This window comes from Anolis sagrei, chromosome 2, assembly GCF_037176765.1.
Source record: "Anolis sagrei isolate rAnoSag1 chromosome 2, rAnoSag1.mat, whole genome shotgun sequence".
NCBI classification, from domain to species: Eukaryota; Metazoa; Chordata; class Lepidosauria; order Squamata; family Dactyloidae; genus Anolis; species Anolis sagrei.
Genome location: NC_090022.1, coordinates 20187444 through 20253135, shown reverse-complemented (window position 1 = coordinate 20253135; position 65692 = coordinate 20187444). Strand labels below are relative to the sequence as shown.

Genomic DNA, 65692 nt, shown 5'->3' with positions numbered 1-65692 from the left:
ATACAAATACATTTTAAGGAGCAACACTTTTGTCTCAGGTGTGAACTGGCATTTTGCAAAATCCTGGGATTAGCACTTTGCTCTTATTATCATGTGCCTTCAAGTTGTCTCTTCTTCCTCATCCGCCTGTAATTGTAATTGTAAATAGTAAAGCACCCCTGGAGTTTTCCCCACTGTTTATGTTATCCATATCTTTAAATTGTTTCTGAGGCAAAGCTATCATAGCTTTTCTTTCTTGGCAGGTTTGTTCAGAGGTGGTTAACCTTTGCTTTCATCAGAGGCTGAGAGAGTGTGACTTGTCCAAGGTAAATTTCCATGGCTAAGTAGGAATTCGAACCCTGTTGTCCAGAGTTGTAGTCCAACATTCAAAGCCATTACACCATGCTGGCACCATGTACCATTCTCGAGCAGAGAGCTCTAATTCTTTGCCAGATTACAAATCACAGACTTCCACAGAAAGCTCCTACGTGTTGTAGAGCCAATACAGCATAGCAGTTTGAGCACTGGAGTAAGTACCAGAGTTCAAATCCCTACTCAGCCATAATGACAACCTTGGGCTAGTTATATAGCTGAAAAGAAAAATGGGTTCCCCTAAAACTGTGGAGACCTTGGGTTAGTTATATAGGCTCAACACATTAGAATAGTGGTTCTCAACCTGTGGGTTCCCGGGTGTTTTAGCCTACAGCTCCCAGAAATCCCTGCCAGCTTACCAGCTGTTAGGCTTTCTGGGGATTGAAGGCCAAAACATCTGAGGACCCACAGGTTGAGAATCACTGCACTAGAGAAAAAATCCACTTAAAATCCAGTTCCTGCCTCCTGCAGAATTCTGGGCTTCGTAGTTTAGGTAGGTGCCTTTAGCAGCCTCACTAAACTACAAACCCCAGAATTCTGCAGGAGGCAGAAACCAGATTTTAAGTGGATGTTTTCTCTAGTGTGATGAAGTGGATAGTCTTATAGCCTCAGTGGAAGGCATAGGCACATGGGTCAAACTCAAGTTTTGTGGACCGAATCCGGCTTTCCATGTGACTCTCTGGATGCTGGACTACAACTCCTGTATCCCTAATCATTTCACATCTTAACTATAGCTGATGGGAGTTGTGATATAGGAATATCTGGAAGGCTGTCTTTAGTTCTGTTTAGTCTGAATAGTAGGGTTTGGATTTAGATACAAGACTTGGGGACATGATGTCTGACTTTAAAATTTCTTTGAAACTTTCCCCAACCTCAGAACCACAAGGGCTATTGGGTTGCAATTCCCATGATCCACAGTCCACATTGTGGATAATCAAAGTGAAAAGATTCCACCTCTACCTCTGAGGATGCTTGCCATAGATGCAGGCGAAACGTCAGGAGAAATGCCTCTAGAACATGGCCATATAGCCCGAAAAAACCCACAAGAACTGAGTGATTCCGGCCATGAAAGCCTTCGACAATAACATCTAGGGACACAAGATGGGTAAAAACTGAAGAGCAGCAATCACTACATAAAAATAATATGATTGGCCCTCTGTACCCACAGCTTCTCCATCCATTGACTCAACAGCCCTTTGAAAGCAACCATAAGACTGATGTGGTCTTCAGTGAAAATGAGTTCGATACCCCCTGTTCTAAGTCTTGCCAAGAAAAAAACCATGATAGAGTCACCATAAGTTGGAAAGACTTAAAGGCACACACACACATAAACAATTCAATTAATGTATTTGTAGCTTTTTATCCACTTGGTCCTTTACTAAACAAATTGAATGTCAGGATTGCATATGTGGTACCTGAGAGGTTTCTCTCATGAATCTTTTAAATGAATGAATGGACATCCAGTAACAATTTATTTTTAAATGTATTGTCGAAGACTTTCATGGCCAGAATCACTGGGTTGTTGTAGGTTTTTTCACAACAACAGAGAAGAAACAAACAAGGACATCTAATCACCTCTCAACAAAAGTTTGCTCCAGGCACTGTAAGGCCATTATATGCTAATCAAGGTGGTCAGTTGAAACACTCACACCTAGCTCCAGCAGACAAGAGTCCTTTGTCCCACCCTGGTCATTCCACAGATATAAACCCTTTTTCCTAGTTCCAACAGACCTCACTACCTTTGAGGATGCTTGCCATAGATGCAGGCGAAATGTCAGGAGAGAATGCCTCTAGACCATATAGCCCGAAAGAACCTACAACAACCCTATTTTTAAATGCTCTACAATTTATTTTTAAAGGGGAAGGTCACACTGGTGGGTGTTTTTGATTTTATTTTGCTCCAGGTCAACATTGAAGACACTGTTTCAGGGTGCAGCTGTACTATAGAGGGAATGCAGTTTAATACTACTTTAACTGCCATGGCTTAATGCTATGGAATTCTGGGAGTTGTAGTTTCAGAACAGGTATGGGCAAACTCCCCCCTCCCCATGTTGTTTGGACCCCAACTCCCACAATTCTTAACAGCTTACCGACTGTTCGGAATTGTGGGAGTTGAAGTCCAAAACACCTGGAGGGACAAAGTTTACCCATGCCTGTTTTTGAAGGTCTTCAGCGTTCTTTGCCAGAGTGCTGGTTTCTCATCAAACTACAACTTTTAGAATTCCATAGCACTGAGCCGTGACAGTTTAACTGGTGTCAAATTGCACTGTTGTTTCCTATGCACCATGAAATCCCCTCACCCCATTATTTCAGTGTCCAAACTTCTGCAATAGGAGAAGCATTTTTTATGCAGAAATCATTGCATGCAGACACTGTTGCTCCACATGTAGACGGATTTGAGTGCTCAAAAATTGCTGCTTTTTTGCATAATGCAGCCTAGAATTAAAATGGGATTTAGCAATTTTTTGCTACTGAATGAGAAAGGAATGCCATGCCACTTTGCAGGCTTATGGCTTTATTATGTTATTAATGTTCTTGGATGACAACCCACTATGAGTTCCTGGTGGGATCCTTACCACTCCCTTCCTGAGGAAGAGATGGCCCTGAAATAATCTCTGTATCAGCATAGCTTAGAGATTGACCAGTTTCTTAGAATCCACAGGCTGGCTCATTACTACAAGACCAAGAAAGTACTTCCTCCTAATTGGAAGTATGAATCATCCACAGCATCTGCTCTGGTTGCATAAGATTTCTTGTATTCACTGTTGTTTAAGTACTTCCATAAAAAAAGAGGAGGCAATGTCCCATTACTGCTTACTTAGGAAGTGATTGACAGCCATTGTTTCTGCCCCTGAGTGGCTCTGGGGCGCTTTTATATGGTACAGTTAACACAGTTTGACACCATTTCAATTGCCATGGCTTAATGCTATGGCATTCATGAAAGTTTTCAGACTTCTCTGCCAATGTTGATGCCTCCAGGATTCCACAGCATTGTGCCATGGCAATTAAAATGGTAACTGTTCATTCTACAAGGAGATGCAACCTCAGAGGTAAATGTCAAGCCACAATGAACCTGCCCCCTGCCCCCAAAGATCTATAGTTTGCCAAGGTCTCCATAATAAATATATTATTTTATTATTTTGGGTTGTTGTAGGTTTTTTCAGGCTATATGGCTATATGTCCAGAATGCCTTTATGCCTGCTAGCCAAAGGCCTGGTTCCAAAACCACGATTTCAGTTTTTTTTCCAAAAGAAAGACACCAATCTAAACATCAAATTAGACATCAAATTATGTTATGATTATGTTATGATTTTACAAATTAAGCACCAAAACGTTTTACAACAAATCAACAGGAAAAAGCATTTCAATACACAGTAACGTTGTGTAGTAATTACTGTATTTACGAATTTAGCACCAAAACAGACAAGGATTCTTTCTTTCTCCCACCCTGGACTGCATTGGATAATAAAGAATGTTGGATAAGCAAAGGTTGGATAAGTGAGACTCTGCTGTAATTGTACTTTTGAAGCATCCACTTCTATTTGCATCCTTTTGGGCTGAATTTAATAAATCTCTGTGGTTTGTTTCTAACCTGGTGAGTGTTTCTCTGTCCTGGCTCATTTGGTTTAGGATACACTTGCTGTGTATCCACCACCCAAGTAATCCATTTCAAGTAATCCATTGTCTTCAAGAGGAAGACAAGGCATTCCCTGCTTTCCTCCCCCCTGCCTGCCCCCCCCCTCCCCAACAGTAATAAATCTCACCAAGAAAGTCAGAAATGGCTTGAAGATGCACACCAATTTTATGAGCCAGCATTGTCCATCTGCAACACTGATGAAATACTTCCGCATTCCCTGCATGCTTGCTGGAGTGCTTTTTGTGGAGTCTGTTTATGGCCTGATAAATTAGTTAATTAGCCTCCCCACACACAGGTGGTACCTAATTTTCCTACTTGGCAGATGCAACTGTCTTTCAGGTTGCAAAGGTCGACAACAAGCTACACAATTGGCCGGACACTCACTCCGACCCGGGCTGGCTTCGAACTCATGACCTTCTGGTCAGAGTGATTTTAATGCAGCTGACACTCAGATAGCTGCGCCACAATCCTAGTGTACCTACACTGTAGAAGGAATGCAGTTTGACACCATAGTTTAATACTATGGAATTGTAGTTTTTCAAGAGATGTAGCCTTCTTTGTCAAATATCTCACAAAAAGACAAATCTGAGAATCCTAGAGTATTGAATCATAGCAGTGACTTTGATGTCACACTCATATAATGCTGTACTTCAGATATAACCTAGGTCTTCCATGCTGTATGGTCAACTTCTGTCAGTTGTTAACCATCAGGAAATTCCTAGAGAAAACATACTAAGAAAATCAACGAAAAATCAAATCTGAAACATCAAACTCACAAATGTAGAGGGCTAACTGTACTAAAGTTATTTAGAGTTGAGAATAATGTAATAATGTGTACATAAGGTTTTGCTTTCCTTTCTATTATTAACGGCCACAAAAGTAATTGGCAGTAATTGCAGAAGAGAAACTTCCAAGAGCTTTAGTCATCAAAAGTCCTACATTGTCTTTCAGACAGGGTGTAACCTATTTTCTTCTTTTCCTCATTCTTTCAACTTTTCATAGGTTTATAATCTTGTCCAGTGAGCCACGTCATTTCATGGTTTGCCCAAATGCAATGGTGTCAGATTCTAGTGAGGCTTGGTTTACCTTTTGACAGTCAATCTTATCCATAAAAGCCTCACATGAAGAGAGACAATAGGTTGCCTTTCTTTTATTCTATAATTTCATTTTGTGTCATGTTCTTTCCATCTAGAAGATCTCTTCAATTTTTGTAACTCTAAAAGCAACCAAACAAAATTCATCATGAATGATGAAACCCCATTCTCTAAATATGGTACTGGAGTTTGGCTCATGGTTTAGCAGGTATGGGCAAACTTCGGTCCTCCAGGTGTTTCGGACTTCAACTCCCATAAATCCGAGCTGGCTTATTGGCTGTTGGGATTTGTGGGAGTTGAAGTCCACCTGGAGAGCCAAAGTTTGCTCATGCCTGGGATATAGTCAATGCAAGAAAAGGAGACTCCTTAGTCCTCCAAATATTGGGTTTTTTATGTCAGGAGCAACTTGAGAAACTGCAAGTCACTGGTGTGAGAGAATTGGCCGTCTGCAGGGATATTGCCCAGGGGATGCCCAGATGTTTTGATATTTTACTATCCTTGTGGCAGGCTTTTCTCATGTCCCCGCATGGGGACAGAGGGAGCTCATCCGCACTCTTCCCAGATTCGAACCTCCAACCTTTCAGTCTTCAGTCCTGCTGGCACAAGGCTTTCCAAATATTGATGAATGGCTGCTGTTAACACATGATTCATATAGTTTTCGTGATATATCACACAAAACTAAACTTAGGAAGATATATGCCATATTTCCCATTTCTGTGTATGTTGTGAAAACTGGGAAGAGATAGAAACTGGCAGAGAAACAACAGAGATTGTGGCACAGCTGACGGGGAGTCAGCTGCATTAAGATCACTACTGACCAAAAGGTCATGAGTTCAAAGTCAGCCTGGGTCAGAGTGAGCTTCTGAACAATTTGTGTAGTTTGCTGTTGACCTTTGCAGCCTGACAGTTGCATCTGTCAAGTAGGAAATTTAGGTACCGCTTATGCGGGGAGGCTAATTTATCCAGGAAGCATGCAAAGAATGAGGAAGTACTTAATCAGTGTCACAAATGGATGGTGAAGTGACAGCTCCCCTGGTGGCCAGAATACCCTCATGAAAAAGCTGCAATTTAAAATAGCCTCTGTGTGTCTGTCTATATATGTTGTGTGTCTATGGCATTGAATGGTTGCCATGTATATGCACATTGTAATCCGCCCTGAGTCCCCTGCGGGGTGAAAAGGGCAGAATATAAATACTGAAAATAAATAATAAATGAACTCATTTGAGATGTGCTGGAGAAGAGTTCTGCAGATGCCATGGACTGCTAAAAAGAAAATAAATAAATAGACCCACAAGTTAATCCAGCAAGAACCCTCTCTCGAAGCAAGATGACTAAACTGAGGCTATAATACTGTGACCATATTATGGGACAACTCGCTAGATAAGATTATTATAGCTGGAGAAAAAGAGAAAGACCACATTCCAGATGGATAGACATCACCAGGAAAACAACAACTCTGAGTCTGGACTTGAGTGGGGCTCCAAAAGATAGTGAATCTTGGCCATCTCTTGTTCATGAGATCTCCAGAAGCTGAAGTCAACTTGAAGACTTGAAGTTAACAATAACAACACTTCACCACTGGCCAGACTGGCTTTACTTAATATTTGGCTGTTAATGGAAGCAGATATAAGAAAACATATCCTGCTCCCAAAACAGCTGCATTGGCTCCCAATTAGTTTCCAGGCTTCATCCAAAGTGCTGGTTTTGACCTTCAAACCCTTCATGGTATCAGTCCAGATTACCTGAGACATCGGGTTCCTTTGTACACACCGGGGAGAGCACTAAGATCAAGTGGGGAAATGCTGGTGTCCTTAAGCATCTGTGACACTCTCAGTTTGAAGATCCTTCTCAGGAGTGGCTCCCTCTCTTTGGAATGCCCTCCCAGGAAGATAAAATCTGCACTCTCTTTGTTGGTATTCAGGAAGAGCCTAAAAACCTTCCTTTCTGAGGAAGTCAAAGGGCCTGCCTAACCTTCAGATATCCCAGGTGATATCTAAAGGTTAGGCAGGCCCTTTGACTTCGTTACGTATCATCAGGGTGGATTTAATTTATTTTATTGGGGTTTTAATTAGTGTTTCACAGCATTTGCTAATATTTATGGTTTTAGCTTGTTTATAATTTTATATTGTATGTTTTTGCTAGCTTTAAGCCCCAGTGGTGCGGTGGGTTAAACCAGTGAGCTGCTGAACTTGCTGATTGAAAGATTGGTGGTTCGAATCTGAGGAATGGGGTGAGCTCCCACTGTTAGCCCCAGCTTCTGCCAAGCTAGCAGTTTAAAAACATGCAAATGTGAGAAGATCAATAGGTACCACTTCAGTGGGAAGGTAATGGCACTCTATGCAGTCATGCTGGCCACATGACCTTGGAGGTGTCTACGGACAATGCCAGCTCTTCGGCTTAGAAATGGAGATGAGTATCACCCCTCAGAATTGGACACGACTAGACTTAATGTGAAGGGGAAACCATTACCTTTACCCTAAGCTGCCTTGGACCCTTGACTGGGGAAAGGTGGGATATAAATTCCGTAAATAAAGAAATAAAATAAATTTCCCCCATCCAGTTTTGTGAGCTACACTTGCCAACCTCATCTCCCAGTGACTTATCAGCCCCACCCATGTTTTTAATCGAAAACAAACACACGTCAAATGTTGTTTGAGGAATGCTTCCATCTCATCATAAGTTTTACATACAGTTCCTCCACGCAAGCAGATTGAAACTCCTCCTCTCCTGCAATGCATTAAAACCAGAAAGGAAACTAACACAGAGATTTGTTTCCTTCAGCTTCTGCAAAGGGCAGCCATGGCATATAGGGCTCTGCCGCAAGATTTCTATGATGAGATCACCTGTCCCATCTGCCTGGAATACTATGTGGATCCCATGACCACCCGCTGTGGTCACAGCTTCTGCCGAAGCTGTGTGGCCAGGCTCTTTGGACAGCCAAGAAAAGCCTTCCCTTGTCCCCAGTGCCGGACATTGATTCCCCCAAGGAGCCTCACACTGAACCGGCACCTGGCCAACATCGTGGAACGTGTCAAAGGTCTGCAGACGGAACAAGAAAACAGAGGTACCTATATGATGCAGCCAGCTTGTCCACGGCACAAGAAGCCCCTCTTGCTCTTCTGCCGGAATGACGAAACCCTTATCTGTATGGTCTGCAACTGGGCTGTGGAGCATAGAGGTCACTATTTGCTCCCCATTGATGAGGTGGCCTCAGAGTACCAGGTAAGGTCACTGGGCAGGGATTAAGGACTGGTTGATCATCCCTTATGAGAAATGATTGGGACCAAAATCGTTCCATGTTTCACATTTTTAAAAAAAAGAAAAGAAAATTATTTTGGAATATTTGTGTTATATTCATGCCTACTCAGTAAGCACGTACAGCCAATGAAGAAGTTGAATGGCCAGGTTCAAGCCACAAAAGGTTTCCTTTTTTAGATTTCTCTCACTTTTATTTAATTGACTGCAAACATATCATTCCCATTAAGGCTTTCTAAATATTGTAACATGCTCTACTTAGGGCTGCCTTTGAAGAGCATTTTCCTAGTTTCCGGCAGACTTCACAATCTTGAGGATGCAGGTAAAATGTCAGGAGAGAATGCTTCTGGAACATGGCCATACAGCCCAGACAACTCACAACAATCCAGGGTTCAGAAACTTCATCTAGTGCAAAGAAGAGTGACCAGATTGTTAACTGAGTGAAGCAAAATCCCCTTGTTGCACCAGCTCCACTGGCTGCCAGTTTCTTTCCAGGAACAATTCAAAGTGATGGTTAGAGCGCATAAAGCCCTATATGGTACAGATCCAGGCTATTTCCTGGTATGAGTTGGCTTGGGCTCTGAGAGCTTCAGGAGATGTCCTTCTCTCAGTCCCACCATCATTGGAACCACAGCTGGTGGAATGCAAGAGAGGGCCTTCTTGGTGGCAGCTCCCTTCCCAGGGAGACTAGAATGCCTCGCTGTTCTTCAGGCAGCAGGTGAAAACCTATTCTTACCCATTCTTTCAAGCTTTTAAAGAATAGACTAGAACAGTTATTCTCAACCTTCCTAATGTTACAATCCCTTAATACAGTTCCTCATGTTGTGGTGACCCCCACCATAGCATTATTTTTGTTGTTGCTTCATAAGTGTCATTTTGCTGCTGTTATGAATCATAATGTAAATATCAGATATGGAGGATATATTTTCATTCACTGGACGAAATTTGGCACAAATACCTGATATGCCCAAATTTGAATAATGGTGGGATTGGAGGGATTGATTTTGTCATTTGGGAGTTGTAGTTGCTGGGATTTATAGTTCACTGACAATCAAAGAGCATTCTGAACTCAACCACTGATGGAATTGAAGCAAACTTGGCACACAGAACTCCCATGAACAACAGGAAATACTGGAAGGTTTTGGTAGGCATTGACCTTGCATCTGGGATTTGTAGATCACCTACATCCAAAGAGCACTGTGGACTCAAACTATGATGGATCTGGACCAAACTTGGCACAGATACTCAATATGCCCGAATGTGAACACTGGTGGAGTTTGGGGGGAAATAGACCTTGACATTGGAGAGTTCTAGTTGCTGGGATTTATAGTTTACCTACAATCAAAGAGCATTCTCAACCCCACCAATGAGAGAATTGAGCCAAAGTTCCCACACAGAACCCCCATGACCAAGCAAAAATACTGTTTTCTGATGGTCTTTTGTGACTCCTCTGACACCCGCTCACGACAACCCCAGGGGTCCCAACACCCAAGCTGAGAAACGCTGGACTAGAAAGTGTTACATTGCTTCTATTGACTTATTTTTACTGTATTGTAAAAATGAATTGTTTTCATAATTGTAACTAATGTAATTCTATTAAGAAGAAAAGCTTTGCTTCTGGTGCATCTACAGTTTCTCAAGTAACTCCTGACATGAAAAAAAAGAAGAAAAGGACAATGTGCTAGATCCAATCCACCCCACCCATCCTTATTTACTCTGCTGAAAATGTTTCCCCACTGCTTTTGACTCTCTGATTGGTTCCACAGCCCTGGAGACAGAGCCAAGAGAGCAAACATTTTGTAGTTAGTTGAAATCAGAATCGAAACTTAAGGCTGACATTTCCATTTTTGCTCATCGGGGATAGGCAAGCATGGCATTTGGGGGTCCCAAGAAACAGCTGTATGGTGAAACAGTTTGTTCCCTCTGCCTGGATTTATTCCAAGACCCAGTACTAACCCACTGTAGGCACAATTTTTGTCGAGCTTGTATCATCCAGCACTGCCAGGAGTCTCCGGCTCCGGCTTTGTGTCCCCTGTGTAGAGCCGCTGTCAAGATGAGGAACTTGAGGCCAAACCAACAACTGGCAAAAATTGTGGAAAACATCAGGAAAGCCAAGAGGGGGAAAAGGGGAGAGGGAAGAAAGGGAGTGTGTAAGAAATTATTCTGCAAGAATGACCAAGTCCTAATTTGTGTGGTGTGTGACACCTCCATGGAGCACTGGGGGCATGATGTGGTTCCCATGGAGGAAGCTGCCCAAGAATATAAGGTAGGAAGTCATCATGTTCTGCTGTATCATTCACAGAAAAGTGTTCAGTTTAGGAGTTGAGTATCCTACATCCGAAAATCTTGGAATCAGGACTGTCATAGAAGTTTAAATATTTGAGGGGATGTCAAATGGATGAGTAAGCAAGCTTGCTTTCTGTAGCATTTAAAACATGGAGTAACAGATTCAAACTACAGGATAACAGATTCCACCTAAAGCAGTGGTTCTCAACCTGTGGGTCCCCAGGTGTTTTGGCCTACAACTCCCAGAAATCCCAGCCACTTTACCAGCTGTTAGGATTTCTGGGAGTAACACCCACGATAAGTGAGGGAACACTGTGTAGCTATAGTTTGGACGTTCAAGACAGAAAGGTTAACACAGGAAAAATCATATCGATGCCCCCAATTTCCTCTTCAGCTGACTGAAGGAAGCCTGAGAGATCAACATTTACTCTTTCTCCTTCTATTGCCAGATCAGATAATGGCTTCTGAGAAAATCCTGTTAGATATTAGTTTGGCTGACTTTTCCCCTAAAAGAAATGTTTTTTTAAAGACATAATTGTCTCAGCCTCTATTGGTATACAAGGGGATCTTGTAGTACCTTTGAAACTAAATGAAACATGAATTACACCCATTTTTTTACTTACTTTTACTTACTTAGGCAATCCCTCATAGCTCAAGGATGATTGACTTCCTGATGTGGTGTCTTGGCGGTGGGTGTGGAGCCCTATACTTGATCCACATGTTCCCCTACCATGAGGACATTGGTTTCCAAGTGGAAGGTGGTCCCAGTCAGGGTTGGGTTGACATGCATTCCTCTTGGCACATTTCTCTCTTTCACCCTCCATTCGTGCGTCTTCAAATTCCGCAGCACTGCTGGTCACAGTTGAACTCCAGTTAGAGCACTCAAGGGCCAGGGCTCCCCAGTTCTCAGTGTCTATGCCACAGTTATTAAGGTTGGCTTTAAGCCCATCTTTAAATCTCTTTTTTCTGTCTGCCAACTTCTGTTCTTGAGTTCAGAGTAGAGTAGCTGCTTTGGGAGATGGTGATTGGGCATTTGGACAATGTGGTCAGTCCAGTGGAGTTGATGGCGGAGGAGCATTGCTTCAGTGCTGGCAGTCTTTGCCTCTTCCAGAGGCTGGATGGCCATCTGTCAGGAGTGATTTGAATGCAATATTCCTGCTTCTTGGCAGGGGGTTGGACTGGATGGCCCATGAGGTCTCTTCCAACTCTTTGATTCTATGATTCTATTATTCCAGCAGGCTGACATTTGTCCATCTGTCTTCCCAAGAGATTTGCAGGATTTTTTGGAGGCAGCACTGATGGAATCGTTCCAGGAGTTGCGTATGTTGTCTGTAGACAGGTCATGTTTCGCAGGTTGGGAGGACAATGGCTTAGAGAAACCAAGCACCTTGGGAACCCAAGCACCTTGGTTTCCCTACGGATGTCCCAGTCCATTTTTGTGGTCTGCATACTTCATGGGATACATAGAATTGTAGAATCCTAGAGCTGGAAGAGACTACGTGAGCCATCCAGTCCAAACCCCTGCCAAGAAACAGGAAAATTTCATTCAAAACACCCCTGGCAGATAGCCATCCAGCCTCTGCTTAAAAGCATCCAAAGAAAGAGCCTCTGCCACACTCGGGCAGAGAGTTCCACTGCTGAACATGGAGTAAAGCATCTCTGGATGGCGGGGGGGGGGGGGGGGGAATACAAATAGTAATAGAAATGCAAAATTTGTGATGGTTGGGATGGGATTTGTTTTGTTTTTATAGGACAAGTTTGATGCCCTCCAACAATCTCTGGAGAAAAAGAAAACAACTGCCATTGAGTGGAAACTGGCTGAAGAGGAGAAGAAGCAAACATTCTTGGTGAGCCTTTGTTAGTCCAATTCACATATTGGGGATTTCAGAAAGTAAACTATCTACCTTATCAGATATGGCATTGTGTGACAGGGACCATTTCCAAAGATGACAGTCCAACTTTCGTGCCAGTTTGCCTGCCTCATGCAATAATATACTAATTCTTTCTTTTCTCACCTCAGACACAGATAAAGTTGGAGAAGGATGAGATCAGGTCTGTTTTCAAGGAAATGAAGAAATGTATTAAGACAAAAGAACGCGTTTGGCTTAACCAGCTGAGCGAAATGGAGAATGAGACTGAGAAAAGCTGGGAAGAAAATATCACCAGACTTTCAGAGGAAATTGGTCGTCTTAATACGTTGATCTCAGAGATGGAGAAAAAGCGTCAGCAGCCACCAATCAAATTGCTGCAAGTGAGAGTTAATGCATGCTTTGTTACTTGGCTTATGGGAAATAAGGAAGATTTAAATTTTAAAATAATAATAATAATAATAATAACAACTTTTACTTCTATATCATCTATTTATTTCTATATCATCCCATCTCCCCGAAAGGACTCATGGCAGCTCACAACAGGAGTAAAACGCAGTAAACAATATATACAAATAAATGACAAATTAATAAACTAAACCAATAAAACAAAATAACATTTAAACCAGTGTTTCTCAACCTTCCTAATGCCACAACATCTTAATACAGTTCCATATGTTGTAGAGACCCCCCAACCATAACATTATTTTTGTTGCTACTTCATATCTGTAATTTCACTACTGTCATGAAGCATAATGTAAATATCTGATAGGCAGGATGTATTTTTATTCACTGGACCAAACTTGGCAAAATACCCACCATGCCCAAATTTGAATACTGGTGGGGTGGAGAAAGGTTGATTTTGTCATTTGGGAGTTGTAGTTGCTGGGATTTATAGTTCACCTGCAATCAAAGAGCATTCTGAACTCCACCAATGATGGATTTGAACCAAACTTGGCACACAGAACTCCTATGATCCACAGAAAATACTGGAAGGGTTTGGTGGGCTTTGACCTTTAGTTTGCGAGTTGTAGTTCACCTACATCCAGAAACATTGTTTACTCAATGGAGCAAACTTGGCATAAATACTCAATATGCCCAAATGTGAACGCTGGTGAAGTTTGGGGAAAATAGACCATGGCATTTGGGACTTGTAGTTGCTGGGATTTATACTTTACCTCCAATCAAAGAGCATTCTGAACCCTTCACTTCACTTCACTTCACTTTATTTCTTAATTAGTCGCTCTCCACCAAGGTGCTCCGAGCGACTTACAGTCTAAAATAGGATTTACACAATATAAAAACATTCAACATAAAAACATTTGACAGTGACTATTTGGCAAATTAGATCTGATTACTTAAATGCACAACCAAACAGCCAAGTCTTGAGTGCCTTTACAAAAGGTCGCAACTCCGACATTGCTCTAATGTATGGAGGCAATGAGTTCCACATGAGAACCCTGAAACTCTGATTTAAACAATAAGCAGTAAACATATTTAAAACATAATAATTCCAACAGATTAAATAAGTTAATTAAAAACCAATGTGCCTTTACAAGTGTATCCATAAAAACAAAGACCTCATCCACATTAAGGGTTACTAATAATTTTCAAAGACCTGCTTAAATAGCGAAATCTTTAAGTCCTTGAAAGTCATGAGGGTGGTTGCTTGTCTGATTCCCCTGAGGAGGGTATTTCAGAGCCCGGGGTGGGGGAGCACTATTGAGAAGGCCCTTTCCCTTGTTCCCACCAACCTCGCTTGCAATGGAGGTGGGATCGAGAGGAGGGCCTCCCCAGCCAATCTTAATGCCCAAACAGGTTCATAAAGAGAAATGCGGTTGCATAAATAAGCAGGACCCAAACTGTATAGGGCTTATAATAATTTCCCAGACAACAAATAAATCCCACATTGAACAAAATAGTGGTCCAGCATATGTTCTGCTTCTCTAGTTTGGATTCATTTTTCTATTTCTTTCAGGACATTGGAAGTACTTTGAAAAGGTAGGTGGATTTTTCTCCTTTCCTCTTTTGGTTCTCTACTTCCTTTTGTGGAAGAGCTCCAGACCTGTTTTTCAGACAACCACAACAATAAAAGGTGCAACGGCTGCAGATAGCTTTGTATATCCTTTATATTGGGGATGCCAAACATTGAAAATATGTATTGTCAAAGGCTTTCATGGCTAGAATCACTGGGTTGTTGTAGGTTTTTTGGGTTATATGACCATGTTCTAGAAGCATTCTCTCCTTGACTTTTCACCTGCATCTATGGCAAGCATCCTCAGAGGTTGTGAGGTCTTGACTCTTCCAATAGAAATGTTCTGGAGGACCTATACATGTCTAGAGAATTGTTCTCTCTAGGAATCTCTAGATCAGTGGTTCTCAACCTGTAGGTCCCCAGGTGTTTTGGCCTACAACTCATACACTGAATAGTCATTTTCTTCATCAACCAGTATTTTCTTTGTTTATTGAAAAGACATTTTCAAGCATTATACAATAGGGCCTACACTTTTTGATGGCAGAAAACCCACACAAAAGTAGGAAAATGAATTAAAGTGCTATTTTTTAAATCTAACGCAGTGGTTCCCAACCTGTGGTGGATTTCAGCTCTCACAATTAGTAACAGTTGATAAACTGGCTGGGATTTCTGTGAGCTGAAGTCTTAAACACCTGGAGGACCAAATGTTGGGAACCACTGCATTAAAATTCAGTGAATTTTAATGCAGTGGGTCTCAACCTGTGGGTCACCAAGTGTTTTGGCCTACAACTCCCAGAAATTCCAGCCGGTTTACCAGCTGTTAGGATTTCTGGGAGTTGGAGGCCAAAATATCTGGGGATCCACAGGCTGAGAACCACTGCTCTAGATCCTTGAACATATAGGTAACAACTGCAGGAAGCTGACCATAGAATGGTGCTGGAGGACCTAGAGATTCCTTGAGAGAACATATTAGAATCATAGAATCATAGAACCATAGAGTTGGAAGAGACCTCATGGGCCATCCATTCCACCCCTCTGCCAAGAAGCAGGAAAATTGCATTCAAAGCACCCCCGACAGATGACCATCCAGCCTCTGTTTAAAAGCTTCCAAAGAAGGAGCCTCCACCACACTCCGGGGCAGAGAGTTCCACTGCTGAACGGCTCTCACAGTCAGGAAGTTCTTTCTAATGTTCAGATGGAATCTCCTTTCTTGTAGTTTGAAGCCATTGTTCTGCATCCTAGTCTCCAGTTGTCAAATACTGGATAATCAAATCTGCGAATGAGGACGAATGACTGTCCTAGAACTTTTGCATTTCAATTTCTGTTTTCAATAGTCATTTCTAACAGAAAATAATGGTCAAGAAGCTGTTGGTATTGTATTTGTTTGAACCTTTTAAAAAAAATGAAGAAAAACAGAAGAGAATTGGGTGGAGGAGCATCAATTCTGAAATTGTCATATGAAGGTCTTGTGGGGATGCGTCTGCACCAAAGAATTAACGCAGTTTGACTCATCTGCCATGACTCAATGCTATGGAATCCTGGGAGTTGTAATTTGCAAGAACTTTATTAGCCTTCTTTGCCAAATCCCAGGATTCCCTAGTATTGAACCATGGTAGTTATAGTGGAGTCAAACTGCATTAAATCTATAGCGTAGTTGCACCCTGAATCTATTCTTAAGTAAGTTAGGTCACAGAGTCCTAATCCATTTTGCAAGCCTGCAGTGAGCCAATGGTTTTTAATCATCTCCTTTCTGATCCATCTTCTTTCCAGGTACCAAGAGGGACAACTGAGACATGTGGTTGACCTTTTTCCAAGACCTGAAAAAAGACTTAGAAGTTACTCCCAGAAAAGGCCAGCTCTATTAAAAGCCATGGAAACGTTTGAAGGTATGGTGGGATAGCAGCACGGAAAGGCCAATGGATCTATATCTTGTGAATACTGGGCTTCCAGATTGGTTGATTGGAAAGTGAAGTCTTTCCTTAAGGAATAGTAGTAGTAGTAGTAGTAGTAATAATAATAATAATAATAATAATCTGTATTTATACCCCGCCACCAACTCCCCAATGGGGACTCGGAGTGGCTTATATGGGGCCAAGTCCGGACAAAGGAAGGACTTTAGGAGATATTTCATAAGCAAACCACTCTCACATATTCTCCCACAGCCCTACTTCTTGGTTTGTTTCTTTAAAGGGGGCTCAGGTTGGCTGATGGACTGTTGGCTCTCCACATTTGCAGATTTGATTATTTACAGATTCGATTAATTTCTAAGTCCTTCAGTACTATGGTAGGGTCAATAATCTGCTAGAAGTTGATCGCATAGTCATGTGGAGGGATGACTGTAGTTGTTATTCTTACCCTTGTTGATAAATTAACAGAATCTTCTAAGGCTACTCACTATAACAGCAATGTATTAGCCATACTATCACAAACATTATGCCAGTATATATTGATTGTTTGGGGTAATTGTGGGATACCTTTCTGTCCTTCCCTTGTGCAATTCCCTGGCCACAGTGTGAACAGAATGCTGAATTATATATGCCTGGGGTCTGATTCAGCATGTTCTTATCAGTTTCCACCAGCAACTACTTCTGTCATGACTTTCTTTGCATCCATTCAGTCAGCTGCAATTTTTGCATATAAATGTCCCTGCAAAATGTTTATTTACAGTATGTATTAAACAAAAAAAATCACGTGAATAATAATGATAATAAGAATAATAATGTTTATTTGTTACCCAGCTCTCCTCACAGCTTGAGATAGGCCACAGTACAGTTAAAACACATGCCCATGAAATAGGTATCATAAACACACCATCATAAAATACGTATATTAAAATACATAGTTCAAAGATTAAAATATAATACAAATACATATATTAAAATACAAAGAGAGTATACATATAAGAATCACAATTTAAAATTGCCTGGGTAGACCTGGTGGAAGAGATAGGTCTTCAGTTCTATCTTGATACTGACAGCTGTGACAGCTCTTACGGCAGGTCATTCCACAGTCGTAGGGGAGCTGATGAAAAGGTTCTCTGGTTGATGGTTGCCAATCAGGTTCTGGCAGATTGGAGCAGACACCCCCGCAAAGGATCTCAATGTCGGGGCAGATTGTATGGGAGAAGACAATTTCGTAGGTAACCAGCACTCACATCATGTAGGGCAGTGTTTCTCAACCTTCCTAATACTATGAGCCCTTAATACAGTTCCTCATGTTGTGGTGACCACCAACCATAAAATTATTTTCGTTGCTACCTCATAACTGGAATTTTGCTACTGTTATGAAACATAATGTAAATATCTGATATGCAGGATGTATTTTCACTCACGGGACCAAATTTGGCACTAATACCCAATTCGCCTAAATTTGAATACTGGTGGGTTTGGTGTGTGTATGTGTATGTGCCTGTGTGCGTGTGTGTGTGGGGTGTGTGTGATATTTTCATTTGAGTGTTGTAGTTGCCGGGATTTAAGATTACAATCAAAGAACATTCTGAACTCCACTAACTATGGAATTAAGCCAATCTTGGCACACAGAACTTCCATGACCAACAGAAAATACTGGAAGCGTTTGTTGGGCATTGACCTTGAGTTCTGGAGCTGTAGTTCACCTACATCCAGAGAGCACTGGACTCAAACAATGATGGATCTGGACCAGACTTGGCACGAATACCCAATATTCCCAAATGTGAACACTGATGGAGTTTGGGGAAAATAGACTTGACATTTGGGAGTTGTAATTGCTGGGATTTATAGTCCACCTGCGAGAGCTTTCTGAACTCCACCAATGATAGAATTGGACGAAACCTCCCACACAGAACCCCCATGACCAGTAGAAAATACTGTGGGGTCTTTGGTGACCCCTCTGACACCCCCTCATGACCCCCCCCCAAGGTCCCAACCCCCAGTTTGAGAAACGCTGATGTAGGGCTTTAAAGGTCAAAACCAAAAACTTTGTATTTTGCTCCCAAACTATTTGGCAACCAGTGGAATGACTTTAATACAGGTGTAATATTTTCACTCTTAGATGTTCCTGTAACTAGTCTGACAGCTGTGTTTTGAACTAATTGGAGCTTCTGAACTTGGTACAGTGGTAGCCCTATGCAATGCACTGATGCCCTGTGCCATTTTAAAGTGAACATATTTGCAAGTGAATGAACACATTCACTCTGCAGGGCTGGCAGAAAGACTGAGCATATTCACTTAAAACTGGCATCAGTGTAGGGCAGTGGTTCCCAACCTTTGGTTCTCCAGGTGTTTTGGACTTCAGCTCCCACAATTCCTAAGCTGGCTGGGATTTCTGGGAGGTGAAGTGCAAAACAATTGGAGGACCAAAGGTTGGAAGCCACTGATGTTGAAGGAATTTTTTTATTTCTTCTGCCCCAGGTGAGTGCAGAGCAACATAGAGGTTTTGAGTGGTCACTCAAAGTGAATTTGAAGAGAGACTGTGAATGTGTTCAGCCAAAAATTAGTTTAGGGCAGCAGGAGAGCTGGCAGCAATTCCCAGAATTAAGTTGCTTCTTCCTTGCAAAGGAACTTTGAAGGCAGAAGTGTGTGGCTGATGTGACATGCTCCCAGACACAGAGTCAATCCACAGGAGGTTGAATCCACTAACTGAAAGCTCATGGATGTGGCACTTGCCCAGTGCTTATATTTGGATGTCTGTATGTGTGTTAAAACTTTTTATAATTCTTCAAATAATGGAATATGAAAAAGAAAAGAAGCATGAATTCATTCAATAGCACCTTAATTTAAATATTTGCTTTAATTTGTTTCAGAGGATTTATAAGAATGTGTTGTTATTGAAATAAATGTGTCATTTTTCCTTCTCCTTAACAGAGACCCTGGAGGAAACATTTCCCAAAGGTAAATGTTGTGGCAGTATGGATGGGAAAGGAAATTTCAATGGTAGATGGTGTGTCAAAACTGAATTAGATTTTAGGGCGAGTTTACCTGCTAACTTGTAAGGAGACCTCACCCAACGTTTCCAAACATTAATTCATTCAGTGTGGTGCTCACATCATAGATCCATAGAGTTGAAAGAGACCTCATGGGCCATCCAGTCCAACCCCCTGCCAAGAAGCAGGAAAATCATATTCAAAGCACCCCCGACAGATGGCCATTCAGCTTCTGTTTAAAAGCCTCCAAAGAAGGAGCCTCCAGCACACTCCAGAGCAGAGAGTTCCACTGTTTAACAGCTCTCACAGTCAGGAAGTTTTCCTTAATGTTCAGACGGAATATCCTTTTCTGTGGTTTGAAGACATTGTTCTGCATCCCATTCTCCAGGGGAACAGAAAGCAAGCTTTCTCCCTCTTCCCAACGATTTCCCTTTACACATTTATACATGGCCCTCATCATATCTCTTCTCAGCCTTCTCTTCTGAAGGCTAAACATGCCCAGCTCTTTCAGCCACTCCTCATGGGGCTTGTTCTCCAGATGCCAGGCCAACAGAAAACAAGCTTGCTCTCTTTTTATACATGGCCATCATGTCTCCTCTCAGCCTTCTCTTCTGCAGGCTAAACATGCCCAGCTCCTCATAGGGCTTGTTCTCCAGACCCTTGATCATTTTAGTCGCCCTCCTCTGGACACATTCCAGCTTGTCAACATCTCCCTTCAATTGTGGTGCCCAGAATTGGACACAATATTCCAGATGTGGTCTGACCAAGGCAGAATAGAGGGGTAGCATGTACTGCTTTCACACGTACTGCTCTCGAGACAGGTGTCCCATTCTGTAACTTTGTGTTTCATTTTTTCCTGGCTAATAAGATAATATTGTGTGTTAATGTTGCAATATTTCCATGTGGCTAGAGAAGATGTTGCTCATGAGAAAAGACAATAATGCTCGGGAAAGGAAATAGCAGTAAGAAAAAAAGAAGATCACATTACAGATAAATAGTTAATCACAATCAAGGAAGCCATAGCCCTGAATCTGCAAGACCTGAGTAGGGCTATTGTATAGAGCAGGGGTCCTCAAACTAAGGCCCGGGGGCCGGATATGGCCCTCCAAGGTCATTTACCTGGCCCTCGCTCAGGGTCAGTCTAAGTCTGAAATGACTTGAAAGCACACAACAACATCAATCCTATCTTATCAGCCAAAAGCAGGGCCACATTTCCCATTGAAATACTAATAAGTTTATATTTGTTTAAATTGTTCTTCATTTTAATTATTATATTGTTTTTAAGTGGGGTTTTTTTGCACTACAAATAAGATATATGCAGTGTGCACAGGAATTCATTCATTTTTTTCCAAATTATAATCCGTCCCTCCAACAGTTTGAGGGACTGTGACTTGGCCCTCTGTTGAAAAAGTTTGAGGACCCCTGGTATAGAGTGATCTCGAGTTCACTCATTAATAGAGCCACCATAGGTTGAAATTGGTTTGATGGTAGTTAATGGTAGTTAATAACAAGTAGAGATAGTACACTACTATAGACAGTTCCCAAGTTACAAACAATAAGTTCTGTAGGTTTATTCTTAAGTTGAATTTGTATGTAAGTCAGAACAGGTACATTTTCTAAGTGTAACTCCAGCTAAATACTGACTGACTGACTGTCTCAGTCTGTTTATCTTTGGATAGCATCGGGAAGGTTAACACCCTTGTGGTGTTTGTTTTGCTGTCTGTGATTCTATGATTCTATGATGGAGTTATAATAAAACTGGTTTTTTTTTAAAGTTTTGTGTTTGTTTTAGCAGGATTTTATGTTTATCTTTTACGATTTTTGTTTTAATTTGTTTGTATGGTTTTCCCTTCTGGCAATTGAATGTTTTGCCTTACCTTGGGGAGATAGGGCGGTATGTAAATAAAGTTTTATTATTATTATTATATTTGAATATATATACAATACTCTGAGTTTCACTTTATCTCCTTTTCTTTCACACAGATTCAGCAAAGGAAGCACAGAACAAAGGTAATACACTGAATGAAAGGAGATGGGAAACTTCATGGAAATGTAGGGACATGTCTAATGGAGAGAAATGGTTTAACATGCCTCTCTTTCCAAATCAAACACAGTTATGGAACTGGTTGAGGGCTGATATGCGAATAGTGTTGTCTTCATCTCAACTCACATTTTTAGTCATTAATCACTGTTGTTGTGGGATGTCTTCAGATTACAGGGCTTTCTTGGGCTAATTAACTCAGAGGGGATTTGCCATTGCATTTTCAAGAATTGAAAGTGTGTGACTTTCTCAAGGTCTCACAGGGTGCAGCTAAACTACAGAATTAATGCACCACTTGAATTTGACGTGATCTTTTGGAATAATAGGAGTTGTACTTTTACAAGGTCTTTAGCCTCATCAATCGACCATTCCCAAAATCCCATAGCATTGAGCCACAGCAGTTAATGTAGCATCAATCTACATTAATTCTACTGTTTAGATGTACCCCTAGTGGGTTTCTTTGGCAAATCAAGGATTCATACCCTGGTCTCTAGAGTCCCAGTCTTAACAAAATAATATAAAATACTACCTCATTACCCTTAATTCAAATGACTTTTTCTCACCTATATCTACAACTTGGACCTAAGTAATTTCGCTTACTCTGGAAGATTGATATAATTCAAGGGAGGCAACTGTTGTGAGGTAAGGACCATATTTGCCATCAAGACATCTTAGGTCCCATCTGCACAGCCATATACAATCCAGTTCATCTGCTTTGAACTGGATTATGTTATTCTACACTGCCATATAATCCAGTTCAAAGCAGATAATCTGGATTTTATATGGCAGTGTAGAAGGGACCTTAGGCAATGCTCAAGAAAATTCAATGTTTTTGCACCTAAAAGCCCCTGAATGCCCTTAGGAAGACAATATTGCTATGTTTTTGGACACTGGGTTGTTTTAGATACAAGAAATGTCTTTTATGCAGCAGAAAATGAACTGGAAGTCTAATTTCAGTTCATTTATTTTTGAAAAGAAAAAAAACCCCAACCTTTCCTGAGCTTTAAATGCTTTAGGGATGCCTGAAATGTGGTAATACCCTCCAGAGGACACTTGGGGAACATAAACACTTTTTGCGTTCTAGGAGCCATTTGCATCTCGTGGGTCTCACTTTCACATTCCCTGATGTAGGTTATTAAGAAAATACATTTTACATAGAGAAATTTGATCACTTCAATGCTGGTGGTCTTTGCTTCTTCCAGCAGGCTGACATTTGTCTGTCTGACTTCCCAAGAGATTTGCAGGATTTTTCAGAGGCAGCACTGATGGAATTGTTCAAGGAGTTGCATGTAATGTCTGTAGATCACGTTTTGCAGGCATATATCAGGGTTAGGAGGACAATAGCTTTATAAACAAGTGCCTTGGTATCCCTGTGGATGTCTCAGTCCTCAAACACTCTGCAAGATAATCTGGGATAAGTAGATAATTTGGGATCCTATCCTGGGATACAGGGGCAGTGTGGAAGGTGCCTTGGTGACCACATTCAGGTGAAGCTTGAAGCAAATATTTTTTAAGGTCCTGTCTTGCAACTGCTGTTGACCTTTTCTTTAACGGCATCTTCCATCAAAGTACTTCTCCATTTTCTCCTTTTACTGTTCTGTAGTGAATGTGATTTTAGATCCAGACACAGCACATCCCTTCCTCATCCTGACTGAAGGTTTGACCAGTGTGAAGTGGGAGGACAGATACCAAGACCTGCCTGACTGCCATACAAGATTCAACCGGGAATTCTGCGTGTTGGGCCAAGAGAGATTTGCTTCAGGAAGACATTGGTGGGAGGTTGAGGTGGATGAAGAGAAGGGGGCAATGTGGGCCCTGGGGGTCGCTCGAGAGTCTGTCAGGAGGAAGGGGATTTTCCAATTTACTCCAAATGAAGGAATCTGGGCTGTGGGCAAGAGGCCATATGACTCACCTTCACCTTGTCGGCTCTCCATCTTAAACTCTCCTGAGTGGGTCCCTTTAAACTTGAGCCATGAGCCTAGGAATATCCGTGTGTCCCTGGATTTTGAGGAAGGCCGGCTGGTATTTTTAGATGCAGATACAAACAAGTTGATCTTTGCTTTTTCTTCAGTTGACTTCCGTGGGGAAAGGATCCAACCCTTTTTCTGGGTTGGGTCGGGGGTCCAGTTGAACCTCTGAATACTGAGGATAATCTGTGTCATTGTCATTCTCGTTCTGCTTCCCGTTCAGCTCTGAATCCAATTCTTCAACAATTATTTAACTGTGCAGATTCAGTCATCGCTACAGATTTCCATTTTTAACTTTTGCAGATTTGATTATTCATGGATTTGAATCAAATGTTTTCTCCAGAAATCTCTAGGTCAGTGCTTCTCAACCTTGGGTCCCCAGATGTTTTTGGCTAGTTTACCAGCTGTTAGGATTTCTGGGAATTGTAGGCCAAAAACATCTGGGGACCCCAGGTTGAGAACCACTGCTCCAGGTCTTCCAGTATGACTGTATGAGCAACTTCTTCTGGTCAGGCTAAAGGACCTAGAGATATCTAGAGAGAACATATTTCTAAGAATCTCTAGGTCCTTAAATGCAATTCTGTGGTCAGCTTCCAGTGGAACCAAGACATTCCTAGAAAGGTGTTCTCTTGATAGAAATTAATAGCAATGTATTTATCTGCATTGTTTCACTTTCATGGGGTTCCTCTGCCCCTAACCTCAATAAATGTGGAAGATTGACTGGATGTTTAATGCTTGACTATTGTATTTTATCCTGCATTTGAAGAAGTGCGTAGTACAATGGTAATATCATGTCAGCTCATATTATGCAGTTTCGGTTATCCACAAAGACTCCATCCATGGACAAGGGCAAGTTGAGTGGAACATCAGGCCATCCACAGTAGGCTCCTGAAAGCCTCCTCTGCTTTGAGTGCCTCTCTCTGTCAATAAAGAAACCTGTCATTGCTAAGAGAAGAGATGGAAGTCTGGCTGTGCTTCTTCCACTGAGAGAGGAGTCCTTCTCCTTCCTCTGCAGAGAGAAACAACGGAAATACCAACTACGTTTCCCTTCCTGGCAGACAAAAACAAAGTTGGGCTTTGGCCACTTCTCTCCACAGAAGAAAGAGATAGACTTCTTTCACATTGTAAGCACCAAACCAATCACTTTTTTTTGTTTTAAAGGTCAAATTATGTATCTCAAGAATGATTTAGCAAAGCAAGTTGAAATTATTGGAAAAATTATGTTGACTAAAGCTAGAACATATATTTTGAGATAATGTTTGATATTATTGTGTTTATTATGTAAATTCATATAGGTTTTTAAAATAAATATGTTACAATGGTGTCATCATTTCACTTGGTTTTATTTTATCCTAAATCCTGTAGAACAGTGTTCTCAATCTTTCTAATGCCGCAACCCCGTAATACAGTTCCTCATGTTGTGGTGACCCCCAACCATAACATTATTTTTGTTGCTACTTCACAACTACAATTTTGCTACTGTTATTAATCATCCTGATATGCAGGGTGTATTTTCATTCACTGGACCAAATTTGGCACAAATACATGATATGCCCCAATTTGAATACTGGTGGGTTGGCAGGGGATTGATGATGTCATTTGGGAGTTGTAGTTGCTGGGATTTATAGTTTACCTACAATCAAAGAGCATTATGAACTCCAAAAATGTAATGTTGGTTTGTGGGATTAACATAACTCAAAAACCACTGGGCAAATTGACACCAAATTTGAAAACAATTTGGCCATCACTCACAAAAACATTGAAAAACACAGCAGAAGAGACTTTAAAAGTTAAAAAAAACCCACAAAAATACATTACAATGCATGTGCAAAGCATATATACACAAACACACATATATACACAAATATATATACACATATATGGATATATACACACAGAAAGGGGAGGGAGGGAGGGAGGGAGGGAAGGAAAGAAGAAGGGAAAGAAAGAGGGAAAGAAGGAGGGAAGGAGAGAAGGAAGGAAGGAGAGAAGGAAATAAAAAGGTGAAAGAAGGAAGGAAAAAGAGCGAAGGAAGGAGAGAAGAAACAAAAGAGAGAAAGAGGGCCTTCTCTATGGTCCCCCCCCCCCCCCCCGACTCTGGAACTCACTTCCCAAGGATATCTGGCAAGCCCCCTAAAGACTCCTAAAGCAGTCTTTAGGAGGAGCTTGAAAACATGGCTGTTCCAGTGTGCCTTGCCTGAATAAAAGAAACAATTCTGTGCAAAATGTCCTCAGAAGCACTTTAACTACCCATTGGGTTGCTCTCCCTATATTTCCTTTAAAACCCTCCTGCTTAGATACATCCTACCTCTGTTCATGCCCAGTGTTTATTTTTAAAATGTTAAACTATTACATCTGGCCCGGCCAAAGGTTTTTAAATTTTTGTGTGTTATTGTCTATATGTCAGTTATATTAATTGTATTGTTTTATTTGCTTATTGCTTGTTGTTTTACTGATGTGTTGTTGGGCTTGGCCTCATGTAAGCTGCCCCGAGTCCCCTTGGGGAGATGGTGGCAGGGTATAAATAAAGTATTATTATTATTATTATTATTATTATTAGGGAAGGAAGGAAAGATACAAGGAAGGATGGAACCAAAGATCAAAGGAAGGGAGTAAAGAAACAGGTAGAGAAGGAAGAAAGAAGAAGGGAAAGAAAAAGAGGGAAGGAAGGAGAGAAAGAAAGGAGGAGAGAAAGAGGGAGGGAAGCAGGCATGTAGCGGGGGGGGGGACTTGGGGGGCTTCACCCCCCCCCCCCCCAGAAATTCTCATGGCGGTCCACGAGAAGGCCTTACTGGTACATTATTTAAACTGTTATGTTTATTCATATCATGATCTGATCACCATGCTCAATATGTGCTGGTACAGCTGTACCAGGAGCTCCAAATCTGTTTGCTTTGCATTAAATGTTCGTTTGCAATCCCAGGTTTGGGATTTTGCAGCAGGGTGGCTTCCTGTTATAGTTTGCAATCATAGGGCAAGCCACCTGTCAATTATCGTTAGGTTCCCTGGTCCCGCCCCTCTTTGAGTTTTGGAGGGAATAGGAACCTTTTTGAGTCAGTTCTCACAGAGAAGCCTTTCACACAGGACATAAAACGAAGTAGCTCCTGTAGAAAGCTTCATCTTCTACGGCTTGGCCAGGGAGATATACAGCCTACAGCCTGACTGGAGTTATACAGCATTACAGCACCCTTCGCTGAAGGACTTCAGTCAGCCATTGCAGCAACCTGAACTCCTTCTTTTTCCCTGGAAGTCTACAAAGCTGTGCTTGGCAAGGGTTGCTCGCGGAAGCCAGACGCAGTTGGTACCGGGTGCAGGGGCTCCATGCCAACAGAGGCAAAGACAGACTGCCCAGATTAGAAGTTAAGGATTTCCCCATTAGTTAATTACAGTTAAGAAGATAGTGCCTGTTCCCAGTGAACAAGATTGCAAGAGCCAATAAATAGACTGTTAAGAAAGCTTGAAAATACCTTTTTGTTTTCATCAATAAAGAGCTTTGTTGGATTTACTTTAAGCAATCTAAAGCCTTTGTTTGGGGGAATCCAAGGGCCTTTAATCTGAGGCAGCCCCGGCATCCTGTTGGGCACAGAGAATTTATGTCCTGTCTACAGTCTAACGCACAGGCCCAGCGTGCAACAGCACACAATATATCCCATATGCATGGGGGTATTGGGGTAATGATACAAAAGGTTTCCTAGGGTAGACCCTCTTTCACTCAGACTCAGCCCCAGCACCCCCCCCCCACCAAACTCAGCCCCCCCCCCCCCCAAAAACAAAATCCTGGCTACGGGCCTGGAGGGAAGGTTGGCTACAGGAATATAAAACCACAACAGAAACAATAAGCAACAGCCAGGAGAAAGGTGTTTTTAAGGTCGCCTCCTCAGTCTCCTTTCTCCTCTTAGCTGGCTTGGGAGGGGGAGAAGCAGCAGGACGTCCTCCTTCTCCTCCTGAGCTGGCAGGCAGATGTAGTCATAACCTCTGAGGATGCCTGAACTAGATGCAGGCGAAACGTCAGGAGAGAATGCTTCTGGAACATGGCCATACAGCCCGGAAAACTCACAACAATCCGCGCCTTGCTTGACCAAGGACCTCTTCTTCCACCCCCTGCGGATTCCTCCAGGCTTGGCTCTCCTCCCTCCCTCCCCCCAGCAGCTCCCAGTTCCTCCTTACTTTGCAGAAGCGAAAGTAACCCAGGCTTTGGTCTTCCTTTTGCGGCTTCCTCGCAGGGAGGGCGGGCAGCCAGCCATGGCTTGCGGGGCTCCTTTGCAGGGTCTCTGCGAGGAGACCACTTGCCCGGTTTGCCTGGAATACTATGCCAATCCGGTGACCACCCATTGCGGACACAGCTTCTGCCGGGGCTGCGTGGCCCCTCTCTGTGGGGGCCCACGGGGGGCCTTCAATTGCCCTCAGTGCAGGGCCTCGGTTTCCCCAAAGAGCCTCAGGCCCAACCGACACCTGGCCAACATTGTGGAGATCGCCAAGAGCTTGCAAACTGGAGGAGGAGGAGGAGGAGGAGGAGGAGGAGGAGTAGGAAGAGGAGAGACGTGGCCGGCTTGCCAGCGTCACCAGGAGCCCTTCAAGCTCTTCTGCAGGGATGATGAAGCCCCCATCTGCGTGGTCTGTGACAGATCCACGGAGCACAGGGGCCACGGTGTGGTCCCCATCGACGAAGTGGCCCAGGAGTACCAGGTATGCACCCTGGGCAGGAGGGCACCAAACAGCAAGGCTCTCAGCTAAGGCAGGGCTTCTGTGTGTGGGTGTGTCAGGAGCGACGTGAGAAACTGCAAGTCGCTTCTGGTGTGAGAGAATTGGCCGTGGGCAAGGATGTTGCTCAGGAGACGCTCAGATATTTTGACGTTTTTTACCATCCTTGTGGGAGGCTTCTCTCATGTCCCCGCATGGGGAGCTGGAGCTGACAGAGGGAGCTCATCCACGCTCTCCCCAGATTCGAAGCTTCGACCTGTCAGTCTTCAGTCCTGCCAGCACAAGGATTTAACCCATTGCGCCACCGGGGGCTCCTGAAATTTAGGAATAAGATAACAGGAATTTTGTTCCTGGGTTATAATATAATTTCCTAATTGACTCTATCTTAAAACATGGGAAAAAAAGTTTATTAAACTGCCAAAAAACTTTGCGGGAGGGACATCCTGCAACACATTTTGCAATAGTTTTTCAAATATCTCCTAGAGCAGGCATAGGCAAACTTCGTCCCTCTGGGTATTTTGGATTCCAGGAACAACGTTTGCCCAAGCCTGTCATACAGTCTCAACCAATTCAACACAATTTGTGACAGCCACAAAAACGAAGTTTCTGGAGTACAACTACTAGGAAGCGGAACAATGGCTTCAAACTACAAGAAAGGAGATTCCATCTGAACATTAGGAAGAACTTCCTGACTGGGAGAGCTGTTCAGCAGTGGAACTCTCTGCCCCAGAGTGTGGTAGAGGCTTCTTCTTTGGAAGTTTTTAAACAGAGGCTGGATGGCCATCTGTCAGGGACGCTTTGAATGCAATTTTCCTGCTTCTTGGCAGGGGGTTGGGCTGGATAGCCCATGAGGTCTCTTCCAACTCTATGGTTCTATTATTCTACTTTCAAAGTAAGTACTGCAGGAATACCTCAGCAAGCGAGAGCCCAAAAGTGGCAGGCTAAAACCTGGAAACTCAAGACATGGCTGATACTGGATGAGAGACTTCCCCCTGGGCACACAGAAGACTGGGCAACTGAACAGACTGTATTCTGGCACCTCAAGATGCAGAGCCAACCTTAAGACTGCTTCAAATATGTTCCTCTTTCCTTGCTTGCAGTTTTTGCATTTCATAGAATCATAGAGTTGGAAGAGACTTTGAATACTAGCGGGTGTTTGGGAGAAATTGACCCACAATATTGGGAGTTGTAGTTCTCCCACATCCAGAGAGCACTGTGAACCCAACCAGTGATGGCTCTGGACCACACTCGGCACAGATACTTAACATGGCCAACTCTGAATTCTGCCAGAGTTTACGGGGAATTGACCCACAATATTGGAAGTTGTGGTTTACCCACATTGTTATACTTTTTCTAATGAATGCATTCATAACATTGAAAACCAAACTATGACTACTTCTAAAGTTTTTCCTTAAAGAGTCCACAACCTGGGCATCGCCAGGTACCTTAGGTAATGGGTATATAAAATAGGAGCCCCTGGTGGCGCAGTGGGTTAAACCACTGAGCTGCTAAACTTGTTGACTGAAAGGTCGCAGGTTTGAATCCAGGAAGTGGCGTGAGCTTCTGCTGTCAGCACCAGCTTCTGCCAACCTAGCAGTTCGAAAACATGCAGATGTGAGTAGATTAATAGGTACCGCTCTGACAGGAAGGTAATGGCACTCCGTGCAGTCATGCTGGCCACATGATCTTCGAGGTGTCTACTGACAACGCTGGCTCTTAGAAATGGAGATGAGCACCAAACCCCAGAGTCGGACACGATTGGACTGACTGTCAGGGGAAACTTTACCTTTTACAGCAACCAAACATTTACTGATTATCAAAGACAGCATTAGCAAGGTTTGCTAAACAGGCTGATTTTCCCTGAAGCATTTTCTGTGGAGTATATCTATATAAATAAAAATGTAATGTTTGTTTGTGGGATTAACGGAACTCAAAAACTACTGGACGAAGTGACACCAAATTTGGGCACAAGACACCTAACAACCCAATGTATGTCCTTCACTCAAAAAAATTGATTTTGTCATTTGGGAGTTGTAGTTGCTGGGATTTATAGTTCACCTACAATTTAAAGAGAATTCTGAACTCCAGCAACGACGGAATTGAACCAAACTTGGCACACAGTTCTCCCATGACCAACAGAAAATACTGGAAGGGTTTGGTGGGCAGCGTCCTTTGGTTTTGGAGTTGTAGTTCACCTGCATCCAGAGATCACTGTGGACTCAAACAATTATGGATCTGGACCAAACTCTACACGAATACTCAATATGCCTAAAGGTGAACACTGGTGGAGTTTGGGGAAAATAGATCTTGACATTTGGGAGTTGTAGTTGCTGGGATTTGTAGTTCACCTACAATCACAAAGCATTCTGAAACCCACCAATGATTGAATTGGACCAGACCTCCCACATAGAACCCCCATGACCACCAGAGTGGTCCATCAATGCATGGCAGGGGACAGCTAGTAGGTACATAAAATAGGTGTAAATTCAAGCATTTACTAATCGTCATTTGCAAGGCTTGGTGAACAAGCTGATTCCCCATTTTGTGGAGTGCTGCTCCACAAAACTGCACGTTATTGCTAACAGATTTGTGTAAATGGGTGGCGTTTAGATATCTTTTTCATGATTCCAACATTGAGCTAAAGGGGATCAGGACCCACATCTTAAGAAGTTGTGATCTAAGGCAACAGCTCCCAGTCAGCTTTTTAAGTAAACTGCTTCAAGTAGAGTATTGAGCCCCAAACAGCCTTTGCAACTCATCTTCATGGAAAGTATGTTTCAAGCTTGAGACTGAGGTCCCATCTGCACTCACCATTTCATGCAAATTCAGACCGGTATTGAAGAAAATAGTTTCGCTGTGCCAAATTCATGAAACTAGTTTGAGATGGATATGGGGATTAATACAAAGTATAAAATACAGGTGTGAATTTTAAATGGCTTTTTTTCGCTCCCTTTTGTGGGAGCTTTTTATCAAGCTGGAATTCCAATCAGATCTACAGAGTTACAGTCTAAAGCTCAACTCCCTACACCACACAGATCTCTTTTAAGGACTATCTGTGAATACTATCTGTGCTTTGTTTGGCATGCAACAAAAAAATTGCCAGAGGTCATTTGAAGCCTCTAATTCTGCAGTAGATAGAACTACCTGGTACTTACTTACTTATGTGATCCCTTGTAGCTTGAGGTTGATGGCCCTCCATGTCTGGTGTCTTGACAGTGGGTTCATAGGTGGCTGTGGAGCCCTATTCTTGATCCACATGTTCTCCTGCAGTGAGAAGATCAGTTTCCAGACAGAAGGCAGTCCTGGTCAGGGTTGGCTTGACAAGCCTTTCTCCCTTTGGACCACTCTTACAACCACCATGTCAGACGACACAGAGAAGCCATTGAAATCCACAAGCATGTGGACAATTTCAACAGAAACGAGGAAACCATGAAGATGAACAAAATCTGGCTACCAGTATTAAAAAACACAAAAATTACAACAGCAAAACAACAGAGGGGAAACAAACAGGCACACAAAATCACTCTCAACAAGAGATTCCCCCCCAGGCGCTTCCAGGCCATCGAATGCAAATCAAGGTGATCAGCTGAAACATTACCCTGGTCATTCCACAGATAGATAAACCCATTTTTCCTACTTCCAACAGACCTCACTACCTCTGAGGATGCTTGCCATAGATGCAGGCGAAACGTCAGGAGAAAAATTGCCTCCAGAACATGGCCATATAGCCTGGATAAACCTACAACAACCCACTTTCTCCCTTTTGCCCTCCATTTGTGCCTCCGCAGCACTGCTAGTCATAGCTGACCTCCAGTTAGAGTGTGCCAGGGCTTCCCAGTTCTCGGTATCTATGCCACAGAACTACCTGATAAGTGTAATTGTGTATATGGCTTTAAGTCACCTGTGGAGTTATGGAAATCTCATGAATTCATAGGAGCTTTTTTGTTAGGGAATATTCAGAAATGGTTTCATCATTTTCCTTCCTTGTAAATATAGCTGACAACACCTGATATTCCTGGGCAGTCTCCCATGCAAGTTCTTGCCAGGGCTGACACTTCTTAGCTTCCAAGACCAGGTGGAATCTGATGTCTTTAGGGTGCTTATATTACAAGATAAAAGAATAATGATGATGATAATAATAATAATAATAATAATAATAATCTTTATTTATACCCTGCAACCATCTCCCCAGAGTGGACTTGGGGTGGCTAACATGAGGCCAAGCCCAAGAGTGACAATACAGCAAAGTAAAATACAACAAACAAATAATAACAACAAATAAATGCAAACTATAACAATTATACAATAAACACAACTTAAAGTGGTGGAAGAATAAAAACAGAGGGGGGGGGGGGGGGCAAATGCCCAGGCTAAAATTGATAAAACCCTGGATGAGACAAGTAAATGGAGTAGTGTGTGTCTAAGGGAAAATCTCAGAAGGGAAGAATAATGAGGTTGGCATTCACAAAGGGATGAGAGAAAGTGCATCAAGTGGACAGATCTATAAGTGTTCATTCATCAAAGGTACCAGGTTTTTAGGTCCTTGTAATTCGCACCAGTTAGCAGACTGGCTCCCAATCATTGGACCAATTGAAGTTTCCGGGCCGTCTTCAAGGGCAGCCCCATGAAGAGTGCATTGCAATAGTCCAATCTATAGGTAACTAAGTCATGGACCACCATGGCCAGATCAGACTTCACAAGGTAAGGTCGCTGCTGGTGCACGAGTTTTAATTGTGTGAAGGCCCTCCCAGCCACCGTCGACACCTGGGCATTGAGCGAATATTTGTCAGGTCAGAAGTTGTATTTCTAAGAAAATCACTGATGAGTATCAGTTGGAGTAAGCAAGGGCCTCTTATTTATTTATTTTTTTCAGGATAAAATCAAGGCCCATGTGAAGTTTCTGAAGGATGAGCGAAAAAATCTTGAAGACCAGACATTGGCAAGACAACAGAGAGTGCAAGGCTACTTGGTAGGTGGTTGCTATGAATGGATTATGTTTGGATTATGTGTCAAAAGTTAGAGTCACAGAATCACAGATTGATAGAGTTAGAAGAGACCAAATGCCTGGAGGGCCAAAGTTTGCCCATGCCTGGTCTAGGTGCACCCTGAAGTGTACTATTCTCATAATCAAACTTTATCATCAATCATACCATCAGCTGTGACTGTTGTAGGCTCTTCTCTACCTTCTCTTTTCTGAATCTCACATTCTTCCTCTGATCTTCTTTTAATGTCTACGTATTCCAGGATCAGTTAGAAACAGAAAGGGAGGCGGTTGCCTCTTTCTTTGAGGAAATGCAGACATTTCTGGAGGAGAAAAAGCACGTCTGCCTTGGTCAGCTGGGAGGGCTGGAGAAAGAAATAAAGAAAGGAGAGGAAGAAAACCTCACTGAAGTGGCAGCAGAGATTTCCCAACTCAATGAGAGGATTGCAGAGATGGAAAAGAAGTGCCAGCTGCCTGCAAGTGAATATCTCCAGGTGAGAATTAAACCAGAAATGTTTTTTTAGATTTCCTGAAATTTAGTATGTGTGCTTGGCCCTCCACATTTGTGGATTAAACTTTCTCAAATTTGATTCTTTGCCAGTTTTGATTAATATATTCTCTCTAGGAATCTCTAGGTCATCCAGAGTTTTGGAGTTCAGTGTCATCTCTATGCAGATGACACTCAACTCTACTACTCTTTTCCACCTAACTCTAAGGAAGCCCTTCGGATACTAAGGAAGCCCTTCAGAGTCCTCCAGCGTGACACTGTGGCCAAATTCCACCAGAAATTGTTTGCATTCTAGAAGTCATAGAAATTTTAAGAGAGAACAACTCTTTAGTAATTTCTAGGTCCACCAGTGTGATCTTTGGATAACGCCTGGCTGGAATTTATCATAGAGTTATTCTGGATAACCTTGATATTTGCAGGCAGGTGTTCTCTTAGATAATAAATAGCATTTTAATTCATTTCCCCACTTTTGTGGTGGTCCTGTGCCATGAAAAAGTGGAGGGCCTCCTGTATAATGGGGCTGTGGTTAGCACAGCGGGTTAAACCGCCAGGTACAGATAATCTTGTTGCCTGGAAAATGGACAGTTCAAGCCACAAGTCAGGGTGAGTTCCCATCATCACCCCTAGCTTCTTCTTACTTGGCAGTTCGAAAACAGCAATGCAAGTAGATAAATAGGTACCACTTTGGCGTGGAGGTAAAAGGTGTCCCTGAAGACATTCTGACAATTCAGTCAGGAAGGCATCCATGGACAACAGGCTCCTCAGCATGGAAAAATGGAAGAATAGCATCTCCCCATGGCCCAGTCAAGGACAGCCTCCAGACGCCAGAAATGAAAAAGAGGGAAACCTTGCATCTGTCTATGTACTGTCTGTCATTGTTGTTAATTGTATAATGGCACTGAATGTTTGCCATATATGTATTCTGTAATCCGCTCTAAGACCCCTTGGGGAGATAGAGCGGAATATAAAGATTATTATTATTATTATTATTATTATTATAGTATATTGAAAATTTCTTTTCAATAAACAAAGAAAATGCTGGTTGATGAAGAAAATAACTATTCAGTCTATGAGACTAATTTCTCCCTTTCTTTCAGGACATCAGAAATACCTTAAGCAGGTACGTCCCTTGTTTCCAATTTCCCCTGATTTTTCTATTATTTTGGTGTAGGATGTCCTGCAAAAACAAAGTTTTGGCAGTTTAATACACCTTTTCAATGTTTTAACAGTAGAACAAAATAAGAAATGACATTTATAACCTAGGAACAAAAATCATGTTACATAGTGTTATCTGGTGCTGCCCGATTTTAATAATAATAATAATAATACACTTTATTTATATCCTGCTCTATCTTCCTAAAGGGATTGAGAGCTGATTACAGTGTGTGTGTGTAAGTATGATTCAAACATTGATTGCCTTTTATGCAGTGAACAATGGCATACAATGTACAATGCTCAACTCTGGCCATGGGGAGGTGCTCTTGTTCCATTTTTCCATGCTGAGGAGCCTGCTGTCCGTAGACCCTCCTGGTTGTGATTGCTAGCATGGTTGCATGGGTACTTTTTACCTTCCCGCTGAGGCAGTACCTATTGATATACTCCATATTACATTTTTTTTGAACTGCTAGATTGGCAGAAGCTAAGCTAACAGCTGGAGCTCACCCTGACTCATGGCTTCAAACTGCCAATCTTCCAGTCAGCAATTTTTCTGTAGCTAGCAGTTTAACTCGCTTTGCTACCACGGCCCCTAGTATCCACCTTTTAAAAATACTTAAATATGAAATACATAAACATATACAAAGCTAATAATCTTGTTGACATCTAACAACACTAGATGAATCCTTATTAACTGCTTAGCCTGCTGTTGAATGATGTAGGTATCTGGACTTCAACTACATTTTATTGTATATCCAAAATTTGAATACATTCACTTCTAGGTACAAAAAGAATTTACCTGCGTACGGGCTGGATCTTTCTCCCCAATTTGAAGAGAGTGTCAGAAGTTATTTCAAGCAGATCTCTGACCTAAGAGAGGCTATGAAGGATTCTCAAGGTAACTGGGGCAACGTAAGGAGAGGCTTGGCTACAGATCTAGAGGTGGGTTGCAGTTGTTATGGCCCTTGAAAATGCTGGGTGTGTCTACACTAGGCATGGGCAAACTTTGGCCCTCCAGGTGTTTTGGACTTCAACTCCCACAATTCCTAACAGCCTCAGGCCCCTTCCTTTTCCCCCTCAGCCACTTAAGTGGCGGGGGGGGCGGGGGGGCGGGGAGGAAGGGGCCTGAGTATGTTAGGAATTGTAGAAGTCCAAAACACCTGGAGGGCCAAAGTTTGCCCATGCCTGGTCTACACAGTAGAATGAATAAGTTTGACTCTGGTTTAACTGTCATGACTCAAAGTCCTCAGCCTTTTGTGTGACCATCATTCTGTCTCATTTCTACACATCCATGAGAGGCAATGGGAGGGGGAACCTTTACCTCTCCTACTGCTTTAAACACAGCGGGAGGGGGGATAATTTACATGTTACCTATGATGCCCTATCTATGGGAATGGTCTCTGCAATTTTGTTTATGGGTGTCCAATATGTGTGTTCTAGATTTATTTTTCATTTTTCCAGAGCAATTCTGTGGCATATTTGGGCCCGAAGTCTTTGAGTTTAATATACTTGGCTATTATCCATGGTTTTGTATATCCATGCACAGTCCAGGAACACATCCTATACAGATACAGGAAATGAATTGTACTGCTCCAAAAGCTGTTTATCTTAGAGTAGGACAGAGTTTACATTGCAAATTACGCGCCCATTGTTCAACAAATACAGTGTAGTTTGCTAAACTGTGGAAGTTGGTGTTTGGGTTGTTGTAGGTTTTTTCGGGCTATATGGCCATGGTCTAGAGGCATTCTCTCCTGAATGCATCCATAGATGCAGACGAAATGTCAGGAGAGAATGCCTCTAGACCATGGCCATATAGCCCGAAAAAACCTACAACAACCCAGTGATTCCGGTCATGAAAGCCTTCGAAAATACAAGTTGGTGTTTGTTTGTTTCTTTTAATTTATTCATTTTCCCTCTTGCCTTTATCTGAGTGTGGGACCCAATGTGGCTGAAAGTCAGCCTAAATGAGCACCCACATATATGGATTAGCATATGCAGATTGGATGCAAATATGTATTGGAAGATCATCAGTTGCAAATCTTTTCAGCATCTCGATAGGCTAAATGTAAACAAGCAGGCATGCTTGCAAGCAGCAAGGCCTTAATTGAAATGTAGATCTGAAAACAATTTGCATATGACAATCTCAAGCATTTTGTGTATGAGCCAGGTTGATTTTATCATCTTTTCTTCCATCTAAACAGAATCTCTGGAGCAAGCTCTGAAAACAGCCAGTTGGGAACACAGTCTCTTAATGGGTAATTATGAATGTCTGAAAGAAAATGGATTTTTAATGGGAAAAAATTAAATAATAACAACAACAACATAACAACAACATAACAACAACAACAACAACAACAACAACAACACTTTGTTTATATTCCACCCTTCTCCCTGAGGGGAGTCAGAGCAGATTACAACATATAAACAGACACAGGCAATCATTCAATGCCTTGTTACAATGAAATACAATGAGACACAAATACACAAAGGCAAAGGCTTCTCCTTTCATTTCTAGCTATGGAGGTTGTGCTTGTCTCTAGCTCTGGGGAAGGGCTCTTCTCCATTTCCAAGCCTATGAGCCTGTGTTGTGTGTAGACAACTCCTGGTTGTGTGGCCGGCATGACTGCTTGGAGTGTCTTCTTGCCTTTTCCTGTTTTAGCGGTACCTATTGCTGTATTCACATTTGCATGTTTTTGAACTGCTAGGTTGACAGGAGCTAGGGCTAACAGCAGGAGCTCACCCCATCCCATGAATTCAGGTCAGCAGTTCAGCAGTGCAAGGGTTTAACCCATTACGCCACCATGTCCTAATTGAATTAGAGTCTGAAGTTGCATCTGCACTGTAAAATCATCATCATCATCATCATCATCATCACTTTATTTCTTAATTAGTCGCTCTCCACCAAGGTGCTCCGAGCGACTTACAATTTAAAACAGTTTATACACAATGTAACACATTCAATATAAAAACATTCAACATAAAAACATTCAACATAAAACATTCAACATAAAAACATTCAGCAGTGACTATGGCAAAATTTGATCCAGTTACTTAAATGCACAACCAAACAGCCAAGTCTTAAAATGACTCCAGTTCGACACCACCTTAACTTGAATTGTTCAATAATATGGAATTTTGGGGACTGTAGTTTTATAAAATCTTTGGCCTTCTCTGCCAAAGAGTACTGGTGCTTCAGCAAACTCCAACTCCCATAATCCTATAGCATTGGGCCATGGAAGTTAAAGTGTTTGCTCAACTGCATTCATTCCACCATATGACTCTGGAGATGAGTGTTCCATTTTCCACTCAGCCATGAGATTCAAACTGGGCAGGCCACTGACTTTGGGCCCAAAAATAGTATGATATGGTCGCCACAAGTCAGAAATGTTGTAATAGCAATAACAACAGCATTAATAATATTTCTCCACAAACTGGAAAAGGATCGCTGAGCACTTTTTTTTTCATACACTCAAGATGACTGAAAGTTCAAAACTGTCCAAACTAGCAGAGGCTCCCAAATGTTACACCTCCTCTGAAATTGCAATCCCACAAAAGTAGAATGGATTTTTCAGTCTCCTTCTACTTCAAAAATAAAAAAAAAGGGGGGGGGGAGGTGAGAAATAATCACAGTGGGGAAAAATGGAGGGTTCGAAAGGACCCCACACACAAGAGTCTATGTACAATGAATCCAGTTATGCCAAGATTGTCTTAAAGTTTTTTCTTCATCAGCATCTTCATTTTTATATCTTGCCCTTTCTCCCAAAGCTGAACTCAAGGAGGTTCATGAAGAAAGTATAGTATAGAACTCCAATCTGGCACATCTCCCCTTGGTTTTAGTTTTTCACCCCTGCTCCAGAGCAAAGATAATCTCCAAGGACTCAATGGGGGGTGGGGAGGGGAGAGGTAGATTTGAAGGGAAATGGTATTTCACTGAGATAGGATCAACATATGATGAATCAAGACTAATCTCTTGAAAAGAAGTCTCTGTTAACCCCCAGAGACCATGTATCGGAATAATGAATCAGGGAGAAGATTGGCTTTTTTGCTTCTTTTTTTCCTTAGGGTTTAATTTTTTGCTTTCTTCCCTCCCTATCAACAGATTCTCTGAAGCAAGGCATAAATCAAGGTAATGGGATGAAAGGAGCACATAGATGTAGAAAACTGCTTCAAAAAATACAAAGCACAATCACAGTGTTGGAAGAGTATTTAATGCTTGCATACATGATATTTTAATGTTAATGGATATCTTTGTGTTGAATTCTGCATGGCTTTGTTCCAACCTTTGTTCCCTTCCCTTCCTTCCTTTCTTTTTTCAAGGAGAGGATTGGAGATTTACGAACACATATCTAACTGGGTCTCAAGTGTTTTCTTCAGCCAGTAGTTTCATTCTAAACTTCACTTGTGTTTGCTTGGAAAAGGGATTAAAATCATAAGAGTCGGAAGGGAGGAAGACGCAATCCAAGTATTCCCTAAAGATGACCATCCAGCCTCTGCTTAAAAACCTCCGTAGAAAGAGATATCACCACACTCCCAGGCATCGTATTTCACTGTTGAGTAATTCTTACCATCTTCATGTTCTAGACCAGTGGTTCCCAACCTGTGGTCCATGGACCACCAGTGTTCTGCAAAAACAAAAATATGGTCTACAGCCACACCATTACTATAGCATGGTCTTGAACCTCGTAGCAACAAAAGCAACTGGTCTTGCAAAACCCTCTTATAGTGCCAAGGCAACGGGGTTGTTGGGAAGGGAAAGGCTGACTGCTCACAAAAGATTACTACTACCACATCAGCTCTAGATTATTAAATATGGTTTTCTGTGGGTGATCAGATGGTGACTACTGGATGACATATGTCCTGTATCAGAAACTAGAGCTGATGTGGTTTATCCAATGCAATTTTCTGAATCAGCATCCCAAATAACCAAACCGAATCTAAAGTTGACCAAAACCTTTTGGTACTAATGTTGGTGAGTGGTGTCTGGTCAAAGTGGTCCCTGGTCAAAAAATGGTTGAGACTGTTCTAGACTAGGGAGCTGCAGAAAACAAGCTGGTTCCATCTTCGATATAGTATCAATTCCTATAGTTTGAATTAGGAGTAAAACCAGATGAAAATGAGCTCAGTTAAAGTGTAAACAGAGGTCACCTTTTAATTTTGAGCAGAGAAGAAAAGAAGTGAAAAAATTCACCATCTTCTATGCTCAATTTCTGTATATTCTGTTCTCTCAAAACCCATTTCTCTTTGAACTAGATTTACTTCTGATATTAGGACCAGATAGGGATCGAAATATCCTTGAAGTACCAGCTCTCATCCAATGTTGTAAGCTAGGCAGGGTCATCTCTGGTTAGCAGTTGGATAGGAGACCAACAAATCCCAGGCTATATTTCAGGGCTGTAGACTGTACTTTAGAGGATGGAACCAGCAAAATATTCCTTGCTTAAGAAAACTCAATGAAATTCATGAAGTCAGAATAAGTCAAAAGATAACTTGTAGGGATACAAACTCTGGTATTTTTCTTCTTATGCTTATTTACACCCCACTTTTTTCTCTCCACAAAGAGACTAAAAAAATACTTAGATATACCAGGTTAAAATATTAGATGTTAACTATAGAATGGCACTGGAGGACCTATAAATGCCTAGAGAAGTATTCTCTCTAGTTCCTCCAGTGCAAATGTGGAAGGCAGACTGTACGTCCAGGATCCAGATAAATAAATCTATAAATAAGGAGGTTTGGAAAATGACTGTTCATCAGTAGAGTCTTCATTTAGTCATCCAATGTGGGTAGATTCAGATGAGGTCTGGATGAAGATGGGTTCTGGAAGTGACTCCTCAGGAGCTGACACAGCTTTTCTGAAAATCCACCACTTTTATTTTCCTTCTTTCCCTCTGCTACAGTAAGCGTGACTCTGGATCCGATCACAGCACATCCTCGACTCTTTGTGTCAGAGAATCTGAAGGCTTTGAGATGGGACAGGATACCCCAAGACTTGCCTTACCATCCGGAGAGGTTCAAGAAACAGCCCTGTGTTTTGGGTCAGGAGAAATTCACCTCAGGAAGGCATTGTTGGGAGGTGGAGATTCTGGAGGGGGAAGCGGTGGGAAAAGATCTGGGGGGAGAAGCAGCGTGGGCAGTCGGGATTGCAAGAGATTCCATCAAGCGGAAGGAATACTTCAATCTTCATCCTGATGAAGGGATCTGGGCTGTGGGGAAGGCATGTGAGGACATATCTGTGCCTTGCCAAGTCTCAGCTTTTACTGCTGACTCAATGACTTTGGTCTTGAAGAATGAACCTAAGAAGATTCGTGTGAGCCTGGATTGTGAAGCAGGTCAAGTAGATTTTCATGATGCTGATACCGATGACCTTATCTTCTTTTTTAGCTCAGCATCATTCTTTGGGCATCAGATACGACCCTTTTTCTACACAAGAGGGTGGGAGTTCAATTTGAAGTGCTGATTCAAGAGAAGAACCATCTTTTTTCATTAGTCCCCACAATATTGGTAGTTTGTGCCCATTAAAGGTGTGTCTTCACTGTAGAATGAAACAGTTTGACTACACTTGAATGGCCATGGAAGTCCTGATAGGTAGTTTAAGAAATGAGGAGGACAAGAGCATCATAAAAATTGAAACACACGGGATATAGTAAAGTCAAAGATTTATATAATAAAATAAGGAATTAATGGAATTGAAACAATTGGAAACATTAGGGGGTGGGATAAATTGGTTAACACCAAGAGGAATTTGGGAACAAATTAAAAAGGAAGAAAGTAGTAAGGGAGAAAATATAATAGACAAGATATTAGAAGAGAGATTTGGAGGCTAAAGGGACTTAATAAAATATATGGAAGAGTGAGATAAGATAAGGAATCTTTGTATAGTGTAAAGGAAAACAAGTAAGAAAAGGAATGGGACCTAGGAAAAAAATAGAAAAGATAATCATTCGTTTAAATAAAATAAAAATAGAAAAAATACAAGGAATTAGAACTGAAAATAATAATGAAATGGTATAGAACACCAATTCAGCTGGCACATATGATTCAGGGATTAAATACCAAATTTTGGCATTGCAGGAGTTGGGAAATATGGTATTTATTCACATCTATGGTGGGAGTGTGAAGAGATACAAAAATTCTGGAATCAAATTCTAAACCAGGTAGAATTACATACTAAAATAAAATTTGAAATAAATATGCACATTTTGTTAAAGGGGATATTTGGTGATAGAGGAATTAAGTACAGGGTGACAAAGACTGAGATATAACTTTTATCCTAGAGCTGTGGCTATGTTGACCTCCATGGTTTCACATCCTGTGTCATTGGGGGGCTGTGTGGTGGTGGCTGGGGTGTTGAGGGATGGGTGTGTTGTTTTATGATGTGTGCTGGGGAAGGCATTTAATCTCGTTGTCTTTGTTGGTGTAGTCTTCAGAGACTAATGTTATATTCCACATTTATTTTCTGTCATTTGAAAATACAATGCAAGCGATTTGGTGTGCAAATGGGCATCCAGTTCTAGCTTTTGATTGAAAATGGGCACATGTCATTTGATCAGTGAAACGATATGATTCTCCTGTATAAATGCATTTTACAAGTGACTGCAAATCAGAAATAAAAATATATACCCATTGTAATTGGATATCATGTTTGTATTGTTTTAGATATTTTCCAATGATGGATAGGATAATTCAAAATGCTAGGATATTCATATGTGTGAATGTATTTGCAGTTGTGTCTTGATTATTTCCTTTCTAAATACAAAATTACTGTAAGCACAACTTGAATTCTAGGATTGTATAGTCATAGAATCATAGAATCAAAGAGTTGGAAGCAACCTCATGGGCCATCCAGTCCAACCCCCTGCCAAGAAGCAGGAATATTGCATTCAAATCACCCCTGACAGATGGCCATCCAGCCCCTGTTTAAAAGCTTCCAAAGAAGGAGCCTCCAGCACACTCCGGGGCAGAGAGTTCCACTGCTGAACGGCTTTCACAGTCATGAAGTTTTTCCTCATGTTCAGATGGAATCTCCTCTCTTGTAGTTTGAAGCCATTGTTCCGCGTCCTAGTCTCCAAGGAAGCAGAAAACAAGCTTGCTCCCTTCCCCCTGTGGCTTCCTCACACATATTTATACATGGCTATCCCCTCTTAGCCTTCTCTTCTTCAGGCTAAACATGCCCAGCTCCTTAAGCCGCTCCTCATAGGGCTTGTTCTCCAGACCCTTGATCATTTTAATCGCCCTCCTCTGGACACATTCCAGCGTGTCAATATCTCTCTTGAATTGTGGTGCCCAGAATTGGACACAATATTCCGGGTGTGGTCTAACCAGAGCAGAATAGAGGGGTAGCATTACTTCCCTAGATCTAAACACTATGCTCCTATTAATGCAGGCCAAAATCCCATTGGCTTTTTTTGCCGCCACATCACATTGTTGGCTCATGTTTAACTTGTTGTCCACGAGGACCCCAAGATCCTTTTCACACGCACTGCAGAAGTCAAGAAGCTTCTGCATATGAATGTTTTGAATGTTAGAATGGATGTCCAGTTACGTTTTCTTTAAAATACCGGTACTTTTTCCTCATGCAAAAATACTGTTTCTAAAAGCTCCTGCCAACCTTTTTGTATAAACTTTGTGCATTTTGGTTGGCTTAATGAATATATGATCACATTATTGTTTCTGAGATCTAATGTGATGTAATAATTTGAGTGCTGAACTATGAATCTGAAGAACAGGGTTTGAATTCCTACTCGGCCCAACCATTCTCTCTTGTTTGGCCATGAAAACTCCCTAGGTGACATTGGACAAGTCACACTCCCTCAGCTTCAAAAGGAAGGCAAAGCCAAATCCCTTTTGAACACATCTGGCCAAGAAAACCCTGTGATAGGTTTGCCTCAGGGGTCTCCATAAAACAAACAACCTGAAGGCAACTAGGCAGGATAGACTTAAAGAATTGGGTCTGCCCATGACTTTGATTGAATCTATCCATCTGGAATGAGCCCTTCCTCTTTTTCTATTTACCACCTTTACTTTACAGAACATTATGGTCTCTTCTAGTTATGTCTTCTTCTATGTCCATGGATTTTCGTATCCATGGAGAGGTCCTGGAATCAAACCCCTGTGGATCCTAAGGACCAGTGTGGTTTGAATGTTGGGCTCTAGAAGAACAGGGTTTAAATCAATGCCTGACCACAGAATCCTACTGGGAGACTTTGGGCATGTTATACTCAGTCCCTGTATGGGGGCCCTTCCACACAGCCCTATATCCCAGAATATCAAGGCAGAAAACCCCACATTATCTGAGTGTGGAGTCAGATAACCCAGTTCAAAGCAGATATTGCGGGATTTTCTGCCTTGATATTCTGGCATATAGGGCTGGCATATAATTCACAAACTGAACTTTGAAAAAGGAGACAGAGGGCCTGATTCTGACAGCCCAAGAACAAGCCATTAGAACAAATGCCATCAAAGCCAGAATTGAAAAGTTGATGACAGATCCCAAGTGTAGACTCTGCAAGGAAGAAGATGAAACAATAGATCACATCCTCAGCTGCTGCAAGAAGATCACACAGGCAGACTACAAGCAGAGGCATAACACTTGCTCAGATGATCAGCCATGGCTTGAGGTTCTGAGTTTTAGCCTGCCACTTTTGGACTCTCACTTGCTGAGGTGTTCCTGTGAGTATCTCTGTCGATCTTAGGGAGCTATTTGTTGATTTACAGTGTTGGCGTGCTGGCTGATATCCGAACAGAAGGTGGACCGGAGATGTCACTGCCTTGGTACTTTCATTATTGGCTGCTACTTCCCGCAGATGTCAGATGGTGCAATACTGGCTAATGTGTAATTTCTCCAGCAGTGTAGGGCAAAGACATCCTGTGATAATGCGGCATGTCTCATAAGAGCCATATCCACTGTTTTAATGTGGTGAGATGTGTTCCACAATGGCCATGCGTACTCAGCAGCAGAGGAGCAAAAAACAAGGGCACGTGTCTTCACTGTATCTGGTTGTGATCCCCAGGTTGGGCCAGTCAGCTTTTGTATGATATGGTTTTTAGCCACTTTTTTTTTTGTCCTGTCAGGAGCGACCTGAGAAACTGCAAGCCGCTTCTGATGTGAGAGAATTGGCCGTTGCCCAGGGGATGTCCGGATGTTTTTTTTGATGTTTTTACCATCCCTGTGGGAGGCTTCTCTCATGTCCCACATGAGGAGCTGGAGCTGATAGAGGGAGCTCATCTGTGCTCTCCCCGGACTTGAACCTGCGACCTGTCCGTCTTTAGTCCTGCTGGCACAGGGGCTTAACCCACTGCACCACCAGGGCCTCCTCTAGCACTATGGTACACTGACACTCCCTACAGAAAACCAATGAGTAAATCTTGCAAAACAAAAGAAAACAAAGCCTGCCACATAGTATTGAGTATCTTCACATTGTTTGATTGCTCAACAAGTAGTCCTTGGGTGAAAACAGAGCCCCTTAGCGTAGATAAACTGGCTCACAATTGTATGGTGATTAAAGCCTTTGTGCAATCAAGAATGAAAGAGGGATTGACTGCCAGATGAACTCTGTTTAGGATCTGTATATAGAAATGCAAAAAACTGCAGCAAAGAAAGGAACATATTTCAAGCAATCAGGATTCTCAGTAGCAACCCCCTTCTTTCAAGGATGTAATCAGTAAGCATGAGAGAAACTGCAGACTGGAGCCCTGGCAAATTGAGTTTGTTAAATGCAGATCTTACCTTTGCTCTGCACCATCTATGACAGTAGTTCTCAACCTTCCTAATGCCATGACCCCTTATTACAGATCCTCTTGTTGTCATGACCCCCAGCCGTAACACTATATGCGTTGCTACTTCATAAGTGTAATTTGGCTCCTGTTTTGAATCATAAACTGATTTGCAGGATGTATTTTCATTCACTGGACCAAATTGGGCACAAATACCCAATACGTCCATCTTTCAATACTGGTGGGGTTGGTGAGGATTGATTTTGTCATTTGGGAGTTGTAGTTGCTGGGATTTATAGTTCAATATTATTGAGTGTAATTCTATCCCACTTTCCCAAACAAACTGTGACTCAAAGCACTTCATAACTTGACAAAAACAAAAATTTTAACATGCAGAAATAAATGTGAAATGAATCCCCTGGTGGAGCAGCGGGTTAAACTGCTGAGCTGCTGAACTTGCTGATCGAAAAGTTGGCGGTTTGAATCCAGAAAATGAGGTGAGCCCCAGCTGCTGCCAACTAAGCAGTTTGAAAACATGCAAATGTGATTAGATCAATAGGTACCACTCCTGCAGGAAGGTAACGGTGCTCCATGCAGTCATGCTGGCCACATGATCTTGGAGATGTCTATGGACGATGCCAGCTCTTCGTCTTGGAAGTGGAGATGAGCACCACCCACCAGAGTTGGACACAACTAGACTTTATGTCAAGGGGAAACCTTTACCTTCACCTTTAATCCACCTTATTACAATATTAAAGGAAATCAGAACAAGGAAATAAAATATAGTAAAAATATAATAATAATAATAATAATAATAATCATCATCATCATCATCATCATCCTTATTTATACCCCACCACCATCTCCCCAAAGGGGACGCGGGGTGGCCAATATGAGGCTAACATGAAAAGAATCTCTTAAATACAAGTCAAACAATATAAGCTTCTGAACAGAGGCTGTATGGCCATCTGTTGGGAGTGCTTTGATTGTGTGTTCTTGCATGGCAGAATGGGGTTGGACTTGGAAGACCCTTGTGGTCACTTCTGATATAAGAATCTTTTTAAAAACTGATTTTGTCAGATGTCTGACTTTAAAAAGCATTAGCATGCTGGTGAGAGGAAACCTACATAAGAAGCCGAAGTTCCAAACAATGCTGCAACTTTCTTGGGAATTTGGGGTGCGTCTACACCAGGTACAGGCAAACTTGGGCCCTCCAGGCGTTTTGGACTTCAGCTCCCACAATTACTAATAGTCTCATGCCCTTTCCTCCCCCCCCTCCCCCCGCAGCTTAAGGAAGTGGCCTGGAGTTAGGAATTGTGGGAGTTGAAGTCCAAAACACCTGGAGGGCCGAAGTTTGCTCATGCCTGGTATACACTGTTGAATGAATGCATTATGACACTGCTTTTACTGCCATGGCTCAAGGCTATGGAATAGAATAATAGAATCCTAGAGTTGGAAGAGATCTCATGGGCCATCCAGTCCAACCCCCTGCCAAGAAGCAGGAAAATTGCATTCAAAGCACCCCTGACAGATGGCCATCCAGCCTCTGTTTAAAAACTTCCAAAGGAGCCTCCACCACACTCCGAGGCAGTGAGTTCCACTGCTGATACTAAGTGCTATAGTTTTCCAGTCTTTTCTTTGGAATATTAAGTGCTATAATTTTCCAAAGTCTTTTCTCTGCCAAAAAGTGAAGGTGCCTCAACAAACTACAGCTCCCAGGATTCTGTAGCCTTGAGCCATGGCAATCAAAGTGATGTCAAACTGCATTCATTCCACATTGTAGTTCCACCCAATGGCTTACTGCCAGGAAGCCTGGGATTGATGCACTCCTTGGCAAAGAAGGCTAATGACCTTGGAAAACTACATCCCCAGGATTCCATAGCATTGAGCCAAGGCATTTAAAGTGGTGGCAAACTGCATCCATTCCACAGTGTAAATGCACAATTAGAGAGAGGATTGTCCCACTTCTGTTTCTGATTGGCTGGGTAATCCGACCAATCAGAGAGGAGAAACTCTTCCAACTTTCTTTGAGGCAGAAAAGTGAATTTCTTTTCCTTTGGGATTGAGCTGCAGCAACAACAACTGGAAGCATCGCACAAAGATAAAGGTTAGTTTCATAAGTCTTTGGGACTGTTGTCTTGCAATTAATGTTCCATGTTGTGAGTAGGAAGGATAAAAGTGAGGAAAAAGTCTCTTTGGGTGCGCCCACATTGTGGAATTAATGCAGTTTGACTCCACTTGCCATGGCTCAATGTTATGGAACCATTGGAGTTGTAGTTTCCAAAAGGTTTTTAGCCTTCTCTGCCAAAGAGGGAAGGTGACTCACAGATTTACAAACCCTAGCATTGATCCATGGCAAAGTGGTGCCGAACTGCATTAAATCTACAGTGTGGATCCACCCTTTCTCAGAATCATTTAATTCAATGACTAGGGAGGAAGGAGAGTTTAAACTAAATGCAGCCTGTCCCTCCAAAACATATGCACTCTTTGATGTGGTTGCCTACTAGTGGTTTCCAACTGATTGTGTCTCTATTTGGGTCTTCTTGCTAGATCTATTCAGAGAAGGGATTTGCCTTTGCCTTCCTCTGAAGTTGAGAGAGTCACCCAGTGAGGCGATTCTCTCAGGCATGGTTGGCCATCTGTTGGGGGTGCTTTGATGGTACTTTTCCTGCATGGCAAGGGGTTGGTCTGGATGGCCCTTGGGGTCTCTTCTAGCTTTATGATTCTAGAAAAAAATAAGGAAAAATGGAACAGACTTAACAAAACTTTCCACATTGATTGATATTTATACATGAGCTTTTTTGGCCATCAGTCCACTTCATTAGATGTGGTGATAAGGACAGAATTACAGCCACAGGGTTTTAAGGAAAGTTACATAGATTTGGAAGCAAATAAAAGGTAAAATGGTTTGTTGTAAGCCACCCCAAGTCACTTCAGGGAGAGAGGGTGGGATATATATAAAGTTTATAGTAACAACAACAACAACAACAACAACAATTAGGATGTCAAAAGGTAGACATGGTAACCTTGGCCATACATTTTTCAAACAACCATATCAGGTGATCAGGTATTTTCAAATTCATAAAAGAACAATACTTTTATTTGCTGACTAGAATGCATAAAATACATCATTTTGTGGCTTTTGTTGTACAGTCGGTCCTCTGTATGCACAGATTTTGTATCCACGGATTCAACCATCCATGACTTGGAAATACTTCTTTGAAATCCAAGAAAGAAAATCTTGAATTTTGGCATTTTATAGAAGGGACACCATTTTACTTCATTATTTTATATAATGGGACTTGTACATCCATGGATTTTGGAATCCAGTGGGGGAGCTGGAACCAAACCATAGTGCACGTCTTTGACTTGAATATTTTCCCATGAATTTCAAAAGTTGTGTTTATTATTATTGATGTGTGAAAATAATCAGTAATTTACCAAAAATCTTTCTATGAAGAGATTCCTTTGATTTTATTATAGTTGTGGGGACTGTGTATGCATGTGTGTGTATGTATGTACACACACACACACACACATATTCACACACATGTGTACCATGGAACCTTGGTATCCACTGGGATTTGGTTCTAAGATCTGTAGATTTCAAAATCCATGGATGCTCAAGTCCTATTATATACAATGGCATAGTAAAATGGGTGCCTGTTATATAAAATCATATTTAATGTGTGATAGTGGTATTGAACTTTAATATGCATGACCTATATACCAATTATTTGTGTAGACTAGTGGGTCTCAACCTGTGGGTCCCCAGATGTTTTGGTCTTCAACTCCCAGAAATCCTAGCAGCTGGTAATTTCTGGGAGTTGTAGGCCACAGGTTGAGAACCACTGGTGTAGACGCACCCTAAAAAAAGAGTTCTGGAACCTCTCATGTGCTCTCCTTTGCTAATGGCGTCATCACACTAGAGAAAAAATCCACTTCAAATCCGCTTTCAGTCTCCTGCAGAATTCTGGGGTTTGTAGTTTATGGAGGAGCCTTTAACAGCCTCACTAAACTACAAACACCAGAATTCTGCAGAAGGCAGAAACTGGATTTTAAGTGGACTCATTCTCTAGTGTGATGAAGTGGTAAGTGTTCATCTACCGCACACTGTAGAATGAATGCAGTTTACCATGGCACAACCATATGGAAACATGTGAGTTGTAGTTTTACAAGATTTTTAGCTTTCTCTGCCAAAGAGTGCTGGTGCCTCACCAAAACTACAAAACCCAGGATTCCATAGCATTGATCCATGGCATTTAAAGAGGTGTCAAACTGCATTAATTCTAAAGTGCAGATTTATTTCTGAAGGTGGAGCGACACAGAGAAGGGGACAGGTCTGAAATGTAGATGCCACCAATTGCCTGCCCCTGATGCTAGTCAAGGGTTTGAAACTAAAGATAAAATTAATGCTATCTATCATTATACTCCTGCTTCAGGAGTAAACAGCCATGGGGACAGAGGTTCCAATCCAAGCTCTCTGCACAGAAATTACTTGCCCGATTTGCCTGGACTACCTCAGCTTTCCCATGACTACTGCCTGCGGGCATAACTACTGCAAAGCCTGTCTCTTGGAATACTGGACGGAGTCTAGAGGACCGTTTCCATGTCCTCAGTGCCGAGAAATGATCCTGGAGAACACGTTCAGGATGAACCGACATCTGGCTCGTATGGTGGAGCACATCAAGGACCTTCAGGAGAAGCAAAAGGCCAAGCGGAAGAAGGGGGAATGCGAGAAACACGAGGAGCCCTTCAAGCTTTTCTGCAACGATGACGAAGCCCCCATCTGCGTGGTGTGCGACAGGTCCATTGAGCACCGACATCACACTGTGGTCCCCGTACATGAAGTTTCTGAAGAATACAAGGTATGAAATCATTAGGATCGATGGGAATTACAGTTGGCCCTCCATATTGTTTGATTTTTGTGGATTTCATTACACTGTGTAACATGATTTTTGTTCCTGGGTTAAAAATCTCATTTTCTAATTGTGTTCTATCATAAAAACAAGAAAAAGGTTTATTGAACTGCACAAACTTTGTTTTTGCGAGACATCCTGCAGCACATTTTGCTATAGTTTATCAATGAATATTTCAATGAATCTCAACCAATTTAACATATGTATTGTCGAAGGCTTTCATGGCCGGAACCACTGGGTTGTTGTAGGTTTTTTCGGGCTACATGGCCATGTTCTGGAGGCAATTTTTCTCCTGACATTTCGCCTGCATCTATGGCAAGCATCCTCAGAGGTAGTGAGGTCACCTCACTACCTCTGAGACCTCACTACCTCTGAGGATGCTTGCCACAGATACAGGCGAAACGTCAGGAGAAAAATTGCCTCCAGAACATGGCCAGAACATGGCTACAACAACCCAATTTAACATAGTTTGTGGCAGCCACAAAAATGAAGTTTCCAGAGTAGAACTCAACTACTTTCAAAATAAGCATTACACATTTAAACAGGAATAACACTTTCAAACCAGGAATATATTTTTTTCAAATTTTGTTACATAATGTTATTGATTGATTTAATTAAACTGTTCTCTCTTAGGCTGGATCTACACTGCCCTATATCCCAGGATCTGATCCCAGATTATCTGTTTATCTCAGATTATCTGGCAGTGTGGATTCAGGGCTCTTCCACACACCCATAAAACCCAGAATACCAAATCAGAAAATCCCACAATATCTGGCCATCCATTCTCTGTTTTAAAACCTCCAGAGGAGGTGACTCCACAACGCTCAAGGCAGTACTGTTATACAGATCTTACCCTCAGAAAGTTCTTCCTAATATTTAGGTGGAATCTATTTTCCTGCCATTTGAAACCATTGTTCCATTGTGTCCTAGTCTTCAAAGCAGCAGAATACAAGTTTGGCCTCTCCTCAATGTGGCATCCTTTAAAATATTTACAGTCCCCCAAATGAACCTTAAATATGCCTGCAAGTTCTTGAATAGGACAACAGGAACCTCTACGGTCCCATCTAAACTGCCAGATAAAAATGAAATGAACTGGATTGTGTAAGTCTATACTGCCAGCTAATCCAGTTCAAAGCAAATAATCTGATTTTATATGGCAGTGTAGAAGGGGGCCTAAAACTGACCTGGAGTGTTTCCAAGATCAGATAGAATCTGGTGACTTTAAGTCTATCATTGCGTTATTATAGCCTGTAAAATAAGGAGTAAAAGACAGAGCTTAGAAACAGAAAGTCCTAGGTTCAAATCTCATTTGTGACTTAACTTTAGATTCCTAGAACCTAAGATTTAATAGTGGTTCTAGTTCCATAATGCATTTAAGGCACACTCAATACCTCAACAGTTCAAAACAATATAAAACTTTGTGCCACACAACCTCTGAGGATGCATGCCATAGATGCAGGCGAAATGTCAGGAGAGAATGCTTCTAGAACATGGCCATCTAGCCTGAAAAACCTACAACAACCATTTGTGCCACATATTTGCATGTCAAGTTCATTGAATGTGTTGTCAAAATATCAGGGCTTCAAGAAAGGATAAAACAGAAAGAGTGAAGGGGAAGATGTTAGCAGAGGTTTTTTGGCTTAAGGGATAAATGATCTGCCCATATTTTTTCAGCTATTTCTTCTAATTAGATTTTTTTGTAAGGAAGTTTCAGGCTGGCCCTAAACTGATCAAGTGAAATGATTTTTTCCCCTGCTTTTTGCAGGAAAAGCTCAAGGAATATGTTAACTCTTTGAAGAATGATCGAGAGGAGCTTTCCTCCCTGAAAGAAACAAAAGAGAGAAGAATGCAGAGCTTTCTGGTAAGGATTGTTAATGAAGGGCTGGTGAGATGGGATCATGTGTAGGCTAAGACCCTCTCTATGCATCCGTATCAGTGATGCAAGATAGGAGCCCTCTTGTGCCGGCAAGATTGAAGACTGACCGGTCAAAGGTTTGAGATCGGGGAGAGTGCAGATGAGCTTCCTCTGTCAGCTGCAGCTCCCCGTGTGGGAACATGAGAGAAACCTCCCACAAGGATGGTAAAACATTAAAACATCCGGGCGTCCCCTGGGCAATGTCTTGCAGAGAGCCAATTCTCTCATACCAGATGTGACTTGCAGTTTCTCAAGTCGCTCCTGACACAAAAAAAGTGATGCAAGATATCATTGTTACTACTATAATCATTAGCTTTATAGCCTGGCCTTTCTTCCAAAGACTTGGAGTGCATCTCTAGGTTAGAATTAATAGTATACTATACTATGGGTTATAGCAGCATTTCTCAACCTGGGGGTTGGGACCCCTGGGGGGGGGTTGTGAAGGGGGTGTCTGAGGGGTCACCAGAGACCATCAGAAAACAAGTATTTTCTGTTGGTCACGGGGGTTCTGTGTGGGAAGTTTGGCCCAATTCTATAGTTGATGTGGTTCAGAATGTCCTTTGATTGTAGGTGAACTATAAATCCTAGCAACTATTACTCCCAAATGTCAAGGTCTATTTCCCCCAAACTCCACCAGTGTTCACTTTGGGCATATTGAGTATTCGTGCCGAGATCTATCATTGTTTGAGTCCACAGTGCTCTCTGGATGTAAGTGAACTACAACTCCAAAACTCAAGGTTAAGGCCCACCAAATCCATCCAGTATTTTCTGTTGGTCATGGGAGTTCTGTGTGCCAAGTTTGGTTCAATTCTATCGTTGGTGAAGTTCAGAATGCTCTTTGATTGTAGGTGAACTATAAATCCCAGCAACTACAACTCCCAAATGACAAAATCAATGTTTCCCCTACCCCACCAGTATTCAAATTTTGGAATATAGGGAATTTGTGCCAAATTTTGTCCAGTGAATGAAAATACATCTTGCATATCAGATATTTACATTGTGATTCATAACATTAACAAAATTACAGTTATGAAGTAGCAACAAAAATAATTTTACGGCTAGGGGTCACCACAATTAAGGTGTTGCAGCATTAGGAAGATTGAGAACCACTGGGTTATACCCTTGTGCTGCTGAACTGCTGACCTGAAAGTTGGCTGAATTACTGACCTAAAGGTTGGCAGTTTAAATCGGTGAGATGGGGTGAGCTCCCATCTGTCAGCTCCAACTAACCTAGCAGCTTGAAAACATGCAAATGTGAATAGATAAATAGGTACCACTGCAGCGGGAAAAGGCAAAGAGACACACCAAGCAATCTTACCAGCCACACAACCAGGAGGTGACAACTCCTTGGCTTGGAAATGGAGAAAAAAAACCTCCCCAGAGATGAGCAGTGCCTCCAGAAGCCAGAAATGAAAGGAGAAGCCTCTGCCTTTGTTTGTGTTTGTGTATCTCATTGTATATGATTGTAAAGGCATTGAATGTTTGCCTATGTATACAAATGCTGTAATCTGCTCTGAGCCCCCTAGGGGAGAAGGGCGGAATATAAATAAGATTTATTATTATTATTATTATTATTATTATTTTGCAAAGCATCTCTGATATACATGACAAGTTGCTTTGACTGAGCCACATCTTCCTCTGTTTAATTTCTATGTGGTTTCCCCCATAGCACCAGTTACAAACAGAAAAACAGAAGATCGCCTCTGCCTTTGAGAGAAAGCAGAAGTTACTTGAGGAAAGGAAATGTTTTTGGTTGGGTAAACTACGAGATCTGGAGAAAGCAATGAAGGAAGAGGAGAAAGAAGGCCTCGACAAACTTTCTGCAGAGATTTCTGAACTGAGTCAACTGATCGGAGAGATGGAGGAAAAGTGCCTGCAGCCACCGAATGAGCTTCTTCAGGTGAGAGTTAACACTGAGGCTCCACTGAAACCTCTTGTGAAAGATAAAGAAGGCTTTATCCTACAAATGACAATTTTAGTCTCTTTTAAGAGAGGACAAGCATTATTATTATTATTATTATTATTATGCCACTGAAAGGCAACAAGTAAAAAAACATCACTGGAATAGTGGGGAAGAAATATTGTTTATTCAGTATTTTGAGACCTAATTCTCTCTTTCTTTCAGGACATCAAAAACACCTTATGCAGGTATTTGCTTCTTTCTACCTTCTGTCATTTGTTTTGGTGGGAAATCACTTTTCTTCCAATAGGAGAGACACAGCTCCTCATTTCCTTCCTATTAATAATGTCCAGAGTAGAAGCTGTTTGTTCAAAAGATCTCAGGTGGCGCAATGGGTTAAATCCTTGTGCTGCTGAACTGCTGATTTGAAGGTTGGCAGTTCGAAGTTGCAGGACGGGGTGAGCTCCTGCTGTTAACCCTAGCTCCTGCCAACCTAGCAGTTCGAAAACATGCAAATGTGAGTAGATAAATAGGTACTGCTTCGGCAGGAAAAGGCAAAAAGATGCTCCAAGTAGTCATGGTGGCCACACAACCCGGAGGTGACAACACAGGCTCCTCAGCTTGGAAATGGAGAAGAGCACCTCCCCTAGAGCCAGAGATGGGCACCATCTCCAGAGCTGGAAATGAAAGGAGAAGCCTTTGCCTTTGTCTGTGTTTGTGTGTATGTGATTGTAATAAGGCACTGAATGTTTGTCTGTGTCTGCTTTACATTCTGCAATCTGCTCTAATTCCCCTTGGGGAGAAGGGCAGAATATAAACAAAACAGAGGGGAAACAATCAGGCACATCTAATCACCTCTCAACAAAATATTGCCCCGGGCACTGACAGGCCATCAAATGCTAATCAAGGTGGTCAGTTGAAACATTCACACCTAGCTCCAACAGACAAGAGTCCTTTGTCCCACCCTGGCCATTCCACAGATATATAAACCTGCTTTCCTAGTCCCAATAGACCTCACTACCTCTGAGGATGCTTGCCATAGATGCAGGTGAAACAGGAGAAAATGCCTCTAGAATATGGCCATATAGCCCGAAAAAACCTACTACAACCCTATAAACAAAACATTGTTGTTGTTGTTATTTATTTATTTACTTGTATACCGCAGTTTCTCAGCCTAACAGGCGACTCAACGCGGTTTACAACAAAGGTACAACAGTACAACAGTTGTTGTTATCTTACTGTTTTGGGTAGGGACATTTACCCATCAGAAAATGCCAAAATTACCTTTTCTTATTAAATCCCACAAGTTTACAGAAGTATGACAGTCTATGACTCTTCTTTACAGTTGATCATGTTTCTTTCCAGCTATGAGAAAGATTCAGGAAACCAATATGTGGACCTTTCACCCAAGTGGGAAGAGAAACTCCGAATTTACTCCCAGAAGAATTCTGATCTAAGAAAAGCTGTGGAGAGTCGCAAAGGTAATCAAGATTTTGAGAGTTCAAGGAGGAGAAGGGATAGATTTAAGTCTCCAGGGGTTATGACAGTTCCAAATTGATTGCAAGGAGTAGAACATGCTGCAAGTTGCTTCTTTTGGAGTTGCCCAGCATTGACTACTGGTTTGGACAGCAAATATAAAATGTGATTGCAGTTCCTAGGCATGTTATCATAACTTAGGCCCCTTCCACGCAGCTGTATAAAGTCCACATGGAACTGGATTACCTGGGAGTGTGGACTCAAACAACCCAGTTCAAAGCAGGTATTGTGAATTATCTGCCTTGATGTTCTGGGTTATATGGCTGTGTGGAAGGACCCTGAGTAATTTTGTCACTTTCCCCTCTGTTTAATAGAGTCCTTGGAGCATGCACTGGACCAAGTCAATTTGGAGCAAGCTTTGGACACAGGTAATTTCCTGATAAGCATCTTCAGGGGTTTATCCCCATGCTAATCCTATGACCCCCTTCCGGCTGTTAATGACACACAATCCTAATGTAAATACTGAACACGGTATGTAGTCCTGAAGGCTGACATTCTGTGCACAGTTTCCTGGGAATACATCTCATGGAACTCTTTAGGGTGCATCTACGCTGTAGAAATAATGTATGTTGACATACTTGGCTCAGTGCTATGGAAGCATGGGAATTGTGGTTTTACAAGGTCTTTAACCTTCTTTGCCTAGGACTTTTGGTGTCTCACCAAACAACAAATCTGAGGAGCCTGTAGCATAAAGCCTTGGCAGATAAGGTGATTATCAAACTCCATTTAGACTGCAGTGTAGATGCACCCTGAATCTACTTTTGAGTCATCAAAGATAGAGTTGCACCACTAGTGCAACAATTTTTTCCCCTTTAGTGCGGATTACTGTAATAATGTGACTACATATAGGTATTAAAGAACTTCAACATTTGTATCCCATTTTTCTAGAACAATACAGTGTGACTACCAGCACACTGTGAGTAGTGCTGGTAGTCACACTGTAGTGCTTTACTTACAGCAGTGAGTAAAGACTGGTTATATACCTTAGGGCTGTGCATTCAAATCAGACGTCTTTGGAATAGTTTCTGTGGCTTTCCAAGGTGATGTAGGTTCATTTCTGGCTTGAAAAAAGGAGAGATTCTGTTGCCCAAAATGCATTCTTTTTTAGGTTTATGGGGAAATTACCAGGTTAAGGCGATATGGGAAGAAGAGAGCTATGGGAACAGCAGTTCTCCGTTTTCATCCAAAAGCACCCTTTGCCTTATTCTTTGGGGGAAGGACTGGATGAGGCCGTGTTTCCAGTGCAATCATATTTCAATAATTTAAAAGCTTTTCAGCACTACTCCCTGACTCTGCCTTTTCTGGTGTTACTTCCTGAGGCAATATCCATGATCAAGTTTAAATAACTTGAAAGAAATCATGGGAAGCAAAATGTTCATTTTTAAAAATGATATTCTTACTGTGAGAAGATGTAGAGATTGTTTTCATTGTCACTCTTCTTTTTCTTTATAACAGATACACTGAAGAAAACCATGAACAAAGGTAATTATCAGAAAGATTAGTAAAGTTAAATCTTTCCCCTTGACATTAAGTCTAGTCGAGTCCTACTCTAGGGGGCGGTGCCGGAGTTGTCCCTAGACACCTCCAAAGTCATGTGGCCGGCATCACTGCATGGAGTGCTGTTACCTTCCTACCGAAGCAGTACCTATTGATCTACTCACATTTGCATGTTTTTGAACTGCTAGGTTGGCAGAAGCTGGGGCTAACAACAGGAGCTCACCCTGTCCCATGAATTTGAACCGCCGACCTTCCAGTCAGCAAGTTCTGCAGCTTAGTGGTTTAACTCGCTGCACTACCACAGCCCCTCAGAAAGATTAGTACCAGGGAGAATGTTTGTTGAAGGATAGACTTCAAAGAGAAGACTTTCATTTAACTATTGGAGAATTGCTGAGTACAAATTAAACTGCTCTTGGAAATTAGTGTTTCCCAGGATTTTAGCCTTTTTTTTTTTTTTTGGAAAAGTATGACAACTAAAACTGTTAGTAATGAACCTTTGTTTACCAAAGTAGTTGACAAAATGTGGACCCTTCCACACAGACTTATATCCCAGAATATCAAGACTGAAAATCCCACATTATTTGATGTGGGATCAAATAATGTGGACCAAATGTGAGAATTTAGGTGATAGAATAAACAGAAGGACTTGTCATGCAAAAAATCCTGTTCTATCTAAAGTATCTGTTGTTCTAAGAACAAGAGAGTGGGGGAAAGGAAATGCAGGAATTTTCGAAGAACACCTACGGTCAACTTCTCCCATGTTTGATTTTGGGCTACTTGGCTCCCTTAAGACTTTTACCTTTGGTTCACACAATTTTTTATGTGTGCCAGGGAGTCTTAAAGGTGAAGCGTGGGTAAAGTTTTGTGTGTGTGTGTGTCAAGAGCGACTTGAGAAACTGCAAGTCGCTTCTCGTGTGAGAGAATTGGCTGCCTGCAGGACATCGTCCAGGGGATGTTTTACCATCCTTGTGGGAAGCTTCTGTCATGTCCCCGCATGGGGAGCTGGAGCTGACAGAGGGAGCTCATCTTCACTCTCCCCAGATTTGAACCTCTAGCCTGTCAGTCTTCATTCCTGCCAGCAGAAGAGTTTAACCCATTGTGCTACCAGGAACGTGCTCTTTTGTGAGAAAGACTCTTTTTATTTTCGTTTAAGGCTTGGGTTGCTTAGCTTGTTGTCTAAGCAAGAGGGGTGATCGGTCCCAAATTCTGGGGTCCTCCTGGTCAAGCCAATTTAGTAAAGACAGTGAACACCCCTACTCTTATCACATGGTTAAGATTCCCACACTTGCTCCATATGGCACTTTTTGTTGGGCCTTCTGACCAGAATGCAGATTCCTCAAAAAAGGAGCAACTCTATAATGGCTCAAACTTTCTGAAACCATCTACTACACAGACTTCTCTTTCTTTCTCGTTCCCTTTCAGTGAGTGTGACTCTGGACCCCAGCACAGCACATCCTAAAATGTTGGTGTCTAAGGACCTGAAGACTGCGAAATACAGTCCAAAATCTCAGGAACTAACCGAACACCCACAGGGATTTGACTGGGAGCAATGTGCGCTGGGCTGTGAAAGATTCCTTTCCGGAAGACATTGGTGGGAGGTTGAGGTGAACATTGAGGAGAAGAGAGCACCTGAGGGACATCTGTTTGAGAATCCAGCATGGGCCATTGGAGTTGCAATAGATTTCGTCAAGAGGAAGGGGCCTGTTGACTTTAACCCTAGCGACGGGATCTGGGCTGTAGGAGAATCTGTTGATGATTTATCCTCACCTGGTCAAGTTTCTGCTTTTACTTCTCCAAAGCCCACACCCCTGATCTTAAGACAAAAGCCCAAGAAGGTCCGGGTGGCCCTGGATTGTGAAGAGGGCTGGGTGGACTTTTTTGATGCAGATACTGATGAATTTATCTATACTTTCTACTTGGGAACATTAACTGGGGAGAGAATCCGACCTTTTTTCTGCACAAACATTGCACTCCATCTGACGTGTTAACTCCTGAGAAGGTGCTCTAACTCTGAGGCGCCTTAAAACAGTGGTTCTCAACCTGTGGGTCCCCAGATATTTTGGCCTTCAACTCCCAGAAATCCTAACAGCTGGTAAACTGGCTGGGATTTCTGGGAGTGGTAGACCAAAACACCTGGGGACCCACAGGTTGAAAACCACTGCCTTAAAGGAGGTGACCTTCTACAGCACCTGCTCCTCCAGGTGTTAGGGACTTCAGCTCCCAGAAATCCCAGCCGGCTTACCAGCAGTAAGGAATTATGGGAGCTGAAGTCCAAAACATCTGGAGGAGCAGTTTGAGAAACACTGCTGTCCAGTGGTGTCCAATCTTGTTCCTCCAGATGTTTGGGACTCCCAACTCCCAGAAGGCTTGGTCAATTTTTTCATTGGTCAGCAATTCTGGGAGCACCTGGTGGACCAAACAATGGGCACCACTGGCCAGAAGAAGAGTGAGGATTGTGTTACCCTCCAGCTGTTTTTGGATTGCAGTGTAAGACCTGGACTGGTGGAATTTGCAATCTAACATCTGGAGAGCATTCCCTGCAGCTGAATGAAAACCAAACCAAGGGCTGGTGATCTACATGAGAGGTTTCTGGCTTTTAGGTGGAACATCTAGTTCTTTATTTCAGACTTAAAGTTTCCATTATTTATCATATCAGGAGTGAACCAAACAGTTATATTTAAAAACAAAAAACAAACCAAAAAACGTACAAGGTTTGCAAACTTGGCATTCCATTAAATGTCCTTTGACCAGTAGCTGGCCACTTGGACTATCTCTGGTGTTGCTGTAAGAAGGTCCTCCATTGTGCATGTGGCAGGGCTCACGGTGCATTGCAGTAGGTGGTCTGTGGTTTGCTCTTCTCCACACTCACATGTTGTGGACTCCACTTAGTGGCCCCATTTCTTAAGGTTAGCTCTCCAGAGCACAGTCTGTTCAGCGCCTTCCAAGTCACCCAGTATTCTGTGTGCCCAGAAGGGAGTCTCTCATGTGGTATCAGCTATTGGTAGAGGTTCTGAGTTTTAGCCTGCCACTTTTGGACTCTCACTTGCTGAGGTGTTTCACCAAGTGTCTCTGTAGATCTTAGAAAATTATTTCTTGATTTAAGTCATTGGCATACTGGCTGATCTCCAAACAGGGGATGGGCCAGAGATGTCACTGCCTTGGTCCTTTCACTATTGGTTGCTACTTCCCGGGAGATGTCAGGTGGTGCAATACTGACTAAACAATGTAATTTCTCCAGTGGTGCAGGGTGCAGACACCCCGTGATAATGCAGCATGTCTCATTAAGAGCCACATCCAATGTTTTAGCGTGGTGAGATGTGTTCCACACTGGGCATTCGTACTCGGCAGCAGAGCAGCAAAGTGCAAGGGCAGATGTCTTCCCTGTATTTGGTTGTGATCTCTAGGTTGTACCAGCCAGCTTTCATATGATATTGTTTCTAGTTTCCATGATCCTGATCTATTCATGAGAAGTTCACAAGGGAAGGAGGAACAGAAGAAAAAACAATGTTGCATCAAAAGCGCCATTTACATCTGGAGCCATTTGTTAATCCTATGAGAATCAGATGTTTAAAAACAAATTTCTTTTCTTTCTTTTTTACTTTTATAAGAGTTGACTTCAAATTTTAATTACAAATTAGACTTTCTCTTTTGGAACAACTTTTTTGTATTCATGTGAAATAGTTGAACATTATTACTTGGTTTTAAGAAGTTTTGCAATGGGAAATATAAATTTCTGTTTGAAATATCATTTCTCTGTCACCTTGGTTTTATTTCAGTATGGCTTGATTCCCATTCCATAAATGTGATAAATTTATACTATTATATTTCTTTGATTTTAAAATACCATTGATTATAATACATTTCAGTACCACCACTAAAACATGAATAATGGAATCCACAGCTACACCGTTATAAAATTACAAAATATAGTCGGTAGTCTACATTTGCAAGTTTCACTTTCTGTGGATTTGATTTAAATGTTCTGCGGAAATCTGTAGGTCTTATGGTGTGCGTCTGTGGTCAACTTCTGCTCCAACTTGTCCATAGAGTTGCACCCAAGGTTCTCTAGTGCCCCTTCCATGCCGCTGAATAAAATTCCACATTTTCTGCTTTGAACTGGAAAATATGGGCCCTTCTACACAGCCCAGTGTCCAAGAATATTTTCACACATACTGCTCTCAAGCCAGGCGTCCCCCATTCTGTATTGGTGTCGTCTGCAAACTTGATGATCCTGCCTTCTAGCCCTTCATCTAAGTCATTAATAAAGATGTTGAACAGGACCGGGTCCAGGACAGAATCCTGCGGCACTCCGCTCGTCACTTCTTTCCAAGATGAAGAGGAAGCATTGGTGAGCATCCTCTGGGTTCGTCCATTTAACCAATTACAGATCCACCTCACCGTAGTTTTGCCTAGCCCACATAGGACTAGTTTGTTTGCCAGAAGGTCGTAGGGGACCTTGTCGAAGGCCTTACTGAAATCCAGGTACGCTACATCCACGGCATTCCCCGCATCAACCCAGCTTGTGACTATCGAAAAAAGAGATCAGATTAGTCTGGCATGACTTGTTTTTGATAAATCCATGTTGACTATTAGCGATGACCGCATTTGTTTCTAAGTGTTTGCAGACCACTTCCTTAATAATCTTTTCCAGAATCTTGCCAGGTATCGACGTGAGGCTGACCGGACGTTTGGGTCATCCTTTTTTCCCTTCTTGAAGATTGCTTCCTTGCAGAGTCTACACTTGGGAACTGTCATTGACTTTTCAATTTTGGCTTTGATGGTATTTGTTCAAATGGCTTGTTCTTGGGCTGCCAGAATATAGGCCCTCCGTCTCCTTTTCCAAAGTTTCATTTGTGAATAATAATAATAATAATAATAATAGGAAGAAGAAGAAGACTAATATAGAGGTGCCGAGGGCCCTTCCACACAGTCCTATATGCCAGAATATCAAGGCAGAAATTCCTGCAATATCTGCTGTGAACTGGGTTGTTATAATTATTATGATTATTATTATTAGATGAGACTGGTTTTGGTGCATTGGGGTCTTTGGAGACCTCACTGCTTTAATAGCATTTTCTTAGACAAGAGATATGCAGAACTGACTTTTTTCCCACCTTTCTCTGAAATACAGCCTACAACACTAAGTTTTCCTTGTTGGTCTCTTATGGAAGTGCCAACTCTGATTACTGTATTTTCCAAGAATGGATGGAATTTGCTTTGGAAACTCCATGGATTTCATAGTTTTCTGAAGCAAGAAATACCCAAATGTGGCTATTTGAGTTCCTTCCTCTGAAATGCAGCCCACAGCATCAGGGATTCCTTGTAGATCTCTCATGCAAGCATCAACCTGGGCCATCCCTACTTAGCTTCCAAGACCAGCTGGGATCTGGTGCCTTTAAGGCTCCTGGCTCCTTCCAGCATTTACTCTGAGGCTGCCCCACAACTAGGCTCCACCTCTGCTTCAACAAACGCTCAGAACTGAGAATATAAATTTCTCTGCCCTGTTCCATTCCTGGTTCAGACAAAAGCAGCCATGGAAGGGGAGAGTTCAGCCAAAGGGCTCTGTGAGGAAGCCACTTGCCCACTTTGCCTGGACTTCTTCAAAGACCCAGTGACCATAGATTGTGGGCACAATTTCTGCAGAAGTTGCCTGGCCCAGTGCTGGGGGGAGCCTGGCCCAGAGGCTTCCTGCTCCCAATGCAGAGAAAGAACCCCCCAGAGGACCTTCAGGTCCAACAGGCAGCTGGCCAACATGGCAGAACTGGTGCAGAAACTCCAGGAAGGAGGAAGGAAGGAAGAAGGGAGGAGAGAGTCTTGCAAACTGCACCAGGAGCCCCTGAAGCTCTTCTGCAGGGAGGACGAGGCCCCCATCTGCATGGTCTGCGACAGATCCAAGGAGCACCGAGACCACAACATCATTCCCCTGGATGAAGCCTTCCAAGAGTATAAGGTTGGAAATCCCATCCACATATAGTGTGGGGATGCACCCATGTATATATGGGGGTCTGAGCATTATGCTGTTTCCGCTTCGCTCCTTTGGGAGCGCTGTTTGCACAACGCAGAACAAAACATAATTATTATAGAAGGAATGTAAGAGCTCTTTAATGGTAAAACCCAAACCCTTACCCTAAACCTTACCTTAACTGTAACCTTAAGCCTAACTCTTAACCCTAATCCTACCCCTAACCCAAACCCTAAACCTTACACTAACCCTAAACTTAATCCCTAACCCTTATCCTAACCCTCCCCTACTTTCTATCATTTCACCAAATGCAACAACGAAGTATATTCGGTCCTTCCCATATTCCCAACCACCGTTGTGGAATTTGCGTAATGCTCGGAGCTTCTGGACCTAGCTGTCATACTATCACCAAGTCCTGCTCCGTGTGAACAGCCTTATTTACCGTACCTAGTTGGGATTCTGGTCTGGTCAAATATGGTTCTTTTCCTGCTTTTATGGTGACTTTGAGCCAACGTGGAATTGTATGCGAGCTCGGAAGGCATCACTGGAGCATGGAAATCCACAATGTGACCTTGGGCAAGTCACATTCTCTCAGCCTCAGAGGATGGCAAAGGCAACCCCCTCTGAACAAATCTGTAATGTCACGGGGTTGTCAAAATGATTTGAAGACACATGACAAAAACTGTTGTAATATTTGATACAGTTTCGTGTAGCAGTGTGTTGGATTCAAACTAGAGGTGACCAGGGCTTGAATCTTTACTCAGCCATGGAAACCTAGCCTTGGGTGAGTCATGTCTCGGAGCAGTGGTTCCCAACCTGTGGTCCATGGACCACCAGTGGTCCACAAGAACTAAAATATGATCCACAGCTTCACTGTTACTACACTGTTGCAACAAGAGCAACCACTCCTGCAATAAACTCTTATAGTGCCAAGGCTTGTTAAATATGGTTTTTCTATGGGGAGCAGATAGTGACTACTGGATGGCATATGTTCTGTATCAGAAACTAGAGCTGCTGTGGTCTATACAATGCAATTTTCTGAATCAGCACCCCAAATAACCAAATCTAAAGTTGACCAAAAACTGATTTGTAATTCTTTTGGTACTAATGTTAGAGAGTGGTCCCTGGTAAAAAAAAAAAAAAAAGGTTAGGAACCACTGTCTTAAGAGGAAGGCCATGGAAAACCCTGTCTGAGAAAATCCTGTGATACATCATCATATAGCGTAGTTCACTTAAAACAGTGGTTCTCAACCTGTGGGTCCCAGATGTTTTGGCCTTCAACTCTTAGAAATCCTAATAGCTGGTAAACTGGCTGGGATTTCTGGGAGTTGTAGGCCAAAACACCTGGGGACCCATAAGTTGAGAACCACTGACTTAAAGGGATCTAATGGTCAACTACAAAATGACAGTCTTGCATGCTTTTGCTCCTCCAGATGAACCTACACAGAACTTGCTGTGAGCAAGTACACAAAATCAAACCCACAAATGTGATACGTTTATTTTTAGGGCCAATCTATGTTCCATCCCCTTCATTCAAAAGTGACGAATAATTCAGATGGACCACTCTGAATCCTATCTACCATAATTAATTGGCTGTATGTTCTCCACTTACTCCACTGACTGGGCCCATGGTTCTTAACCTGTGGACTGCAGACCACAAGTGGGCCGTGAGTATGAAAATGTGGTCTGCAAGCCTCCTTCCTCTTTATTTTATTTTATTTTATTTATCCTCCTTTCTCACTGCCTGCAACTCCTTCCCTGTCACTGACCATGGCATATGGTCTGTATTGGAAAATAGAGCTGATGTGGTCTATACAATGCAATTTTCTGAATCAGCACCCAAAACTGAATCCAAAGTTGACCAAAAACTGATTTATAACCCTTTTAGTACTAATGTTGGAGAGTGGTCCCTGGTCCAAGTGGGCCCTGGTCAAAGTGGGCCCTGGACAAGTGGGCCCTGGTCAGAGTGGCCCCTGTTTAAGTGGACCCTGGTCAAAAAAGGTTGGGAACCACAGGACTGGGCTCATGACAAAACATAACCTTTTTTTCTATTTTATAGGAAAAAACCAAGCTGCATCTGGAGTCTCTAAAGAAAAAGAGGGAAGAATTTAAGGACCAACAATATGTTCAAGAGCTAAGAAGGAAAGACTATCAGGTAGACAGTTGTTTTGGGGGCGCATGTAGTGAGGCTGTGTTTATTAAGGGGCAGCCGCTCAATCTATAGTGTAGATGCACCCTTCTACTGACACCCTTCTTCTACTCTGGATATATTTTTCCTCAGACACAGTTAGACCTTGAGAAGATGAAGATCAAATCTCTCTTTGAGGGAATGCAGAGATTCCTTGAGGAGAAACAGCATTTCTGCTTAGCTCAGCTGGAAGATCTGGAGAAAGAGATGGAGAGAAGGCAAGAAAAAACCCTCACCAAACTCACTGAAGAGATTTCCCAACTCAGTTTGCTGATCACAGAGATGGAAGAGAAGTGTCTGCAGCCAGCCAGCGCATTCCTGCAGGTGCAGTTTGACACACAGA

The 65692-nt window shown here is 42.2% G+C and overlaps 4 protein-coding genes across 5 annotated transcripts; all 4 read left to right on the top strand.

Moving 5' to 3' along the window:
• The first annotated feature begins 7872 nt into the window (after positions 1–7872).
• LOC132765204 (zinc finger protein RFP-like) lies at positions 7873–23762 on the top strand. Of its 2 annotated transcripts, none has more exons than XM_067463320.1 (8): positions 7873–8304; positions 12375–12470; positions 12644–12874; positions 14470–14492; positions 16237–16352; positions 19308–19334; positions 21350–21376; positions 23011–23762. In XM_067463320.1, exons 1-8 carry the CDS (start codon positions 7882–7884, stop codon positions 23544–23546), a joined length of 1479 nt encoding a protein of 492 aa, XP_067319421.1. In that variant the 5' UTR covers positions 7873–7881; the 3' UTR covers positions 23547–23762. The 2 variants fall into 2 exon arrangements, with proteins under 2 accessions (XP_067319421.1, XP_067319422.1); XM_067463321.1 differs by lacking the exon at positions 7873–8304 and adding an exon at positions 10184–10603.
• A 3456-nt stretch (positions 23763–27218) lies between these two features.
• On the top strand, positions 27219–42348 carry LOC132765205 (zinc finger protein RFP-like). The gene is made up of 8 exons (XM_067463319.1): positions 27219–28060; positions 32949–33044; positions 33320–33550; positions 34662–34684; positions 35502–35617; positions 36921–36974; positions 38819–38845; positions 40617–42348. Exons 1-8 carry the CDS (start codon positions 27356–27358, stop codon positions 41174–41176), a joined length of 1812 nt encoding a protein of 603 aa, XP_067319420.1. The 5' UTR covers positions 27219–27355; the 3' UTR covers positions 41177–42348.
• A 7491-nt stretch (positions 42349–49839) lies between these two features.
• LOC132765671 (zinc finger protein RFP-like) lies at positions 49840–60304 on the top strand. Its single transcript, XM_067465525.1, has 8 exons — positions 49840–50300; positions 52117–52212; positions 53936–54166; positions 54392–54414; positions 55532–55647; positions 56017–56070; positions 57158–57184; positions 58622–60304. The coding sequence occupies exons 1-8, from the start codon at positions 49887–49889 to the stop codon at positions 59185–59187; spliced, it is 1527 nt and encodes a 508-aa protein (XP_067321626.1). The 5' UTR covers positions 49840–49886; the 3' UTR covers positions 59188–60304.
• Positions 60305–62732: 2428 nt separating this feature from the next.
• Positions 62733–63173, top strand: LOC137096167 (zinc finger protein RFP-like). Its single transcript, XM_067464762.1, has one exon. It carries the CDS (start codon positions 62733–62735, stop codon positions 63171–63173), a length of 441 nt encoding a protein of 146 aa, XP_067320863.1.
• The last annotated feature ends 2519 nt before the right edge of the window (positions 63174–65692 follow it).

What these genes read in the sequence shown, in the direction of transcription:
- LOC132765204 (XM_067463320.1), top strand. Translation starts at nt 7,882, where the DNA reads ATGGCATATAGGGCTCTGCCGCAAGATTTCTATGATGAGATCACCTGT. An exon ending in CACCAATCAAATTGCTGCAA is followed by an intron (nt 12,875 to 14,469) that starts GTGAGAGTTAAT and finishes TATTTCTTTCAG; the next exon opens with GACATTGGAAGTACTTTGAA. An exon ending in AGCCATGGAAACGTTTGAAG is followed by an intron (nt 16,353 to 19,307) that starts GTATGGTGGGAT and finishes TCTCCTTAACAG; the next exon opens with AGACCCTGGAGGAAACATTT.
- LOC132765671 (XM_067465525.1), top strand. Translation starts at nt 49,887, where the DNA reads ATGGGGACAGAGGTTCCAATCCAAGCTCTCTGCACAGAAATTACTTGC. An exon ending in AAGTTTCTGAAGAATACAAG is followed by an intron (nt 50,301 to 52,116) that starts GTATGAAATCAT and finishes TGCTTTTTGCAG; the next exon opens with GAAAAGCTCAAGGAATATGT. An exon ending in ATCAAAAACACCTTATGCAG is followed by an intron (nt 54,415 to 55,531) that starts GTATTTGCTTCT and finishes GTTTCTTTCCAG; the next exon opens with CTATGAGAAAGATTCAGGAA.
- LOC132765205 (XM_067463319.1), top strand. Translation starts at nt 27,356, where the DNA reads ATGCCTGAACTAGATGCAGGCGAAACGTCAGGAGAGAATGCTTCTGGA. An exon ending in AAGTGGCCCAGGAGTACCAG is followed by an intron (nt 28,061 to 32,948) that starts GTATGCACCCTG and finishes TATTTTTTTCAG; the next exon opens with GATAAAATCAAGGCCCATGT. An exon ending in ATCAGAAATACCTTAAGCAG is followed by an intron (nt 34,685 to 35,501) that starts GTACGTCCCTTG and finishes ATTCACTTCTAG; the next exon opens with GTACAAAAAGAATTTACCTG.
- LOC137096167 (XM_067464762.1), top strand. Translation starts at nt 62,733, where the DNA reads ATGGAAGGGGAGAGTTCAGCCAAAGGGCTCTGTGAGGAAGCCACTTGC.